A 72,089-nucleotide genomic window follows, 5' to 3' on the forward strand; every position below is an offset into this window, starting at 1 on the left:
TGCAAATTGATAAAAATATTCTAATTTTTTTGTTTCAATTGAATACATTTTTGTAAGAGACTTGAAATTTATAGTAATGTAAACATTAAGATTTTAGCCCAGCATTATGATATCAAATCTTGTTTACTTAACAAACATCAAGTCTTTTAATCCAAGCCTGACATTTAACCCTTTTACGTAGATTTGAAAAAAAAAATCTATATATAGATTCACCTCTATGAGAATAAATAAAGAATTAAGAAAACCCAAAGTTGCACTTCAATCTACAATGAGGTAGAATTATCTTAAAGATTCTAATCATAGGAGTAGTAATATGCAGATACTTTTTGTATGTCTTGGTTTCCCACCAAAGTGAGTACATGTAGATTTTTTGTGCTTTGGCTTTGCATTCCCATGTTCTCCAATTTTTGATGATTCTCCTTCTCCAGTAGATGATAGATACTTGTTATATCCTAGTTGAGAGGTGACACCAAGTATTCTTGGTGTTCTCATCAATTCCTCACAGTATTTCACAACTTTATTTTCTTTGTTCATTCTCTCAATAAGTTCCTTTCTAGATCTTAACTCATTTGTTAGATTTTTTATTTCCATGTCCTTTTTATTCAGTTCTAGATTTGTATGTAACAATTGATTCACTATATCTAGCTATTTTTTGTGAGATTCTGCACATCAAGTCTAGTAGAGATTTGTTGCTTGTCATCTTCTTCTATTATCTTTTCTTCATGGGCTTTTCATTTTAGTTTGGTCACTTCACATAATCTTATTGATTGGACTTCACATAATCTTATTGATTGGACTTCACATTCTCCTTTTAGTCCTCTAACTTCTTCATTTAGTGTATTGTTTCTCTCCAATAGGTCTTCTATTGTTGTATCACTTTCACTGGAATGATAATCATCAACTAGTCCTTCAGTATCTTCTTATTGATATAGAATGACATTCTGTTTGATATCAAATTCCTTCCTTCTCATTAAGGATTTCTACAAATCCTCTCTTGCTTCTTCATGCTTTTATAATATGATCAGCATTCCAAGCTTCTTATCCTCAATGATCTTTCCCAACTTATAAGCCTTCATCTACAAGATCCAAACTCTCAATCCATTAGACTTCTTTTAAGAGAATAAATCTATAATACCAATTGTTCTAATTCTATTGGGAAAGTAAGATACTAAGAGGGAAATTGGGTGGGTGAGGCGGCAATTGAATCATAATCTAAAAATCTTCTATCACTTAAAACAAATCAAATGCATTGACCATTAACCCATCTCATATTAGCATCATTTAATCATATAGCCATAAATTAAAATAGATTTAACTATTCATCACATCCATAAATATGAAAGTAAATGTAAACACATAACACAAAAGATTTGGTTACCTAGAAATCCCCCAAGGTGAAGATAAAAATAGGGTGGGGATGACACCCAAAAATTTTCACTATTGGAACAATAAAGTATTCCTATTAAGGCTACACTATTTGATTACTTATGCTAATCTACCATGTGAGGATTATTCCCTTCTAAGATCTTAAATGACCTATTTATTGTACCTTGATTAAAGGGTTTGAAATTAAAACTAATTAAGAACTTTGTTAGGAGATGTGAATAGGCCTATTGGGAGAACTCTATTAAGAGATTGACCTTTATTCACTTCCTAGAATGTATCAGCACCTGATCCTTCAGTTAGCACTTTTATCCTATATTACAAGTCTTCACTTTCCAATTTTGATCTCATCTCCTATCTAATAAGATCTATTTTTTCCTTCATTTCTAGGTTTCTGTGTCTGGTCTTATCTTCTGACCATCAAACATAGCCTTTTTCACACATGCACTTGTCTCTACAATTCTATCCTTTATGTCTATTGAATTAAGGTTTAGATCATATTTAAATAACCATCTAGAGAAGCTTCTAGATCATAATTAATGATTGAGATCTCTCATTTTTTTCACTTAGTCCATCCATTTTTTGATTAGTTATATTTTTAATGCCCCCCTGGAGATCCTTGGAATAAAGATAAATATAAGTCAATATAATGTTTTTTTTAACAAGTATGGATATGCATGATATACAACATATGAGGATCACAAATATCACAATGGAAGACTAATCAAACATCCTAACACCAATGGATCTCCAAATGCCACTACTGACCAAAGTGGCTGACCATGGAAGACACACAATTGATTTCAAATCAAAACATCCTTAAATCAAAATGCAATGCCAAGGGATTGAAGAGCACCTAAGAGGGTAGCCAAAAAAATTCTCAAAAAGTTCAGATCAAACTAGAAAGTGCATTTTGTCTGCTCAAACAAGTTTTTTTGCAAAACCTAGGTGATACTCTAAATTAGCACTATGCAATACTTTCTATGTATAACCTTTTTAAAGAAGGAGTGTGACACTTTCAGGGTTTGGGGGATATTTCTCAAAACTGTGTGCAATACTTTACAAGTATCATATGACACTTCTTCAAAGGGGTGCAATATTTTCTAGTATCACATGACATTTCTTCCTAAGAGGTACAATACATTCCAGCCGCATGATAGAACTCCTTTGGGCATGTGACACTTTATAGTATCACCCCATGCTAACACAAGATTGCCTAGGAAATGCATAAATTTTTTCAAGGAAAAACTAAAGGGTAAAATAGAGTTTAAAACCTCAACACTAGGGAGTGTTGTATCCATAATTTGAGGTGTAAACATTTGAACATAAGATTGAAAGAAAAAGTGCATCTAAACATCTAATAAGCAGTGAAGGGAAATAAGTCAAAGCAACATTGTAGTGTACAGAAATAAGATCACAATGAATTGAAATAAGAAACTAAGTACACGGTTCCTCCAAACTGTAATAGCATCATAAGACCATGGTGGGTCCTAGCCATCCCCTACATGTAACATCCCAAACTGCTGACCAAATTGTCTCTGCTAACTTATGAGGACATCACTACTAAAACATGCTAAAACATAAGAATAAGGAAATCTAACATGTTAGAAGTAAAGCATAAGATAATCCTAAAAAGTAGATAACATTGTCAATCATATGAAAATCATCATAATAAGTAAATGTGTCAATAAAACAACATCAACTAAAAATGGTATACAAGCATTCCACTAAAATCATAAATCACAAGAAGGCATATTTCGAAACCCAAAGTACCATGTGAAAACATCCTACAATGGTGGGACTAGGACAACAAACTATCTCTATACACTAGTCCCCAACAATGGTAAAGGAAGCTATGCCTCCCAACCACATGAAACCTATAGGACCACTCCCACCATGCTGATGGAGATAATGATCTAACCACAAATACACATAAAGAAAATGACCATTGCTAACACTCACGCTAGACAGTAATGATGACTAAAACCAAGATCATGAGACAATGCAAGTATTATAGGTCTTCGTAAGACACTCAATCAGCTATGAAGTAGGGGCTAACATGATGGAGAGTTGTTTGGCATCGACAAGCCCAAGCTAGTATCACTAGTACATTTGCACTGAAATTTTGACCAAGATTTTTGACCAAGCCCTAAATGGGCTTCTTGAAAAAAAAATTTGCCTGATTTGGTCAAAATTTTGCCCAACTTAGGGTTTCCCAATTCAGTCAAATTTTTGAGAAAATTAGGCCCATAATGATAAAAAGAAAAGTGTCATTTTGTTATTTGGCATTGTGTATTTTTGGTGGTAGTCTGCAGTAGCATAGGAACCATTTTTAGGTTAGTGCCCTGGCCTTATCTAGGGTATATGTAAGATAATCACATATAAGAAAGGCTTGATCCATTTGATTGGCTATCAATGCATGTTTGAAACTCCACATTTCTTGTTTGAATTTCTTTTTTAAATCTCTAACTTTGAAACTCCATGTTTCCACATTCAAATTTGTTTTAAATCTCTAGATTTCCATTGATGAATGATATGAATCTTTTTATTATTTCTTATTCCAGTTATATTTATTAATCATTATTTGATATCAAATAAATCACCATATTAAGCTATCAATCATACTAAAAATCCACAAGAAACATCCTAAGAAAGATTTGAAAGTTTTCACAGAGTATCATATTGGTGCACAATAGCTAGGGTTTGAGAACCCACAAATAAATGTGACCAAATTGATTTTGAATATATTTTACAAAGGATTTTAATAGAGTTAAGAAAACTTTGAAATCCACCATAGATGTGTGATCCTCTACAAAATAGCTAATGTATTATTATACTTATTCATTTCTTCTGTCAATTCTTATATAACTTTATCATGTTATATTAGACATTTTCCCTACCACTCAGCTACTCCCAATAGAGGCTTGATCTTTCATAATGACTATATATATTATCTTTGTATCTTTTGGCACATAATTGGAAAACCCCACCATATCATTCAATCTCATTATTGTGTGACCTTTCACAACCTAATCCCCTACCATAATAATCACATTGTATGCAGAGTGATCCAATTGAAAACAAATGTCTACTTATTCATTTAAGAGGTAATATTCTTATCACCATTTCCCTATATCATGTAGCTTACAGATGATTATAGTTAATTATCCCACACCCATGTCCTAATCATGTGGATCAAATTATCTATTCAAACTATGTTGCAATTTTCACCATCTTCAATCTATTTAATAAAATCTAACCTTTAAAATTTATCCTTTAGAAAATAGGTTAGGCCTTTGTAAGGGAATCATTATCAGGTCTTTAAGTGTTTCTTTTACTTGATCAAGAAATCAAGTATCCTCAAAGCTCACTCCAATTTCACTTGGGGGAATCACATTCGATAGAAGATTCCTTTTAGGGTTTCCTACCTAGAAAGTCTTAATTTTCAAAACTCTATAAACATAAAATGTATCATAAGAGAAGAGAATTAATAAAATCTTTAGAATGAGGTTTAAAGAAAAACTAATCTTTATGAATATTACTTTGATCATGAGAGATGATTTTTTAAATTTCACAATTTTTAAATATAGGTGAACAAGTTTTTCAAAATCACAACTTAGAAAACATGAATCAATATGTCTAATATGTTCTACCTATTAGATTAGACAAGAATTTTTTATTATTAGAAGTTTATCTTGAAACCTACATTCCAATTCATCTCTATGAACATCACCTAGGTGTAATAAGTGAAATGTGCCATTCATTCTCATAACATATGAGTTTATGAAATAGGAATCAATGCATTCAAATAAAAAACTACAAGTTAAATTTTGATAGCAATAGTAGAATATTTAGAATGAAGTTTTTAATTCTCATAACAAATCAAATAGGGGATGATAGAATTAGATTTGGGAAAAGGTGCTTTATGATGGATTACGAATTGGATATGGAAGTTATAGCAATAGGAGGACTTGTGAAGCCTACTCCTTTTTTCCTAAAAGCCTACTCCTCTAGTTTGTCAATTATTTCCCAAAATGATTTATATTTATTATTTATGAAGTCTTATGTGTGACCTTGAAAAGGATGATCAAGATTCACAATGGACTACAAATGGTCAAGTCCTAGTATCTCATAGGAGACATACGATCAATCTGAGATCAATCAAATTGAGAGATTGAATCCTAAATCTCCAACATCATGCCAAGAAAACCCAAGAAAATAGGCCAACATCCAAAATGAGGTAAAAACCTCCAAAAACTAGAAAATTTTGAAACTAAATTTCATTTGGTCTTTGGGTATAAAAACCACAAAAATCCAATAATATTTGGGTTTGAACACTGTATCCAAAAATGACTAGCAGAACTAGCAAACCAACTATAGAACTAGCAAATAGAAATAGAGGAGAATACTAGTTCTTAGCTTCCTAAAAAATTGCTACAAGAAATAGAAGCTAAAATGACGCAAATGCAAGAAAATAGGAAAGCCCTACCTAACACCAAAATGGGAAAAAACTATAATCAACTTGGTAAAACAAATAACCCACTAATACTACTGAAAGTGATGTCTATTGGAAGATTGGCAAGATTGAAAGATTGGTTTGACGATCATATGTTACATTCATGATTGAGTTTTTCATTGATGTCAACATAGCATGTGTGATTTATTTTGTAGTATCTGATATAAGAATAGGGTAAAGATCAAGTCGGTGTAGATGACTAGTTGAGAATGATAACCACCCAAGGTTATGAGGGATACTTCTGAGTATATGGTATTTGTAGTTAACATGAGAAGGAGAAAGGATAAGTTTAGAAGAAGTTATGTAAGTTTTGGTGATGTCTGTTCTGAAATAGATTTTACGAAAGCACCTTCTAGTAAACTTGTTATATCTCCTAGTAGAGTTGATATCTTGAGCATCGAGGTTGAGGACATAAAGAACAAATGTTGAAAATTATGTGGTTGAGCTCACTCATCATAATATTGAATGTATGGAAAGCTATTCAAGTTGTAAAGTGAAAGATTAAGGTTATCACTAAGTGTAACATGTTCTTATTGAGGTCCTATAATAATTAATTACAAAGGACTAAAAACTAACCCAAAATATTTTTTATGGACTTGATATAAAGAAAGGACATTTTCCTTTATCATTATATGGATGAATGTGAATTGTGAATGTTCAGAAAGTAGCAAAGAATACAAAATGCAAAGTTGAGTAGAGCAGTGTGGAAGTGAAGGAAACTTCATTGCTGAGGTTTTGATTGATCTAAGGTTTGACATTTGGATCTGAGGTTTGTGACCTAGTCTACAAGGTATAGAAGTGATTGGTCTAGTTAACAAGACAAAGGAAAGAATAGAGAAAAGAAGAAGATACCAGTAAATTACTTGTTTGAGAAATGATCTCTTCTTATAGTTAAAATTGCATGTTTGGGTAGGTAGCACTTCTTGCATACATTATATCACAACTTCTAATAGGGTTGGTACAACTCCTAATAGGATTGGCATGACTCCTAATAGGGCTAGAATCTCCTAATAGGGAGTCAAAGTCTCCTAAAAGGGACTCATTGTATTAAATGTTGTAATAGACTCATAATAGGATCTATCCTCTAACAAGGAATATTTATATTAGTACATCATCTTTTGGGTATCATTCCCACCAAGGTTTTCCCTCTAATCAAGGGTTTCCCTAGTCAACATATCTATTATAATTCTCTATGTGCATCTTTGTATGGTTTTTTTTTTACTTTTGATTGAATGGTTAAGTTTGTTTAAAGAAGGTAAATATTATAATAGTTGGATAAATGATTCATCCCCACCCCCCCTCTCAATTATCTTGGTGGACTATTTTTCCTAAGAATTGGTATCAGAGCATCAAGTCTGTGAAGAAAAATTTTAATAGCTTTGGGAGGTCCATGGCAAACATGTTTACAGAAGATAGTCCTACATCTAACAGAAGAAGTTTTGACACTAGAGTTATGGAAATTCTTGGTGAATTATCAAATTTGTGTAAAGAGAAAAGTATTGAGTTTATAGATCCAAAATATTTCTATTGTATACAAGAGAACAATAGCACAAGTGAAGATAGATCCAAAATAGAACATGACATAAAGATAAAGGAAGGTATCAATATGTTTGCAAAGAGAGAACCTAAAGGTATGACAATTTTTGTTTGATGGATATGTAAAGAGTTTGGTCATTTTTCAAGTAAATGTCCTAAGAGATTGAGAGAATCTAGGAAGAATTTACATTCTGATAAAGTTGAGGAATTTAGAGAAATTATGGAAAAATCCTTGAAAGACTATGTTAACGAGTCTAGATTGGCTAATGGAAAGCATGTATCAGAAGAAATAGCTTTAGTAGCTATTATGGAAAGTGCAAATGTGAGAATTGATGAGAAATTCAGAGTACAAAAGAGAATAATTGATTATAATTTAGATGATGGTGTTATTACTAAGCCAAGAAATGATGAGGTATTTCTTAAGACTAATAATGATTTGCAGAATGAAGAAGAGAAAAGGTAGGAACAAAGCTTGAAACCTTTAGTAGAGAGAAGAATTGAGATAACAACTCCTACTTCAGGAAAGAATGTGATAAAGAATCACCCATCTGAATAGATCATCAGAAGAAAAGACAAAGGTGTGATGATAAGAAGTAGAGTGAATGAAGAACTATGCTTGATATCTCAAGTTGAACCTAGGAATACAAATGAAGCATGTAAAGATGATTATTGGAAGCAAGCTATGAAAGAGAAATTGGATCAGATAGTAAAGAATGAGACATGGGAATTGGTCCCTAGACTAGTAGACAAGAATGTGCTAGGAACTAAATGGGTATTCAAGAACAAGATGAATGAGCAAGGAGAAGTTTTAAGAAACAAAGCAAGAATAGAATGTAAAGGCTACTCAAAGCAAGAAGGAATAGATTACGAGGAGACTTATGCTTTGATGGCTAGAATAGAAGCTGTAAGATTATTCTTAACCAATGCAGCATAGAAGAAGTTCAAAGTATATTATATGGATGTCCAGTCAACATTTCTTAATGGAGAACATGAAGAATAGGTATACATTGAGCAGCCTAACGAATGTCCTTTGATGGATGCTAAGGACATAGAATGTAGTTTGAGTAAAGTGTTTATGGATTGAAGTAAGCACCTAGAACCTAGTATGCAAGGGTTGACAAGCATTTGACAAAGCTCAAATATAAAAAAGGTATGGTAGATAGTAATCTATATTGGAAAGAAACTGATGATAATTTGATGATTTTGATAATATTTGTAACTAATGATATCATATTTGGAGGAAATGATGAAGAGAGTAAGAATTTTGAAGAAGAGATTAAGAAATAATTTGAAATGAGTATGATATAGGAGAGATGAAATATTTTCTAGAATTGCATATAGTATAGAATAAAGAAGGAATCTTTATTTCTTAGACAAAGTACTTGAAGGATTTACTAAAAAGATTTGGTCTAGAAACATGTAAACCTAGTGGAACACCTATGGTAACTAGACACAAATTATCTACTAAGGATGAGACACCTACTATTGAGTAGAAGAAGTACAAGTCTATGATCAGAGGATTGCAATATTTAACTCACATAAGGCCAAATATAGCAAATGCAATTGGGATTGTTGCAAGATTTTAGGCCAATCCCAGAGAAGCACATTATGCAACAATGAATAGGATATTTAGATATCAAAAAGGAACTTTAGAATTTGGATTATGTTATGAAAAATATGATGATTTTACTCTTAGTGCTTATATTGATGCAGATTGGGCAAGCAGTACGGATGATAGAAAGAGCAACAGTGCAGGAGCTTTTTTTCCTGGAGGAATATTGGTTTACTAGTCAAGTAAGAAGTAGGATTGTAGATCTCAAAGTAAAATAGAAGTTAAGTATGTTGCAGCAACAAATAATTGGAATCAAGTAATTTGGATGAAGTAGATGTTGTAGGATATAAGGATAGAAAAAAATGAACCTATTGATATACATTGTGATAACACAAGCACAATAAATATGTCTAAAAATCTAGTGTTGCATTTGAGAACTAAGCACATTTCTATCAAGTATCATATTTTGAGAGAAAAAGTTGTAGAAAAATAAATTAGATTGGAGTATGTGAGGACTAAAGAGAAGGTTACAAATATATTCTCTAAGTGTCTTCCCAAAGAGAGTTTTGAGTATTTTCAAAGTATGCTTAGCTTTATGTCCCTTCCTACATTAGAGTAGAAGATGCAAGAGTGCATCAATCTAGGGTAATAGAGAACAAATTTTTTTCTAGACTAGATGCTAATGCTTCATGTATGGGGCAATATCTGAGATGGATAGAGCCGTCTAGGACTCCTGCTAATGTTGTTTTGAATAATGTCTCTTGACACTCGAGCTGAATAAGTATTAGTTGTTGCCGAGTTTGATGTAGACATGTTAGTCATAGAAACCTTTGACATTGATGTGAATGGGGGAGAATTTTTCATGTAAAACATCATACTATGGAGGAGAGTTTGGTATCATACCGTGGGGGAGAAATATTATAGGAAAGTGTTATACTAAACGAGAAGTTTGGTAGTATGCTGAAAAATATGTTCACTATAAGTATAGTACTTGTCATAATAGTTTGGCATAGAGGACATAGAGGTATACCAATGGGGTAGTATGATTGATGAAAAGGATTTGAAGATTGTTTTTCTTTTGTTGGTATTATTGGAACTAGATGCTTTTCATCTATGTTGCCATCAATACCCAAAAGGGAGATTGTTAGAAGATTGGCAAGATTGGAAGATTGGTTTGATGATGATATGTTACATTCATGATTGAGTTTGTCATTGATGTTAACATAGCATGTTTGATGTCTTCTGTGGTATCTAATAGAAGAACAACAAAAAAATCAAGTTGGTATGGACAACTAGTTGAGAATGATAACCACTCAATGTTATGAGAGATACTTCTAAATATCTAGTATATATAGTTAATGTCAAAAGAATAAAGTATAAGTCTAGAAGAAGTTATTTAACATTTGGTGATGTTTGTTCTAACATAGAGTTGACAGATGCATGTTCTAGTAAACTTTTTATATCTCCTAATAGAGTTGATATCTTGAGGATTGAGGTTGAGGATATGAAGAAGACATGTTAAAGATGATGTGGCTAAGTTCACTCATCATAATATTGCATGTATGGAAAATTTATTCAAGTTGCAAAGTGAAAGATTAAGGTTATCACTAACTGTAACATGTTCTTAGTGAGGTCCTATAATAATTAATTGAGAAGGACTAACAACTGACTTATGAATTGTTTTATGGACTCGGTATAAAGAAAGGACATTTTCCCTTATCATTATATGGATGAATGAAAATTGTGAATGTTCAAAAAGAAATGCAAAGTTTACTAGAGCAGTGCAGCAGTGAAGGAAACTCCATTCCCAAGGTTTTCTTGAGTGATCCAAGGTTTGACATTTAGATCTGAGGTTTGTGACCTAGTCTACAAGGTCTGACAGTGATTGGTCTAGTTAATAGGACAAAGGAAAGCACATAGCAAAGAAGAAGATACCAGTAAATTACTTGTTTGAGCAGTGAGCTCCTCTTGTAGTTGAAATTGCATGTTTTGGCAGGGGGATCTTCTTACATACATTATACCACAAATCGTAACAGGATTGGCACAACTCCTAACAAGTTTGGAACAACTCCTAATATGGTTGGAATCTCCTAATAGGGATTCAAAGTCTCCTAACTGGGACTCATTGTACTCAATTTTGTAATAGACTCCTAAAAGGGTCTATCCTCTAATAAGGAATATTTATATCAGTACATCATCTTGTGGTATCATTCCCACATGGATTTTCCCTCTAATCAAGGGTTTCCCTAGTCAACATATCTGGTGTAATTGACTATGTGCATCTTTGTATGGTTATTACTTACTTTCATTAAATGGTTAACTTTGTTTAAAGAAGATAAATGTTATAATTGTCAGATAACTGATTCACCGCCCCCCCAACATCTCAATTATCTTGGTAGATTATTTTTTGTAACAATGGAAAAGCAAGGTCTCCTAAGGCTCGATCCAATGAAACCAACCTTGTGAAAATCCCACACTCATAGCTCTCACAATGAACATAAAACCAATCCTTTAGAAAATGATTTTAGAAAAAGCTCTCCAATTTCTAAATTGCAAAATTGAAAAGTGATAAAAAAATCCCTTTTTCAATATTTATTCACATTTTGAGTGAATAATTGATTAGAGAAAATAGTTAGTTAGACTAGCTAAACTCTAAATCAACCTAAACAAAAATAGGTTATTCCTCCTAATAGGAATTCTCCTAAGGAAAAATTCCAAGAAATTAATTTCAATAAAATTTAAATCCTAAAACCCTAAAATCATAGAAATTACCTTAACAACTTTTACGATAGTGTGAACCTTTAAATGCATAAACACACTCACTAGTCTAATCACATAATACAAATGACTCTAAATTTAACAAATCACTAGAATGTTTAATTAACAATAAAAATAAGATATGTCGACCATATAGAGATGACATTGGTAAAATGAGTAGTTGAATCACTAACTCCATCAGCCACTACTAGGGATGTAAATCCTACACATTAAAACACACGGTCAAGTGAAATTGCATATAATATCATAGCCAAAGAAAGAATGCATTAAATATCGAATTAATCCATTTCAATCACTTATGTTCCCATATAACATACTAAAACAAGAATGAAGAAAATCACTATAGCATAAAACTCAACACATAATACAATCAAAGATATGTTCAATAAACTAGATAACCAAATATCATCATAAAACATACTATCATCTCAAAATGGAATCAACATGAAAATATTATAAATTGAAGAGCATAGAATTATAGCATCTGACCCTTAGGTCAACTCAAGGTACAAATAATATGAGTATTAAGTATCTCTCAAATCAAAATAGACAAGGTACAGACTAAAAACAAGAGAGGCACTACATTCTCCCCTAGTAGCATAGCCTTACTCCTAGAAGCTAGAAAAAAATAGGTGTACAATCTGCTCAGTCATGTAGCATCTTCCCAAGTCACTAAAGTCTCATCTCTCAAGTCCCATTGGACCCTTACTTTTTCAATGTCCTGACTTCACAAGGTTAGCCTCTAATGTTGTAGGATATGAATGGGCTACAAAGTAAGCTTCCTATCTGCTACCTACAAAGCATCCCACTCAAGAACATGGGTCACATCGAAAATATATTGCTTTTAAATAGAAACATGAAAAACATCATGGATATGTGATAGGCTAGGTGGAAATGTTAGTCGATAAGAAATAGGACCAATCTTCTAAAGGATCTCAAAAGGTCTAACAAAACATGGTGCCAACTTAGAGCCTTTCCCATAATGAATGGGGCTCTTCCTTAGCTGCACTCTCAAAAACACCCTATCACCAATAGAAAAGTGGCAATCCAACCTATGGGCATCTGCATACTTCTTCTACCTATCCTGAGTAATAACCAAATGCTCCCTAATATGAACAATCTATTACTCCATATCCTAAACCATCTTTGGACCCAAAAGAAATTGGTCCTCTAAATAATCCCAACTCAAAGGGGTATGACACGGTCTACCATACAAGGCTTGAAAAGGTGACAAGCCAAGAGAGCTATGCTACCCATTCTTGTATGAAATCTCAATAAGGTATAAATAGTCCTCCCACTTCACCTGCTTGTCTATAACATACATGCAAAGCATAGCCTCCAAAACCTTATTCACTCTCTCAGTCTGACCATCAGTCTCTAGCTGATGAGCCAAACTAAAATTAAGTTGCATTGTAGTGCCTACCCCTAGTTCGCATTTTTTTGCTATCATTGTCGAACTCTTTTAGAATAGTTTTATGCTTGATCATCGATAGCATTGTTTAGAGATTATTAGTTGTTGTTTCAGATTTATTTGATTATATGATGAGCTTACTTGGTACTCTATATTTCATGTATGCATGATGATTATTTAGTGATTTCAATTATTGATGATGATTATCATATGTGTTTTCTTATGGATACTTACCCCATATTCCATGTGTATGGTGTGCATGTTTGTTTTCTTTATGTATGGCATTTCTGATGTGGTTAAGGAAGTGAGTTGTAGTCACCTACCAGTCAGAGTCTACATGATGCACCATTTCTTGCCATTGCCTGTTTAGCTTAGAATATTGTGTATGTACATGTGTAAATTTTATGCAGGTTGCAGGTACTGGGTATCAACTTCCTTGAATTGCCAGGATGAGCATACCCTATTGCATTATCTCAATGGTAAGAGAGGGGAGATAAATTCTTATGTCCAGATCCTAAACCTTAAAGCCATTTGTCCAAATTGAAAATTAGGACAAGTATCTGAGTTGTTAACCCTCTGAATGTGTCAAATGATGTTAATTTGTGATTATAACCTTTTTGTTTGATTTAGTATGTGTTTTGCTATGATGGGTCTCCGTATGTTGTTTTATGAGCACTTGTTGTATTTTATATTAATTAACTCAAATTAAAAGATTAAATTAATGATTTAATTTAATGGAAAATTATTATGATACTTTAATACTTAATTGTATTTAATTAATTGGGAAATTAATTAAATAAAAAAATTAAACTTAATAAAAGTTCTAAGGATAAATTTACAACGTGATAATATTTATTTAATTTTATAATAATATATTTAGAGTTCATTTTTAAATAAATGCTAAATATTATTGTTATTTAAGTTAATAAATATTTATCAAATTAAACGTTCAAAAATAAATTAAAAGTGAAAAGATATTAAATTATTAAATTCTAGATTGCATGATGCATGCATGAGTTGAAAATATAAGAAAATTAATTAAAAAGATTAAACATGTGAACTTAATAAAGATATTTTAATAAAGAGTGCATGGGATTAAAATTAATAAAAAAATTAAAAGCAAAGTTAAGTGGAAAATTAAATTAAGTAATTTAATAATTCAATTAAACGTGCATGGATAAACATAAAGGAAAAATAATAAAATTTAATATTGAGTTAAGGATTGTGAGCAAGGAGTTCTCTCAAGTGAACACACAATCAATGCCCTGATTTAAGGAGAGAACTCTTTATCACAAGGGAATCATTCATTTTTGAGGGACGAATTTTGGACATGAATTTGTGGGAGCAAAATTGGAAGCAAATATTAGAAGGAAATTTCTAGGAAAGTTTTAGAGAGAGATTTTGGATCGAAGCGAATTCTCTCATGATCTTCGGGTGGTTGTGTATTAGCATCAGGTTCAGGTAGGGTCTTGTGTTTTGGTCACCGATTGAATTAAGCAAGTTGATATTCCTATCTTCTTTGTGATTGTTGAAATCAAGTCTCTAGATTTCATTGCATGAATTTTCTTGTTCTCTTGCTCTATGTGTATTGTATCTCATTTGTATAATAAGATTGAAAGAAAAATAAATCCATTTGAAAACCTCATCTGCAGGTAAAAAGGAAATCGTAGTTAAACTAGGAAGGGTTCGAGATGTAAAAGAAAAATTTCAATTAGAAATTTGATTGGTTAAATGTATTTTCCCTATCAGATTAGAATTATAAATGCTATTAATATATATATATATATATATATATATTGAAAAGAAATAAATAAAATTAATTATGAGTAAGGAGGGTTTTGTTTTAATTAAACAATATTATTTTAAAAATGTATATATATCTTAGATGGGGTTCATGTGTACGAATTTTATTTAATTAAAAAAATTAAAATTATAAATAATAATAATAATATATATCATAGCTGAGGGGAAATCGATTTTAAAAAGGTTTTTAATTTTAAAAAGAAATTAAAATACAAATTATGGGTTGGGTGGGGTTTATACCCACCGCACCCCCACCTACCTCATCTATGGCGGCATACTTGTGCAGGTCTACGTGATCACAGTGTACCTACGTGATCCGAGAGTACCTGTGATCAGCAGGCCACACATTTAATTAATACCTGCAGAGATATCAAAATCACTTTTTAAAGTTTGTTTTTTTTAAATATAATAAAGTTTAATATTACTAAGTTTTCATAATAGTTATTATTAAATAATATATATTTATTAAGTATTATATATGTTATTTAATAAATATAAAAATATTATTTAATATGTGTTAATCAGTTTTATATTATTAAATGTTAATGAATTATTATTATTAATAATTTAAATTATTATTAAAGTAATTTATTTAGTATTGATTTAAATGTTTCTTTATTATTATTTACCTAATATTTATTAATAAAGTTTTGTTATTGTTATAATGCATTTAAATATAGTTTATTTTTAATTAATAAAATTATTGATAATTTTATTAGTTATTAATAACTGATGATTACTAAGAAACTAATATGGATATTATATAATTGATTAATTAATTGTAAATTAATTAATTTTAATTGATAATTGAGTTATTCAGTGGGATTTAATTTATTTAATTATCATCACTACTGATTTTAATAAGATTTCAATTTATCTTATTTAAAAATCATTAGGTATTATTTTAATAATTAAATAAATAATTACCCTTTAAGCTATATTGATTAATTGACTTAAAATCAAAAGTAGGGTAATTGTGTTGGAATATCTTATTGGAAAGAATGCTTCTGAGGGGGGGGGGGGGGGGTGTGAATTAGAAGTATTGTGCTTTGACCTTTAAAACTTCTTAACTAAAAGTAAATGGCATGCATATAAACATTAAGTAATCATAAGAAACAAATATGCATCACCACATAACACTTAAGATTTGGTGACCCAAAAACCCTCCAGAAATAAGAAGGTAAAACTGGGGTGGGGATGATACCACAAAATCACTGCAGTAATAATGTTTAACCACTTCTGATGGTCTGCCTTGTTAAAGGCCTGCCCTGTCAAAGGCTTTACACTGTATCAATAGTGACCTGGTTAAAGGATTTCAAACACTTTACATGAAGTGTTACCCTATTAAAGGATTTAATCACCTATTGAAAAGATTTACAAAATAGCTGCTAAGCTAACCTATCATCATAGAATTTACTTTCTAATACAATGGCTAAAGAGTATTAGGTATGATAAACCTGATGGCTTACAATCCTTCGATTGCTTAATACAGGCACTAGATCTGCTCTTTTGTGATCTTGATCCTCTTTGAGATCTGATACTCTTTTCTTTGAAATAGTTTTCTTTACACACCTTTTTCATTCGCCTCTCTCTGTGATCTTGATCTGATTTCATCTTCTTTATAAAGTCACTCGAAGACTTAGGGTTAGGTATGGATCTATGATCCATATTTAATCTCTGATATTTGCTTATTCCTTGCACATCACTTATTTGTTGCATGCCTGCTCCATTTTTCTTATTGGCTGCATGTAGATTGCATAGGAAATATAAATGATTTGATCTTATCACTTAGATCCTTCGAGATTTGTCTTATGTCAGCTATGAAAACATTTTACATCTGAGTTTGTGAGATTTCAAACTCATATGTTGATTCTGAGTTACTTGGCACTTACTACTTCCTGATGCTCGGCACCTTCTCTAACTCGGCTTCTGTACATGCTCCTATCTTGCTTGGCATCCTTTAAGATTCAACACCTGAATGATGCTCGATACTTGGATCATGCTCGGCACCTATACTCACTCGACACCTGATCTTCCCTCGGCACCTGAAGATCACTTGACACCTGATGTCTTTTCTGACTTGGCTCATGTTGTGGCTTGTAGAATGTGATTAAGTGTGTTGGCACTCAATTTTCAAAAACCATTATGAGGTTAAAAAATTGTACTTTTTATCTAAACATATATAAATGGGGTAAATATATATGTTAATTAAAGAGACAAATGGGTTAACTTGGAGATTAAACGAAGAATCTTGTACACTTGATATATATTTGAAACAAAAATTGAAACCTCGTATTTGGTTTAACCATGAGATTGCAAAAGCAAACCAAAACATGTTTTTGCATCTTGTTTCTTTATGCTATCTATGTTTTGGGTTTTTTGGGGTTGACTAGATTGTTGACCAGCTATAGGACATCTACTAGAGGCTTGGGAGTTTTGTGAGTATGGTATCATGTTGATTTGTTCTTGATCTTTCTAAACCCAACCATGGTAATGCGATGGCGTGCTCTATGATGTGTGTGGATTATTGATTGTTATTGCTTTCCAGCCTTCTCATGTGAAGCTGAGGTGTATGTATATGAGATACCTCACTTAACCATTTTTGAGTCATTGATTAGTTATGTTTGATTTTCCTTCTAGTCACTTTCAGAGGACTGATATGTTTTGGATAATTTGATTATGATGATGTAATGTTGTGACATGTTTGACTTGACCATTTTGGAGTCTTCAATTAGTATTATTTTGGGTTGCTTTCAGGTTGCTCGTTGAGAACCAATGGATATTGTGATTTAATTTGGGATAATTTCTGGTTGCTCATTGAGAACCAATAGATATTGTGATTTATTATTTGATGTCTTTTAGTTGCTCATTGAGAACTATTGTGATCATTATGATTATCTTTTGGTGCTTTCTAGTTGCTCGTGGAGAACGGGTGTGACTATTGTGGATTATCTTTTGATGTTTTTCAATCACTTGTATAGGGCTGAGGTGATTTTACTATGGTTCTTTGATTTGTTATTTCATGAGCTTAGGTTAGGTTATCTATATGCAGTGTCGAGAAGTGGCTTGCAATGGGGGCTAGGGGCCCTAAGTGGCTCTGGGGGTAACCCATTCTAAGTTGTTTAATAAGTGAAAACATTTAGATTAAATGAGAGTAAAATGAACCTAATAAGAGTCTTGTATGTTCTCACCCATGCCTCGAGTATTAGTACAAAATAGGATGGGAGTAGAGAGAATTCTTGGTTATGACCTTGCATTTCTTAGTATGCCTCATTAGTATGAGAGGATACAAGTGGCCACATGGATCACTAGGGACCTGAGATTCCTAAGGGATTGATTAGGTAACTTTAAACGTGATTTGTGTGATGACACTTGCCTACTTAAATAGTAGATTCCTACATGTCTTGTGTGCCTCTAGGTCTAGATGTCGATCTATGTGTTGGATCCTTTGAGTTAGTATACTTTTAGGATTTCTTGGACTTAGAGATTTCTTGTGTTATGTCATTTGATATCATGTTTGGGACTTGAGACTATCTCCTCAGCATGGTGGGAGTGGACCATTTAGGTTCCATGTGGTCAGGTGGTAGTGCTTTTTACTCTTACCATTGAGATATGTCTATAGTTACCATGGCTAGAGCTTCTTGGGAAGTCATTTATCATGTTCAGGTGATGTTATTTACTGATGCATTTCTTTATATTGATGATTAGCATGTTAGATTTCTTTATGCATATGTTGTAGTATATTTTAGTAGTAACATTCCTATTACTATAGTACCAACAATCTTATTGATGGCTTGGGATGTTACACAGGGGGGATGGCTAGGGCCCATGATGGTCTAATGATGCTATTGATAGTTGGGAGGCACCGCACACTTAGTTAGTTATGTTTTATGATGGATAGTTGTATTTCATGTTGGATGTTTATATCCTTTATGATGGATGGATGTATCATGTATGGTGGATGGTTTCATTTACTTTAATGTACTTTTTATCATGGATCTAAAGATGATGATGTATTTCTATTTTTACATATATATATTCTTTTAGCCTTTCATACCTTGTGACATGTACAGTGGATGATTGAGCATTCTGAATTAATTTTCCAAGTGGCATTTGAAACAAATGTATATTGTTAAAATTTACATTGGACTTTCTAATTATTCTTTCATGTGGATGTGGTATTGTTAGACTTAGTATTAATTAAATTTAAATGTGACTCAACGTCTTGGGATCTTTAAGGAATGTAACCCGGTTTGTATGATTTTAGAAGATTGTATGTTATTGCTTCCACTACTATGTGTTTGATGTGTATGTTATACTTTCTTACTTCAAAAGAAAAAATTTATGGAAAACTTAGTAAAACTTTAGGTTAATTCTTTTGGATCCCTTGGTAGGGCATTACATGCATGCCCAACGCATACTGGAGAGACATCAATAGTGTAGAAGTAAACACTAGATCTCTATTAGAGATAATTTGATGAGGAATCCCATGTAAATGAACAATATCCTCCAAAAAAACATGTGCTATAGAAGAAGATGTGTAGGATGCTCTCATGGATGAAAAATGTGCTACCTCGGACAACTTTTCCATTGTCACCATGATACAATCATGTCTTAGTGATGACATAGGCAACCCTATGATAAAATTAGTAGATATCATATCCCAATTCCACTCTAGAATGGTATGTGGTTGTAGAAGATTTGTTGGATGTTGATGCTTTGCCTTCCCTCTCTGGCACTTAAGACATCAAACCAAAAAATTAGCAACATTGTACCTCATCCCTACCCAAAAGTATAGCTAGTTAATATCAGCATGCATCTTCTTGACTCTAAAAAACCTAGGTACAAATATTACTAAACATGAGTACATAGATATGCCCCAAGTGTCTTAGTAGTCCATTAAACTCCAACAAATAGCCTAAAAATCTCCCCTCAAGGGTACGTTCAACCTTACAAATCCAATCCCAATGACATCACTGATGCCTCATGTCACCTCCTTCTCAAGGCATCTATGATGAAATTATCCTTCCCTTTAATGTAATGAAAATCAAAGTCTTACTCACATAGGAATTCCATCTAGCAATGCTATCAGACATTCGGGTTTGGCTGAGTAAAGATATACTGCAAGCTCCCGTGATCACTATGTAACTCAAACTTGTGTCCCAAAAGAAAATGCCTCCAATGGACAAGGGAATGCACCATGGCTATGAGTTCCAAATCATGAGTCAAGTAATTAAGCTTATGGTCCTTGAGTTTCCTAGACTTACATGCAATCACTCAACCATCTTGCATCAACACCGCACCCACACCTTCCAACAAAGCATCTATGTAAACCATGAAATAAACTACAAGATTAGGTACTACAAGTATTGGTGTATTGATCAAACACTCCTTAAGCATATTAAACATTGCTTCACACTTCTCTGACCAAACATACTTCTTCCCTTTCCAATGAAGAGAAGTGATGGGATGAGCTACTTGTGAGAAATTCTTCACAAAGTGATGGTAGTAACCTACTAATCCCATAAAAATATGAACCTCTACGATATTAGTGGGTAGCAACCAATCCATGGTAGCACAAATTTTCTCTAGATCCATTGCAATTCCATCACTAGTGATGATATGCCCCAAATACTTCACCTCTAACTGGAAAAACCAACATTTATTCAAGTTTCCATACAATTGATCATCTCTTAAGCACTACAATACCTGACCTAAATCTACTTCATCCTCCTCAATTGTCTTTGAATAAATCAATATGTCATCCAAGAATACAATGACACACTAATTGAGGTAAGTGAGAAATACACAATTCATCAAACTCATAAACACTAATGGTGCATTGGTCAACCCAAAGGGTACAACCATGAACTCATAATGTCCATACTATGTATAAAATGTTGTTCAATGAATATCAACCTCATGGATATAGAGTTGATGGTATCCCTACTTAAGATCAATCTTGAAGAACACTCGTCCTCCCTTCATCTTATCAAATAAGTCATCTATCCTCAACAAAGGATAATGATTCTTCACAGTCACCTTATTCAACTATCGATAGTCAATGCACAAATGTAAAGAAACATCCTTCTTTTTCATGAAGATGACTAGTGCACCCCATGGGGATACACTAGGGTGAGTGTGGCCTTTGGAAAACAATTGCTCCAACTGCAATCTGAGGTCACTCAACTCCTAAGTAGTCATGTAATAAGGAGATCATGAAATCAACTATGCTCCTGGTACAAGATCAATCTAAAAATTAATGTCACGTTGTGGTAGCATACCTTGAATGTCATCAAGAAACACATCTACATACTCATGAAGGAGTGGGCGATGATCAAGTGTCACCATACAACTCTCTTGGCTTCCTCAAGATCACTAATAGAAACAAGAAACAATTGACAACCCTTTAATACACTCTTCTTCAACTAATTAGCTAAGATAATTCGAAGTGATACGAGGCTCTAGACTCCTAAAAGTTCCACCTACCCACCTATGTCATTGACACACTATACCAACTTCTAATGGCAATCTATAGTTGCTTAATAGAGCACTAACCAATCAATGCCCAACACAATGTCATACAATCCTAGAGGTATGATACAAAGATCCACTCTGATGGTGAAGGTTCCCAAATTCAAATTATAACCTCTAACCAATGAGTCTACAACCACCTTGTAACCCATGGCTAACCTAACCTACCACCTATTGACCTAACTTACTAACACTAACCCATATCACTGAACAATAGATGGTGAGATGAAAGAATCTAAAGCACCAAAGTCAAACAAAACTTAAGCTAAAATACCATGCAAAACATACCTATAGCCTTGAATACTATACCTTGATAGTTAGCTTGACAATTGTCAATTGTTGCAAAGACTTGATGATTTCTCCCAGCATCTCCCACTCTAGGATTTGGTTACCTCCCTTCTTACCTAAAGTACTAGAAAATTGCCCTCTTTATCCCTATGTTGATAATGACCCTTATTACCACCTTGAGAGGGTTTAGATTTGACTTGGCTCTTCCTAGAGGACTGGGTAACCTAAGCATCCTATCCTGAATATCATGCACTTTGGTTTTAAGAACTAGATCTACTACTAAAATCTCTAGCCAAATTTTCCTCTATAATACATGCCTTCTTTATAGTGAGAATAAGAGTCCTAGGTTGATGCATATGGACCTCTCCAATAAGGGAATCCTTAAGGCCTCAGATGAAATGATGAGTCAAGAGTAAATCACCATGTTTTTAGCATGAGTATTGTCTCAGTTCGAAGGAGCAAATCTCATACTAATAAACTATCATATTCCCCTAAGAGGTCCCATGGAACTCATCAGCATAGGCCTCCCTAAATTGAAGAGATAAGAATCTCTCTCGGAACTTCTCCTCAAAGATCTCTTGGGTGAGATCTGTGACACTAATATTCCACCAAATGGATATTTGGTTCCTCAACTACATAATCGCACAATAGGCCCTCATATTGGTTGTATATGGAGCAACAATCCATGTTCAATAACCAAGTTTCAGACTTAAGTCCACCTCCCTTTCCATCATACAATGGCAGTTTGTATTGTTCAAGAGATTTCATGACATCTAAATAGATGGAATCTTCATTTTTGTAGTCCCTACCACCCTAATGGTGCCTTCACCCACCTAGTGGAGTATGAGAATGCTTGTGCTAATGCTCCTCCTCTTTATGTTTTGAATAGTGGGAATCCCCATGATGGGATCCCTCTTCCTAATTCTGATCCTATTGGCATTCCTCTACATGAGGGCCCAACCGAGCATGAATCCCCTGAAGTATTGGCATCAATAATTCAATTACATTTAGTTCATTATTATTATTTCCCTATTCTCCCTCTCCATCCTAAAATTCATCTTCTTGATGGTCATCTCCATGATTATTTCTATGGGTACCACCCTAGCCATTAGAGTTGCATGCAAGAGGCATCGCTATGGGATAACAAGATAAAGTCATACATAAGAATAATAAGCATAAAATTCAAAAGCATGAACCAAGGAGATATCGAATAATCAAACATAATATAACATTACAAATGAGAAAAAAAGACCATAGTGGAAGCATCAGACAAAGATCCCAATGTTTCAACATGGGCTCTAATACTAGATGTAACACCTCACCCAAAGATCCTTGGAACTGGGATAAATATAAGCCAAGATTTTTTTAAAAAAAAATTAAACAAGTATGGATGCACATGACATACAACATACATGGATTAGAAATATAACAATAGAAGACTAATCAAACATCTCAACACCAATGGATCTCCAAATGCCACTACTGACACAAATGACTGATAATGGAAGACACACAACCAATTTCAAATCAAAACATCCCAAAATCAAAATGCAATGCCAAGGGATTGAAAAGAACCTAAGAAGGTAGCCAAAACATTTCCTAAAAATTTTGGGTCAAACTAAAAGTGTCCACTATCTTCTCAAATAGGTTTTTTGTAAAACCCAGGCGATACTTTAAATTATCACTGTGTAATACTTTCCAATATCATATGACCTTTCTCAAGAAGGTGTGTGAAACTTTCAAGTTTTAGGTGACACTTCTCAAAATGGCATGTGATACTTTACAATTATTGTACAAAACTTCTTCAAACGGGGTGTAATACTTTCTAGTATCACACAATATTTCATCCTAAGAGGTATGATACTTTCCAGTATTACATGATAGAACTCCTTTGGGCGTGCGACACTTTATAGTATCTCACCATGATGACACAAGGTCACCTAGGAAACTCATAAAATACTTCAAGAAAAAACTAAAGGGTAAAACAATGTTCAAAACCTCCACATCAGGGAGTACTAGATCCATAATTTGAGGCATAAACACTCAAACACAAGATTGAAAGATGAAAACTACATCTAACCATCTAAAATGCAATGAAGGGAAATAACTAAAGGCAACATCATAGTGTACAAAAGTAACATTGCAATGAACTAAAATAACCAACTAAGTACGTGGTTCCTCCCAACCATAATAGTGCCATAAGACCATCATGGGTCCTAGTCATCTCCCGCACATAACATCTCAAACTATGGACCAGATCATCACTGCTAACATATAAGGACATCACTACCAAAATGTGCTACAACATAAGAATAATGAAATCTAACATGCTAGAAGTAAAGCATAAGATAATCCTAAAAAGTAGATTACATCATCTATCATATGCTAATCATCATAATAAGGAAATGTGTTTGTAAACTAACATCATCTAAATATGATATTCAAGCATTCTAATGAAAGCATAAATCACAAGAAAGCATACTCTGAAACCTAAAGTACCAAGTGAAAAGATCCAACAATGGTGGTGTTGGGTGATGTGACGTGCTCCCCTGCCCACAGGTGGTTAATTATGTGGTGTTCCATGTTCACTAATAGTCATGGCTTTTGGTGCAACGGCAAATGGGCCCAACAATTGGTATCAGAGCCTGGTTTTGGCCCGGTCATGGGTTCAAATCTCCTCAGTGCCTTCCTGACCCACGTAAGCACCTAGTATGCGCGTCGAGGGGGAGATTGTTGGGTGATGCGACGCGCTCCCCTGCCCACAAGTGGTTAATTATGTGGTGTTCCATGTTCACTAACAGTCATGGCTTTTGGTGCAATGGAAAATGGGCCGTACAAGTGGCACTAAGACAAGAGACTATCTTAGTACACCAGTCCCCAGTAGTGGTAAAGGTAGCTATGCCTCCCAACTATGTAGAACCCATAGGCCCACTCCCACCATGCTAATGGAGATAATGATCCAGCCACAAATAGACATAAAGCAAATGTCTATGACTAACACTCACGCCAGATAGTAATGATGATAGAAAAAAAGATCATGAGACAATGCATGTAATACAGGTACTAGTTAGACACTTAATAGGCTACTAAGTAGGGGTTGACATCATGGAGAGTCTCTTGGCATCGACAAGCCCAAGCTAGTATTGGTAGCTACTCTTCTTAATAGAAGGTGCACAACCTAGGCATCGAATCTTATCGATGGAAGGTACACAACCCAAACATTTTTATTATCTTATAATTATTACCACCTAGTATTTTAATTTAGTTATCACTTATATAAAACTTCCTCTACCAACCAATGGGAAATAGTCACTACATTGTGAGATAGAAGCCCACTCGTGTTCTACTCTACCCTACCCATGCTCATCCAATGATGAGTGCCCATAGGCATGCATATTACCAACACAACCCCAACAATCATAACTCCTAGAAGTACCATAGAAGATTGGAACTCACAAGTGACCCCAAAGATGTATGCACATGTACTCATGTGTGGCACACCACCATCACAAATATCATAACACAAGGACTAGATGAGAACACAATGCAAAAATATGCTCAACTTAAAATAGACTTAGGAGGAGATATGTGACACACATCCAAATCCAATGTAAAAGTACAACAATGGTCTTAATGACATCCAAATAGATGATCTAGGTCCTCAACTAACATCATGCCAAGAAAACTCAAGGAAATTGCGTGGTATGAAAAATGAGGTAGAAGCCCCAAAAATTGGAAAACTTCAAAATTAAAACCCATTTCATCTTTGCGTACAAAACCCTCAAAAATCAAATAATATTTGGGCTCGAACGCCATATGCAAAAACAGCTAGCATAACAGTGTGAAACCCCAAACCCCCATCCCAAAAATAGAGAAAATGTTCATACCTGACCAACTGGGCTGAACCAACAAATTGAAACAAATGGGAACACTAGTTCTTAGCCTCCTACAAAATTGTTGCCTGAAATAGAAGTTAAAATGAAGCAGAAACTAGAAAATAGGAAAGCCCTACCTAATAGCAAAAGGGGTAGAAACTAAAATCAACTTGATAAAATAAATAACACGCCAATACTAGTGAAAGTGATAGCAAAGCATGGTCTCCCCAAGATGGATCTAATCAGACTAACCTTGCAAAGATCTCATGCTCATAGCTCTCACAATGAATAGAAAACCAATCCTTCAAAAAAGGATTTTAGAAAAAGCTCTCCAATTTCTAAATTGCAAAATTGAAGAGTGAGAAAACAAATCCCTTTTTCAATACTTATTCACTTTTCGAGTGAATAATTGATTAGAGAAAATAGCTAGTTAGACTAGATAAACTTTGAATCAACCCAAATGAAAATAGGTTATTCCTCATAATAGGAATTCACCTAAGGAAAAACTACTAGAAATTAAATTCAATAAAATTTAATGCACAAAAATTTAAAATCACAAAAATTACCTTAATAACTTTCGCCACAATGTGAACCTCTAAATGAATAGACATGATCAATGCTCTAATCACATAATGCAAATGAGTTTGAATTTAACAAATTACTAGAAAGTTTAATTAAGCATAAAAGTAAGATACATCAAACATATAGGGATGACATTTGTAAAATGAATAGCTGAATCACTAACTCCATAGGCCATTGCTAGGGATGTAAATCTTGCACGCTAAAACAAATGATTAAGTGAAATTTCATATAATATTATAACCAAAGCAATAATGCATTAAGTACCTAATTAATCCATTTATATCACTCACATTCATATATAACATACTGAAACAAGAATGAAGTAAATCACCATATCATAAAACTCAACACATAAAAGAACCAAAGATATCTCCAATAAACTAGATAACTAGATATCATCATGAAACATACTATCATCTCAAAATGGCATCAATATGCAAATATTATAAATTGTATAGCATAGAAATATAACATCTATGATACTAAATCAAAGTATAGCATCTGACCCTCAAGTCATCTCAAGGTAAAAGCAATAAGAGTCTCAAGTATCTCTCAAATCAAAATTGATAATTTGTAGATTGCAAATGCAAGAGGCACTACCATCAAATATAACCTCTTTCAACCATCAAACATAACCTCATTCACACATGCACTTGTCTCACCGATTATCTCCTTTGTGTCTATTGAATTAAGGTTTAGACCCTCTTTAAATAACTATATGGAGAAGGTTCTAGATCATAAATAACGATTGGGACTTCTCTTTTTTGTTGCTTAGTCCATCCATTTTTTTGATTAGTTACATTGCCTTCATAGGGATTGATGTTCTCTAACAAAAAAACACAAACCTTCTTCTAAGTGTAGGCAGCCTCCTTCAAAATTGAATTTTTTGATGATGCAACTTCATATCCTAAAGAATGTTCTTATAGTTTTGAATTCAAGATGTATGTTGAATCATTGGAGGAAGTCTTCACATTTCTTATTTTCAAAATTATTTGCAACCCAAGAGCTTGGCTTTGCCTTTGATTTGTGTTAGGCAACAACATATATCTTTGTTGTAAATTCTTAAAGGTTTAAATTCAAATTTTTGGGTAGCTATTGGGTATAAATTTTCTAGTTTGTCTACTTTTATGGCACAAAATGATATAGTTTGTATGAATTTGATGTGCTATGGACTCCAAAACCATCAAATTGATAAGATCAACTATCCCAAACCTATAGAATTTGGGTTACCAAATATGTTCGACCCTAATTCATCATTAATCTTTTTATAACAAGGTAATACTATATAGTTTACAACATATAAATCAAATTGTTTCATTTTAAAATTACTTTTCTAGGGCCCACATTCATTCTAATGTAGTTCTCTAATCTCTAAAATGTATTCAATCGAAGAGAAGGGTTTCTTGATTTTTCTTTAAGAAGTATGGGAAATGTTGATGTGTGGAAGACCCCATTTACAACATTTGGTGTTTCTAATTCATGTGATAATGTGCATGGCCTACTCATCATGATTATTGTCATCACTTATACATTGGATATAGTTAATTACAATTTAGATTTATTTAATTTTATAATTATTACATCTATTAAAACCATAGACATTTAATGTCATCAAATTTTTACTGACAATAAAATAATGTATTTACAGATTCTCTTTCAATACTACTTATTATTCTTTCCCTACACAAGATAGGGATTCAACCTCTCCAAAGCCCTTATTTGTTTTACTTCCCAAATATTATGAGGCACATTTTAGAATGAAGTGGTGGAGTATAAGCCCCTAACAAGCCTATTAACATCTCACGTATTATGACTCGACACATGTTCATGTTTCTCAATCCTAATCTAATGATCTCCATCTAATCTTCTACAAGATTTAAATTATATAAATTACTTTCCTTTCATTTACTTTGAAATGATTCCAAGAGAAGATGATATGTTACCTAGTTGTGGAAAAGCCATGCACAATATTCCAACATACAAGATAGGCCACAAGGCAATTTTGTCTTTGATATAGATCAGAAGAACCAAAAAGACATTTCAATTTAAAAGAAATATCTATCGCCACAAGAAACATTGTTAGTCATCGAAAAGGTCATCGCTAATAACCATTAGTCAAATCAACATTGGAATTTTGCATTGGAGAAGCTCAACAAAAGACACCCTCATAATGTGATTTGAAAGTTATTAGTCCCTACCTTATATAAGGTAGGGAACTAATATTTTTGTTTGACCTCCTTTTTATTTCTTTTTTAATTTATTTTTCAAGTGAAAAAATATATTTCTAAAGTTTATGAACTGTATTTTTTTTAAATGAATTTATGATGACCAAAAAAATTGTTTCTAATTGGTCTAAGACTATTTTTCTGAGTATAAATCTTATTTTTGGAATTGAAAAAATCTAGAAAATAGAAAGATAAGAATGCAATTAATGTGCATGTCAGAATTTATTTGATACTTTACAAAATTTTATGAAGTGTTAACAACTTAAGCATGCAAAGATAACTGGCACCCTAAGGCATGGGCTTTCATACATCCTTAGCCTGATGCACTTCGATGTTGGGACACTTGTCATTTAGTTAATTCATCATGGTAGCCCGAAGCGTAGTATCTTGTTGAATTTGAGTGGTTGAATGTAGTTGTTTTTTGAAGGCCAGTCAATCAATTGCCCATTGTTTCAAGAATTTTCATGGTAATTTTGTTGGCTTCAATTCTTGCAATGTGTTTGTCTTGGATGTTTAGCAGGGTATTTTTTAGTGGCTAATATTGTCTAATTGGCTAATTTTAGGAAATTTAGGCTAATGAGTTAGTTCTGAAAAATATTTAAAATTGCCACATTTTTATTAAATTTAGTTATAAAAATATTTAAATAGTTAAAGATTTTCCAATTAATAATAGATATTATTTTCTATTTTTCAAAATAATGTAAGATTCGCCAATATTTTCATATCTCTTTTTTGAGCGGGGTTGCTTAAAGTTTACCTTGATGTTTAGCTTAAGATTGACTATTTTCTATTGAAATAAGAGAGAAAAGTATGTCTTGATGCGGTGAGAAAATAAGAGTAGAGTATTTTATTTTTTTGAAGGCCATCATTTCACAAATTCTGGTTAGCAATTTTACATAAAATCTATTTTCTTTGTAAGATGAATATCTAGTGACTTCGATATAGATTTCCCTGTAAAATGAATATGTTGTGTGTTGTATTGAACTTCTATTTCATTACTCTCCATGCTCTCTATTAAAAATTCCTTTTAGTTTTTCTTTAAATTTTCTATTTATCATGTTGTTGGTTTATATTTCTTCTTTATCATGTTGCAATCAGTTTAAGAAAGCCATACATGCTAGTATCTATGTTATGTAGCTACTTCTACCAAGAAATAATCCAATATGCTAAAGTATTAATGCAATTAACTATAAATTTTCTTCCTTTCCACTGAAATGAGCCTACAAATACATGCATTCTCTCATTGAAAGGACTACTTTTCATGGGTTTAATTTTGATTTGTGAAAAGACAATCATACATTAATTACCCATAGTTCTTATATCAGTAAAGTTAATATAAATATGATGTAGCCAACAATGGCACTGGTTACGGTGCAATTTTCATTCCATCTTGTGGCATGCATAACCATTATAAATACATTGTACAATGTGATTTCTGATAGTTAACTCATTTTTTTTAAAACAATGAAAAGTATTTTGTCATCTCCATGGAACACATATGGTTTTTACTATTTGTTCCAAGAATTTTGTGAAGTAAAAGTTGTATGTTAGTATTTTCTAATATGAACATTTAAAGTCATAGATAATTTTATAATAAATACAATAATAGTAAATTTTGATTTCTTAATTGAATTTATTGGTATACAATATTAAAAAATAATAAGTTTTTATTTTTAATCAAATTTATTAGTATATAATTTTAGAAAGTGTTATCATATTATTTTAACACATTAAAATCAAAATTTATTTATGTATATCTATTTCACATATTAATAAATATTATCTCTAATATTATTATATTTTCTCATTTAAAAAGCATTTTGTATTTTTTATTTTTTATTTAAGGAATAATTTATTCAATAATAAATTCAAACCAATTTAAGTGAAGTTATAATGCTCATAGTTTATATTCTTAGTTAGATTATTCATTAAATAGTTAATGAATGTATAACTTTAATTCTAATAAAAAAATCTTTAATTTGTTACTACAAAATGTATATTCTTAAGTTTTTAAATAATATAAATAAGTTTATATTTATATTATACTGGTGATCATCTTATTGTTTTAAGTTTCAATTAGTGTTCTTATGATGTCACTCATTTTCAATCTTTAATATATATTTAAAATAAATTTACAAAAATATAAAGAAAGTGAGAATGAATGATAATAAAGAATTCTTAGTGTTCTTATGGTTTCTCTCATTTTCAATCTAAAATATATATTTAAATATTTTTTATTAGAAATTTAAAGACTTTGATGATAGATATAAATGTTAACTACAAAATATATAGATAAATATTATAGTATGCAATAGGGTATGTGCAGGATCATGGTGTGCCAAAAAGAGGTCATCTAAAAAATTTGTAGTTTTGAAATTGTTGGAATTAAGGTATATTTGTCACTAGTGCAAACACTTATTCGATTCTGAATGCTTACCGAGCTCATCACTCAGTCTATAGTTTATACCGAGCATTCCTTTGGAAACTGAGCATATGGCCAATTCAGCAGTGTTTACCAAGTTCATAATGGTTACTGAGCAGAACAGTGTTCTCCAAGCAGTTAGTGGTCACCGAGCTTCATAGTGTTTACCAAGTTCATAATGGTTACTGAGCAAAACAATGTTCTCCAAGCAGTTAGTGGTCACTGAGCTTCGCAGTGTTTACCAAGTTCTCAGTGTTCACCGAGTGATCAAGGTAAATGAAGGACTTAGTGTTTACCGAGTGATCAAGGTAAATGAAGGACTTGGTGTTTACCAAGTGAACAAGGTAAATGAAGGAATCAATGTTTACCAAGTGAAGAAGGTTATCAATGGATTCTGTTTTTACCAAGTGACACAATATTCACCGAGTCACCAATGGTTACCGAGTTCCAAGCTACTTAGAGTGATTAAGTATGGATCGTGCCTCTACTCTTACCGAGTGCATGACAATGCAGTGTATTGTAGTGGATGCCAAGTATCAGAAGGTCACCGAGTCAGTTTGAGGAACCCAAGTTTTCTACTATCTGGCCAACTCGGTAATGTTTTGTTCACTTGTGTTTGGCCGACCTTGCCAGTGTAAATATTAGAATGGTATATATGTAATGTATTATATCATTTGTAAAATATGAAAAAATGTTGTGTTTCATTGTATGGTGTTGTATTGCAATATTTTGAGAAGAGTGAAAGTGAATCAGCAGTAGAACAGAGGAATACAGCAAGGTCAACATAGATGCAAAAAAGTTATATCTATCACATCAGGTGATCAGTGCTTAAAGGATCTTATCAGCAATTAGTTGTAACCTGATCCACTGCTTCATCCTAACAGGTGAATCAGTTTGTAAATCCTTTAACAAGATAGACTTAACAGTCTTTTGTAAATCTCCTAACATAGTGCATACTTCATTCTATGTTTGTAAATCCTCTAACAAGGTGGATCTAGCAATCCTACTTGCTCCTAATAGGGAAGATCATCAGAAGTGATCATTGTAAGCCTTAACAGGCCAAATTTATACTGTAGTATTAAAGTTTTGTGGGCATCATCCCCGCCCCAGTTTTACTTTCTAATTGGAAGGTTTCTAGGTCACCAAATCAGTGTGTTCATGTGTTATATCTTTTCATGCATACAGTAGATTAGATGGATGAATGGTGAATATGTTATTATGCTGAATTGATTTAAAGTTTTAGAGTTACTAATTCACCCCTCCCCTCTCAGTAACCTTGTTAGTCTTGATTATTTCCAACAATTGGTATCAGAGCATTGTGGTTCTCAGGATAAAGTTTGATAGCTTGAGCAAAGATCAAGGACAATGGAGATATTCAAACTTGACAAATCTATTGAGAATGAAAAGCTAGATCTAGAAATGGCCATGGCTCAACTCAAACAAGCAAAGGAGCATCTTTCTCAATCTCTAAAAAGAAGGAACTTGCAAAACAAATGAAGGATCATCACTATGTTGAAGAAAAGATTGAAGACCTTTTACCATCAAGCAGCTCAAATGAAGCTAATGAGGCAATCAATGAACTCCTAGCAAAGAATGGTTCTCTGCAAGAAGAAGTAAGGAAGCTTAAAAGAGAACAAGAAATCCAATCAATTAGGCTATGTGAAGTTTTGGAACAGAGGAACAAGGCAAATGAAGACTTAGAGGTAAGAAATAATCAATCCCTTCAGAATAAAAATCTTATAGGTCAACTATCTAATGCAAATGAAGAAATTGTGAATTTAAGATCTGAGAATGAAAATTTGAGAAATGATTTAATCACTGAAAGACAAATCAATGCAAGCTTACAAAGTGATCTAAGATTTGAAAGACAAATCAATGAAAGTTTGGAAAATGACTTAAATATTGAAAAGCAAGTCAATAAAAGGATGATAAAATCTCAAACAGATGTGGATCAATTGAATTAGCAAAATGAGCAGAATCTTCATAGACAAAAAGGTAAAGCAGGCCTTGGATATAATGAAGAAGGTGAATCTTCCAAAAAAGGTGCCCAAAGGAATCAAAGACCCACTTGCAATCACTGTGGCAAGATAGGTCATACATCTAATAGATGTTGGAGCAATGGTAAAGGAAAATTCAATGGTAAATGCTACAATTGCAATCAGCATGGTCACAAAGCCAATGAATGCAAAGAGAAACCAAAATTTGAAGGCAAATGTCACAAATGCAAGAAACAAGGTCACAAGGCATCTGAGTGCAGATCTAAATCATTCAATCCAGCAGAACAAATTGTCAAAGCATTATTTGGTTGGGACTACAATACTTGGTGCAGATGTCACTATTGTGGAGAATATGGACACATTGGAGTAAACTATACAAGGCATCACTTAAGGAAGAAAGATACTACCATAAGATGTTATACATGTACCGAACTTGGTCATATATCCAAGAATTGCATGAACATAGGAAGAGTTGAAGATGAAAAGAAAGCCAGAGCTAACAACATTTGAAAACAGATGAGACAACAGTGGATTCCTAAATCTACCAAACCAGAAAGTTCAAATGATGGCAATGTCACTCAAGAAGTGGGTGACTCCACCATTTCTAATTAGACTCATCAAGGAGGGTCAGGGACTGCATCTTCAAGCCATATCCTAAGCAGTTCCAGAATGAAGGAGTGCAAATGACAAGTCAGTATTTCAGATACAAGACATAGTTCATTGTGATGCATCTACCAAGAAAGGTTGGTCTCAGACTTAACCAAGCTAGGTCAAGAATATGAAAGATTTTGTTTGTTCACCGAGTTTCAAGGTTTATCGAGTAAGTCGGTGACTATCTGACAAACCTTAGGTCATCTTAGCTACCTTCGTACTCGAGCATTAATGGTAAATTTTTCATCAAAAAGGCAGAATTTGATCTCATTTTTCATTGCAAATTTAGAATATATAGAGCGAAGATATTTCCAAGAGCACGCAAGTGAGTTCAAACGATTTGAAGTGATTTTCCAGCAAAGAATTTGTTTTACGAAATCGTTCACTCACCGAGCATCAATGACTTCCGCAAGCACCAGCAACAGCAAGGCAAAGAGAGGCTCTGAAATGCTTGTGAAGGGAGTCGAATGGAAAGCACCTAGCTTCAAGCTCATTCCTACCATAGATGAATTGCTCGACCTATATGGAGCTCAATCACAAATTCCACCAAAGGTACTCCTTCTTAATGATATTCGTAATCATTTTAAGTGCAATATTCAGGAAATTGGTACATTGGAAATGGATAGTGCCCTAGTCGAGTTATGTGTGGATGGAACCCTCAAACCCGAGTACAAGCATCTGGAAACCAAAGGTTTAACCCATATCCTGCATTTACCAAGGAACTTTCAAATGAAATGGATAAGATACATTTTAAGCCGTGTGCATAATGGTCAGTTGTGGCTAGAGCAACCTGTGCTGATAACGAAAAAGATAATTCATAAGATCACGGGTTTATCTATGTTGAGAAAATCCAAAACCACTAGAACCCTAAGTCGAGATGAACTTCAGAAGTTAACCCTAGTAGAATGGGATGACAGAGGTTTGAAACTTAACAATGTGCCCTGTGAGGCTATGGACTTAGCATATAAGGTTGTGAAGAAGAATATGGAATTCGACTTGGCAGATGTACTGTTGAAACAATTTAACAAAAATATGGATAGCATAAGGACTTCAAAGAGAAACCCTTGTAAATTTGGTTCTTTGTTAGCCTATTTATTTTTCTATGTGCAAAAGTTTTTCCCTTCTAAAGGTAGAGTAGTATGGAGAAAGGATGTTCCAATTTTGTATCAGATTAATGAATTCATTGCAGAAATGGGTGAAAATTTTGATAAAGTAATGGATAACTATTTTGAATATTTCAAAGAGAGGATGAACAACAAGTTTAGAATTCCCCCTAAGCTTGTTGAGGACTATAAAGATGATGTATGTTTCATGGTTGACTGTGACAAAGTGTATATACAAGCAGTCATACCCCGAGTGGCATGGGTAAAACCATTGCCTTATGAGCTGAATATTGATGAAGCAAGAGATATTATTGAGGCACTGATGAATGAGCCAGCTATTCCCAATATTCTAGCATTTGGTACCTATGATGAGGCAAAAACAAGAATTGAACTTGAAATCAAGCTGCCTCAAGCAATTAGCAAAGGAAAGAGGAAAATTGCTAAGTTAAAAACTGATACTGGCCCTCTTATGCTTACCGAGGGAAAAGATGAATATGTAGAAAAAGAAGAATCTGAAAGAGAGGAATCTAAAAAGGAAGAGGAGCTTGTGAAGAAGAAAGGTAAGGTGATTATCACCAAACCTCAGGCAGTATTCACAAGGAGAACAAGGAAAGGCAAAAAGGAAAGTGAAGTTGTGTTTAGCAAGCCTCCTCTCACATTTGAAGATAGGCTAAAACAACTCAAGATTGGTGCAGAAATCAGCAACTTTAAAGCCTTAAAGTATGAATCCAGGACTCCTACTAAGAAAAAGGAAATTGAAGATCTGGTAATGGAGAAGTTGGGAACTTGGAAATTCTCCCCAGACCAATTTATCTCCCAAATTCCTGCAATATTGTTTGATAAAATAAAGGTAAGATGGGAGAACACTGAACAAACTGTTAGAGACATTTTTTAACAGAAATTGAGAGAACTGGTACCTAGCCTAACAGATGCAGAAATAAAAAAGGCAATGAAGGATCAGGACGGAAGAATGAAAATGAGATTCAATAATTAAACATTTTTACTTCAAACATGTAGCTAACGACTTTTTTTTCACTAAAATTTGATTAAATGAAAAAGTTTCCTTAAAAATGTTCTTATCCTTCCATAAATGTAAGGTTTGTCAAATTATGAGTTTAGTAAGCAATTATTACTTATTTTCTAATGGAGTTACATAAAAAGTGTTGACTGACACACTACTTGAAAAACAACTATAACTTTCAAATAATACAACATTTTTTAAATCCAAAAGATGCATCACATTCTATGTTTCTTCTACTATAAGGAAAAAAAATGAAAAAATGAATTTCGTAAAGTTTTCAATTAGTTAAGGTGGTCAGACATGAGATTTTTTTAATTCCAAAAATAATAAAGTCAAAAATTAATTAATTATTATTTATTTAGAATAAAAATACCTAAAAATATGTGTCACATCTAGGCATGAGTCTACTACCTATATCTAGAATATTATTTAAAAATAATATCATTTGATTTGTATTAAGGTGGTCAGACATACATCTACTTCTAATTTTTTTTTTGAAATTTTTGTAATCTTGCATTAAAATTCAAAATTTTGACCAATCAACCTTTTTTTTTGAGATAAGTCCTAGTATCTTAGAAACTAGATTCAATTTGCTAGAAATTATTTTCTCTCAACTTTGTGATATAAAGTTAATAACAAGTAGAAAATTGCACATCAAGTTGACATAACCCTAATTTTTTGATTTTTTATTGCCACTTAAGAGCATAGTTTGGCTGACCATGATCCTACACATACCTAATAATTATTATAAAAAATATATATATTAACTAGATTATTTTTAGATAACCATATTTTAGTATTAATATTTTTTAAAGATTACTTTTTAATATATTAATTAGATTATTTTCATATAGTTGTATTTCATAATTAATAAACTTTTAAAGATTATTTTCATAAATTTCCAAGTTTGTGTTAGTATCTTATGTTTTTCCATTTTGTTTTTGAAAAAATTATGAATTAATTGTTTGTAAAAAGAAAAAATATTATGAAATAATAGAATTGTAAAATGATACAAACTGAGGAAGAAAAATTCATAAAATAGTGTAGAGGGAGAATAATTTAATTAATTAATTAATGAAGGAACACAAAACAACAAGCTATGTTGAGAAATTGACAATGTCTAACACCTAGAATATAGAGGATTGATGAAAGAAAGAAAACGGAAAAAACCTCCTACAAGGACACATGAAAGGGTACTTTATTTAAAATTCATATGTATTTGTATATGAATTTTAAATAATGTATAGAAACTATATGCACATAAAGCCTATGTATAGAGAGGAATGGAGTAAAATATATATCTATATTATTTTAAAATATATTATGTTAATATATTCTCAGAATTAGAACTATTAAATTTTTCTTTTTTTTTTTACGTTTATATATATATATATATATATATATATATATATATATATATATATATATATATATATATATATATATATATATATATATATAATCAAACTTTAATTTTTTATAAAAATTAGATAATTTTAAATTCTATATATTAATAAATTTAACTAAAATAAAAACTAATATTTATTTTATTGTACTAATAAATTTAATTACAAATTAAAAGTTAATATTTTTTAATATTTTATATTTAATAAATTCAATTCAAAATAAAGAGAAAAATATAATATTCAAATTAAAAAATATTAACATATAATTTTTTAAAAAATTTTATTTTTATTCGTAAATGGTCAAGGCCTTGATAATTTTATTAATTAAAATAGATAAATTCAATAGCTTTCTCCATTCAAGCAGGTACTGGTAGGAAAGAACGGAGAAGAAGACCTCCAGTCTAGCCTGGGACAAATGTCCTTTATTATTACATCTTTAAAAGGGGAAAACCCTAGTCAAATCTCATAACTCAATTACAACAAATAAGGGGGATACCCAAGATAATTGCATCATATAGAAATTACAATTGGGTTGCATATAAGTCTAGAGCTGATAAACTTGCTTAAAAAGGTGCAAAGCCTTGCATTGATCCTCATCTCATAATGGATAAATCGGATATCCCTCGATTTGATCTTGGCAATAAACATGGTTAGAAAAATTCTTAACATTGATACTAATAAAAACTACCATACGAAGATACTAAAGAATCCTAATCTTAAGATGAATCATAATCATGAGCAACAAATTGGTTCTACAAGTTAGTGACAACCAAATTGAGATTTACATTTCAAAGTATAGAACCTATTAACAAAAGAACATGAAATTAATCTAACCAACATATATATACTACCATATTAGTGAAGATCAAATAAATAAATGGGAGGCAGAGATAAAACTTAGCAGACCAAGATACTCATGATGACGTAATTGTCCAATACCAATACTGTAATCAAGACACCATATACTGATAAAATAAAAATGTAACCTACCCACTAAACATCACTACTACATCCAATACATTTTTGTTGAAAGGAATCAGAATAAAAACCCAGAAAGACCTATAGAGAGGCCAAAATCAAAATTTGATAAGAATGGATGTCCCCGCAACAAAAATGACCCAGAGTGTATTAGATAACTCAATACTCATAAACTAAATCTATTAAAAAGAGATCTAGAGGGAAAAATAGACAAAGATATAAGCCCCCAAGACAAATCGAAGTAATCATAAACCCAACAAATAGTAATGCCCAACTCATTAGGCAAGAACAAAATGAGACCTCTAGCCATAAATAGGCATAATCTTTGAAGCTAATAAACACCTACAGAATGTTGATACAAAGAAAAATACTCAAGAAAGCATAATACAAAATCAACGCCATGAGTAATAATGAGGGATACCCATGAGCCCAATATAAATAGTGTCAGAATTCTCACCAAATTGAACCATAGCATATAAACAAGAAATAAAGAACTAAAATACATATTACCAAAATCTAATAGCAATAGCAAAGTATCTAAAATAAATTATATACAATGTCAACAACCAACATTTATCCCACTTTGATAATTAAATTACACTTTCTATAAGGAAATGACTGTAAATAATCTTACCATAAAATTGGAGACACACAATCTAAAGATAATAAAATAGATCTGTCAATATGAGCATTATAACTATTCATATTATCATCAACATTAATATAGAACAAAATTGAGAATCTAGTGAATTCTCCATATCACTGTATAATCATCAAACAACCCTAACATGGAAATCGTGCAAATATCTAGAGATATATACAATACTGAACCAAACCATACTAGAGTTACCAGATACTAACAAAGGAAAAACATCTATCCTAATACCATATCTATCTCGAGAATTACCAAAACACACATAATATCAACAAAATCTACAAATCTCTACTTCCAATATACCATAATAAAATTAGATATGTTGTTAGGGTTCTCTACTTGGAAATAAGGAGGAAATTCAAAGTCGAACTTGGACCTACTTGTCTTCTTCACATTTGGTGTGCAAAACTTTAGGGCATCCAAATCCTCAAACATTACCCTAGGCTGAATGTAGGCATTGAAGGCATTCAAATAGTTGGGAAGCCATTCTCTATTCTCCTCTTGTACAATGCCCCTCCAGTGGATTAGGAAATGGATACTGGCCTCCATTTTAGGTCATTCTCTATAGAAGGCTAAATTTTCTTTAATCACTAAGGAAGGGTGGTGGAAAGCCATATCTAACTCTGGCAAACTTGGCGAGAGCTCCATGTATTTTTCTAGGAGGGTAATTCTCATTTTTCCATCAATACTATGGACTGCTTGCTCAAGGCCCCTCCTCCAAGTATGGTCAAAGACACTATAGCAAAGACAAATTATGGCATCAACATCCACTCCTGCCCTCACCAAAAATCCAGTAAAAGATCTAATAATATCATTATTGGTTCTCCAACTAAAATTGTAATTGAAAACTTCATCCCCAATTACTCTGCTAACTGTGATCCTAGACATGTCATCCATACGTTTTAGAATTTGACTCCAATGCTCAAGCTTAACATTTCCATAAGAAGCCATGGTGCAGGATTCAAAAGTATGGAAAACATAAACAAATGACTCCATAAGCAAGACCACAATCTAAGTAGAGAAAAGAGAAAGCAACAACAAAGAAAAGGACAAATAGAGGAAATCTTGAGAAGTCCAGGCTATCACAATCTAAATCAATAATGATAAGGAAAAACTAAACACGGGATATATAAACCCTAAATAAATGTCAAAAACCATGACACCAATGCACATAGGTAAAAGGAAAAGAAAACCACAATAACAAATAATGAAAGAAATGATTAATACCACTAAACCTGACACTGACAAGGAGGCAAGTAAATAATGACAAAGGCATCAGCCATATCATGGCCAATCAAAACTGTGAAGAACTGCAAAATATATAAAAAACAAAAGCAACAGATAAACAAAAGGAAAGGAATAAGATACGGAGCAAGATGAATAAAATGACTTTGACAAAATATACATTAAACATCATTCAAATGAGAAAATTAGCCCTGTCAGAACCTCTATTAGCTAAATAGTCCACCTTTAGATTACCTTCTCTATAAATATGATAAATTTGAGAATCAACAAATTGATCTAGAAGATCTAGAACTTTTCCTAATTTAGAATTCAGATCCCAATTGGGGGTCACGCACTTCCTAACCGCATTAAGGATGATTTGAGAGTTCCCTTCTATGATGACCCTAAATAGTCCTAACTCAAGACACAGCTATAGGCCTTTGTTTAAGGCTTCCAATTTGGCCAAATTATTAGAGGTAGGTAGAATGGACATAGCTTTCTTTGCTACTCAATTGCTAGAAGCATCTTTAATGATAAATCTCATACTAGCCATACCAGGATTACCTCTAACTGCTCTATCAAAATTGAGTTTAAACCATCTTTTTGAAGGAGGGGTCCATTTGCACCTATTCCTAGCCTCCTTTCTTTTCTTAAAATATACTAGAGGAGGATTAATCAGATTGGTCCAATTTTTCTTCATGAGACCATCCCAAGTGGAGAAAGATCCTTCCTCTTTCATAAAATTTTTGAGATGGGAGTTAGTTACTTCCACTATGCTAGCCTCAATCTTTAACAACAACTTCTCTGGTTTCAATTCATGTTCTCAAAAAATGCATCTATTTCTCTCCTTCCAATTTTCCCATGCCACAATAGATGGACATATGTTCCACAACTTATTATAGACATCCTTACTCATGCTTATGGGCCAAGCTTTAAGAAGATATAGGAAAGACAATGGCAAGGGTGTAGACCACCCCAACCTAAATCTAAGCCATTCCTACCAAGCCTGAGAGTAAGGACATCTATATAAAAGATGATTCATATCCTCATTGTTTGGTTTACATAGAATACACCAAGACAGCCTACGAACTCCAAATTTGGATAATCTATCAGCTGTCAAGATCCTATTTTGAATTGCAAGCCACAAAAAGAAACCTGTTTTGGGAAGACACGTAGTAGCCCAATAGAGTTTGAGAGGTATTTCAACTTTGTCCCAACTTTGAGAGTGCACCAAAGCTTGGTATCCATTTTTAACACTATACGTTCCATTGTTTGATGTTGCCCAAATAAGTTCATCTTTCCTTTTAGATTGCTTAATATTCCTTCCTAACAGTAAACTATCATAGGCCTTAATTGTCAAAGGATCTAACCCCGACCCATCCAATGATTTCCAAACCCATATGTTGGAGCCTTCTGAAGAGATTTTAGTCTTATAGTTACTGACTTTAGTCCCCCAAAGAGAGACCAATTTATCATTGAGAGCCTCTCAAAAAGGGCTACTAGCAATCAGAGGATGACCATCCCAAAATACGGCTTCGTCACCCAGCCCCACATCCCAGGTGAGAAACTTGAAAATTAAATGATGACATTTAATCATGAAATTATAACTTTCAAACACTCTAGGGAGATTTTTCATTCTAAATAGAGAGAAAGAATCATCTGGGTTAAGATATCTATTGTAAAATATCTTAGCCCACCTATGATCTCTTTCATTATAAAGATACCAAATCAATTTTGCACCTAAAGCTTCATTTTTCCATTGAAAATTCTTAATTCCTGACCCTCCTTTATCCTTCAATCTATATATATTTTCTAATTTAATAAGTGCCAATTTTTTATCATCTTCGTGAACTTTCCAAAAAAAAGTTCTTAATTTGGCTTCAAATTTCAAGAGGGAACTCTTGGAAAGAGGAAGACAGGACAGTGGGAAGGTAGGAATAGCAGAAAGAATAGATCTAATCTTAGTAGCATTTCCTACCTTTGAGATCCATTTGTCTTTCAAACTTCTTATCTTAGCATCTAGCTTGTTGAAAGTATTAAGCCAAACCTTACTAGCTTTTATACCCTTCTCTAAAGCAATACCCAAGTATTTACAAGGAAACTGGCCTTTTTTTATCCCATAATCTTACAAATCTGATCTTCCATCTCTTTATTGGTATTCAAAAAGTATATCTCTGATTTGAGTTCATTCACTTTTTGACTTGAAGCATCCATATATGATTTAATGATAGCTTTAAATCCCAAAGCTTCTAGAACTGTACTCTTAACCGATAGTATTGTGTCATCAACATATTGTTGATGCATAATATTAGAAATGTTCCTAGCAACAGTAATGCCCTGAATTCTTTGATTGTGATAAGCATTTGATACAACTCTCCCAAAGGCTTCCACCATTATGATAAAGAGGGAAGGGGATAACAAGTTCCCTTGTCTAATACCCCTAGAAATTTCAAAAATCCCTTTAGGTGTCCCATTGATAAGAATGGAAATTTTGGGAGAAGAAATAAATTTAAAAATAAGATTAATCCATTGATGAGAAAAACCAAAGGCTTCAAGAACTTTAGATAGGAAGTGCCAATCAACCATATCATATGCTTTTTGTATGTCTAGTTTCATAAACATGCAAGCCTCTTTATTTTTTGAAGTCGAACGAATAGTTTCTTGAATAGTAAGAATACCATCCAGAATGGAATGCCCAGGAAAAAAGCCTGTTTGTTCCTCTGAGATTAATTTTGGGAGGTAACTCTTAAGCCTGTTTGCTAGAATCTTAGATGAGATCTTATAAACTATATTACAAAGAGCAATTGGCTGGAAATCCTTAGGCTTCTCTAGGTCATTCTTTTTAGGAATCAAAGTTAAGAAGGAGAAATTGATTTTTGAAAGTAGAGCTCCACCATTCCTTGAGGCTTCAATTGCTTTCCAAAGATCTTCTCAATAATTAACATATGATTTTTACTTTGCAACAAAAGTATATATATATATATATATATAACCTAAAACTACATGGACATACAAAATACTTTTTGTTTTATAAAAATGAAGAAGTGTTAACAACATGTTGCACAATCAATGGCTATGTATGCAAGGGATGATATGGAAATTTTCTAACTGGCCCGGTGCAAATAAGTTGTACTATACCTGATGCTGCCAACAATATCCAATAAAATAATTCCATTAATTATTTTTAGAACAATTATCTCACTACAAACACTTTAATTATATTTTTCACTAGTGAAAAGGCCAATAAAAAGTGAAAAGACAATCATACATTAAACATGCTTAGTCCTTACATCAGAAAAGTTAATGTAAATATGATGCAACAAAAACCGTCCAATAAAATAATTCCATCACTTCTTTGTTCCAATTGCAAACACATCAAACTAAATTTATTGTGGCCATGACACACATATGTTAAATTTATTGAAACTTATTTGTGGAGTGCACATACATATAGTACATCCATGCATCACAAATTTAAATTAAAAAATACTTTTTCAAACTATTATCGTATTATTATATATATATATATATATATATATATATATATATATATATATATATATATATATATATATATATATATATATATATCATTTAAAAATATATGTTTAATCTCAAATGTTTTCAAATATTATTACCCTATTTAAGATATTTCATCATATAAATATGTATGTTTTACTTATAATATTTTAGATTTATGAATATGTTTAATGTCTACAGTCATTTTAACTAATTGTTTTTACATTAGAATTTAATAAACTAAATTTAATAATACATTAGAAAAATTATCAAAATATTTACATTAAATTATTCCTACCTACTATTTTTTATTTCATTTTCATTTTACTAGAAAATTATTAAAAATCAATCTTTCAAAATTTTTTAAGTTTAAAGAGTAACATGTTTAAAAATTTGAATATTTAAAGCAACTATCATATTTTTTTTTAAAAAATGAAACTTTTTAGTTAAATTAGTTAATCACATTAAATACTAAAATTAAAAAATTAGGCATAGCTATATATTTTCTTAATTCATTTAATATGAAAACTCAAGACTTCAAAGATGTGTTTTGACAATTTAAAATTCAATTTCTAAGACTCAATTATCTGAACAAGATCAAATGTGTGTCTTCCACTCATTTTTTTTAAATTATTACAACTTTAAATTTTATTATTCTTTGCATAATCTAATAAAATGAAGTTCATAAATCTTTGTTTTGTTTTTTAACACATGGTATTAGTCGCAACCCCTAAAATGATGCAGAAGGCAGGAACTCCAACTCCAAAGAGTTCTTGTCTTGACATTATAATTTTTCCAATAGTGTTTGCAATTTAATAATGTAATATTTTTTTAATATTCTAGTTTTCATTATTCATTTTGAGCTTAGCTTGGTGGTCTTAGTGCATTTACAATAGTCTTTGTAATTTAAGAATAGTCAAAAGGGTCTAGACATTGTCTTCATTGACATTTACAAGTCATGTATCATCTCCAATTAATGTATTTCAATAAGATTCTTGAATCTTTAGAAATATAAATTTCCCTATGAAGAATAGTTAGAAGCATCCACATTGAGGAAAGAACGTGTGAGACATTTTATCTCTAGATCATAGCAACATTTTGTCTAGAAGGCACAAAGAAAATAATTTGAATAATAATTTGTACCTCAGGCTACCATCAATCAAATCAATGTTGGAATTTTTGAAAGACACATGACTAAATACTTTTTGTTTTGGGCACACTCTATCAAGTTAGGATGCATCCCATTTCATAAATGAGCCTACTCTAAAATAGTACCATTCTAGCTAGGAAAGTAGGAACTCCATGCCCTTTTATAGGGCTGCAATATTTTTTCTAAACTTTAAACTTCTTATACATAAATTTTATAAAAATATTATGGAGGAAATAATTTATTTAATTAATGCTAGTAGGCGTGGGGTGGGATGGTATGAGTGTGTTAATACTAATATTTATTTTTAGGTTAAATTTGACAACCATCTACACATCAAAATTTTAACATTTATTGTAAAAATATATAAGTTTAAAAATAATTAAATAAACACCACATAAAATATCTAGACTATAAGCTTATCCTTTTCTATCTATTTTCTATTACTTTGCTAGGTTTTAACTTTATATTAATACTAGCAATCTTACTTTTAGCCAGCAATAGGTACATCAAGTTATTTTTAGGGATTTGTAACTTAGTAAAATTATATTCCTATAGATCAATTAAACAAGAAACGATGATCATTTTTGGGAAATGAATAGCTTGTCTACATTACAATAGATAAACACAAGAAGATAACTTCTAATATTTTCTAAATATGAAATTGTAGGATATTTTGTACCTAAAATATAAAAGGAAATAAAAATTATATTTACATTTGAATTAAATTTAGTACAAATTTATAAATTATAAATAATGAATACACGTGAACCTCTAAAATCACTATGGTTTAGATTAAGATGTTGTAGCTTGTTTGTGTGTACTCTATGAACATGTTCATCCCATTTATGTCGAGAGGCATATACAATGGCAGCAACAAATCCCAGCAAGAGAATATGCCAAGAGAATATGTTGTGTAAACAAAAAAGAAACTTTTCATATGCTAACAGTTACAATTGATTAAAAATATAACAAAAACGTATTGACAATTTATAATTCATTTGTAGCTTTGAAGAATTGATTCAAGTTCCTACAATTACATATAGAAAGTTGAGAATAACAAATGGATATTAAAAAATCTTTGTAACATAAATGGCTCACTTTTATGCACAAGGATACTAATCAGTGCCTCATCATTTAATAACAATAATCAACTAGCAGTTGTATGTTTTTTGTACATACAACAATAAGCCAATAGGAATGATTCATTTTGTGGAGTGAGAAAAATTACACATAAATGATAATTGATAAAAAAAAAAAAAAGATTTCTTATAATGTTAATAAATTAATAGTAGTTTTGAGACATTTGAATTAAGACCCTTATAAAATTAGCAAATCATGGTATAAGTAAAAGAAAATAATATATTTAAGACATTTATAGTTTGACTTTACATTCTCAAGGATATCTACTACATAAATTTGATCTCTATCGTGATGTATAAAGAGAGGTTAAGAGAGGATATATTGAACTAGTTCAGGTATTTATATACAATAGTTTTCTATTTCATTTTTATAACCAAGGTCAATATTGTAACTATGGTCTTTTTATTCATGGAAAAAAAATTGTTGCATATTATTTAACATTGATTCTATTTGATCTGATCTAAAGGATAAAAACAATTTTGGGTTATGACTCTAAGCCAACTTCTTGACTTCTGTACTTGTTGTTGCAATAGGACTTCTTACATTGAGAGAACTATATACTTTTATTTCAATATCCATTATGCATGTAAATATAAAATAAAATTTATGAACTTAAAAAGAATTATATATAATTTACATGAAAATTTTAATTTAATTTCAAATCCAAGTTTTCAAACATAAAAGTCACTTCATCCTCTTATAGTACCTAAAAATCTATTCATTATTTAAAATTCTTCATCTAATTACTGTTGAAATAATGTAGATCGTTTATGCAAATGTACTTTCATTTCCATTGTAATTGATGATTTCCAAATGTGGATTTGGATCTCATATATGTATAATATGAGAGGAGACATGTCTCTATAGTTAATCACCATTTAGATTATCAATAACTATATGCATAACTTATATTTAACATATATATAATATTAATATATTAACCATATATGTAATATAATATAATATTATTATATAATAATATATAATGCATAATATAAATAATACATATTATATTACATATGTGTGTGTGTGTGTGTGTGTGTGTGTGTGTGAGAGAGAGAGAGAGAGAGAGAGAGACAGAGAGAGAGAGAGAGAGAGAGAGAGAGAGAGAGAGAGATATAATGCATAATATATAATATATTATATTACATATATAATATATATTATATATATAAGAATCACGAATAACAATTTATGTGAAAACATAAACATAGATTAGTATATCAAATAATCAATGTTTTACTTCTACTGACGCTAAAACATTAACACTCCCTCTTTAGCTACAGAGAAGTAAAACTTTAATTAAGTTAGAATCATCATATAAGAAACACAATATGAATAGTGCATGATCTCTACTTGCACTTAAGCAATGTCTAGAGATAGCACATAAAATCTCTACTTGCACTTAAGCAATGTCTAGAGATAGCACACATAGTCTCTACTTACACTTAAGAAATGTCTAGAGATAGCACATATAATGTCTACTTGCACTTAAGCAATGTCTAGAGATAGCTCATATAATCTCTACTTGCACTTAAGCAATGTCTAGAGAAGCCCAAAAATAATCTCTACTTGCATTTAAGCAATGTCTAGAGAAGCCCAAAAATAATCTCTACTTGCACTTAAGCAATGTCTAGAAATGTTCATGATACACATATGATCTCTACTTGCACTTAAGCAATGTCTAGAGATGCCCATAACACACTCATGATCTCTACTTGCACTTAAGCAATGTCTAGAGATGTCCATAATAATAGGACTATCATTTGTAAGATTGTCACCTTACAAAGATTACCTTTTGTTTGTTATCATGATATTCGGCAGATTTCGGCCCAAAGAACCATGATAAAAAGCCTATCATATGTAAGATCATCACCTTACAATGATTACCTTCTATTTATATATGCCAATGAAAGATCGTCACCTTTCATTACATAACTAAAATGAGAATTATATAACCAAATATAGATTGAAATCAACATATCAATTTTACCTTTGAAATATTTCAATTTGACATTTCCCTTTAGAACTTCTCCTCATAGAGAAGATATCATCCATAAGGGATTGCATCTCCAAATTTCTCCCTCTGAATATAGATCCTGGGATGTGAGGTCCTCCTGTTACTTCCTCAAAAAAAAAAAATCTCTTTTACCAAGGATGTTTGACAAACTCATCATTCCCTTATGATATACATAGGATTAGGCCCATTAACATCATGCAATCACCTGCATGTATTTTTATACTCCCTCTGAGTATCAATCTTTTAAGCTCTAGCATTGTCTTTGAAGAAGTGTCATACTCCATCTTAATGTACAAGAATCTCAAAATATCAATCATCAAAGATACTTGCTTCATGATCCATCTTGATCATTAGCGTCTTTGAAACTACTATCATTAGATTTAGTCTACACAATATTTGGTAACATATATGAAGTACCAACCTCCTTTTCTTGTAAGAATATCCTCGAACATAAAGGAAAAGAACAAAGCAAATAATCCTTAAAGTATGTATAGTTCATTACAAGTACTTATTTTCGCATGAGGATCATGGAATATCTCCTTTTCTAAGGATGGTTCAAGTGGGAATGAAACATTGCCTATTATTCCCCCCACAATGTAAAGATACCACTCATATATCTTTGAACACTTTCACATCACATAGATGCTTCAAACCTTCAGTTTAGTAGTAAAAGTGAACAAAAACTTGTCCACAAGGGTAGACCCATTAAATCACATAGTTGCATGAATTATAATACTCTTAACTATTACAATTTTTTGATCATTGAAGATTCTATCACAAAATGGATTACTCCCTCTAAATCAATATGATCGATATCGTTGATGGTTGATGAAACCATATCCTCTATCTGCTCCCTTTGAACATAAATCTTCTAAGCTTCTAAAATAAACTTCCCTTTAACAAAGTGTTAGACTCTCTCTGAATTTGATATTGATACTCTTTTTCCTACAAGAACTTTCTCGGAGGAAAAGATCAAGGAAAATATCTCTTATTAAAACAAAAGTAAGAGAGAAACTACAATAATAATTAGTTTGCATAAGATCATTTCAATATATATTCAATATTTTAATCTATGTCTCTTATTTATTATTTTCTCATAAATATATGTCCTTGATGCTTTCTCAATATATCAGTATTCATTACAAAAATATTATGTTTCTATATGTATGTTACCTCTTATACTATCTCATATAATATAGCTACAAAAAAATTTATTATTAATGATACATACTTATCGGATTGGTGCCTGATGACTCTTTCTCCTCTTACATATTAATAATGCAAAGAATTCAAATGATAGGGGAAAAAAATCATATTACATCATATATACTTACCTTAGAATGATACCAAACAATAATTCATAATTTTGAATTATATACACATTCTGGTCTATATTATTCCCATATCACTACTATATACATATTTAATAACATTAAGTAATATAATACTTACCTCTACCTTCCACCCACATGAGTAACCTTTAATGTATAGTATCTAATTTGGACAACGGACAAGCATTTGATTGGACAAGGAAGGAAAGGTTCGCAGCACTATCTATAAGTACATCATCCCTATTAACAATTACACTATAGTCACTTTAAATTCAAATAATTCGATACACTAAGAACACTTCATCATCTTATATTATTGGAAAAATCCTACTTTAAATTAAATTTTACATACTAAAAACCTACAAGCCCTAGATTAAACATCACACTTACCTCAAATTTTGAAATATTTTATGCAATGAGAATTCCCAATGTGCAAGATATCTTTCAACCATAATGAAAACTCAAATTTTGAAAGAACTAATATATTGCAAAATCAAAAAATCATAAAGTCTAAATATAGTCCATTAAATCGGAAGGTATACAATAGAAACTATAGTCCATTAAATCAGAAGGTATACAATAGAAACTGCTATTGAATTAGAAACATAGAGAATATATTCAAGAATTAGAAACTAACCAATAAAAGATAAAGATCAATTATGAAAATAATCTCAAAATATGTTACTTGTCAGAAAATATAAAAGTGTAGTAAGGGCTGACAATTTTTTGGCATAAAATTGTAAAAACGAAAATCATGGTATAAGTAAAAGAAAATAATATATTTAAGACATTTATAATTTGACTTTACATTATCAAGAATATCTACTACATAAATTTGATCTCTATAGTGATGTATAAAGAGCGGTTAGGAGAGGATATATTGAACTAGTTGAGGTATTTATATACAATCGTTTTCTATTTCATTGTAATAACCAAGGTCAATATTGTAACTATGGTCTTTTTATTCTTGAAAAATTAAATTGTTTCACATTATCTTACATTGATGCTATTTGATTTGATCTAAAGGATACCAACAATTTTGGGTTATGACTCTAAGCTGACGTCTTGACTTTTGTACTTGTTGTTACAAAGGATGTCTTACATTGAGAGAACTATATACTTTTATTTCAATATCCTTTATGCATGTAAATATAAAACAAAATTTATCAACTTAAAAAGAATTATATATAATTTACATGAATATTTTAATTTAATTTCAAATCCAAGTTTTCAAGCATAAAAATCACTTCATCCTCTTATACTACCTAAAAACCTATTCATAATTTAAAATTCTTCATCTAATTACACTATAGTCACTCTAAATTCAAATTATTCCATACACTAAAATCACTTCATCATCTTACATTATTGGAAAAATCCTATTTTAGATAAAATTTTATATACTAAAAACCTACAAGCCCCGGACTAAACATCACACTTACCTCAAATATTGAAATATTTTATGTAGTGAGAATTCCCAATGTGCAAGATATCTTTTGGCGATAATGAAAACTCAAATTTTGAAAGAACTAACATATTGCAGAATCAAAAAATCATAAAGTCTAAATAAAGGTATAAAATAAAAATTGCTACTAAATTAGAAACATAGAGAATATATTCAAGAATTAGAAACTAACCAATAAAAGGAAATGATCAATTATGAAAATAATCTCAAAATGAGTTACTCATCAGAAAATATAAAAGTGCAGCAAGGGCTGATAATTTTGGGTCATAAAATTGTAAAAATTTGGAGCAAAGCTCCCACATATAAGTCTATTGGCTTAATAATGTCATCTATAGATATGTTGATTTACACAAAAACTAGTTTAAATAAATGCTTTTTCAAAGGTGATTTAGTTCAATTATCCTATTGTGCGATTCAAATATGCTTACATTCCTCAATGGTGTCCCTCAATCATTATCACCACTCCTCTCTCAAAGATGAATTCGTTGGGCCATTGCATAAATGCATCACTCATCTCTCTCAGATGGAAGTTTACAAGCTCAAATCCACAAGGGCGGCAGCTGGAAACGATTCAGAGCTCATAAAAATAATGTTTGCAAGAGTGACGTAGTCTGATATGATCGCTGAATTCAACCAGTTTTGCAACTAGTGTATAGAGTGAGATGATATTCAAAACTTTGCATGGATGATGATGGTCGATGCCCTCTTTCTCTCGTACTTTCTTAAATCAGCTCATTTTAATGATTCCAGTGTGGATCTGGGCAGCGGCAGGGCCTTCAAAAACATTGAGATTCCTATAAAGGCGAGCATCAGATGTGATATTATGAAGCTGGAAAATCAAATCCCTCTTTCTCTTCTCCAACAATTGGACGATGTTGCTCATAATCAGTAGATAGATATTAGGTTGCATAAGTATCTGTTGTTTGACAATGGCAAGAGGTTATTGAAATTACTTGCAGAAAACTTCCATGCAATACATGGGCATGTATTTTTAATGAATTTGTTTGAGTAATCAATTCAAGAATCTAATCTTGAATGTGGATTTCATCTTAATTTGGGAAAGTTGCATTAAGTCATGCATGTGTTTAGAAATAAATCGTCCTAGAATCAATTTTATTTGTAATTCCAGTTACATAGGGATGGATTTGATTTTGTGCAGGTCAATTAAGTTGTTAATTATGCTTAGAGATAGAAAAGAAATAAAAGCCTAGGAAAATAGGGATATAATATTAAAGATCTTAAATTTTGTCTAAAACATTAAAATTTAAAATCAAAATCTCTTCCATTATCATATTAATTTATTCAAAATTTCATTACCTTATATTTTTATCGTTAATAAAATTTAGTAATTTTTAAGTTTAAACAAATCAAATTTGATTTAGAAACTTACTAAATTATACATGAGTTTAAATCTATTTTAATTATGTTATCTATTCATTTTTCAACAAAATAAAAAAGCTTTTTAATTTTAAAAAAAATGGTTTCTAAATCAATATATGATTTATTTAAATAAAATAAGATTGTTAAATGAAGTTTCTATTTCCATTCATGAGATATAAGATAACTAAAGATAAGATCAAATATAGCTATTTATGTCTTCAATTTTTAACTTTTAAATGATTAATGTTTGTATAAGTTGTTATTTTCATTTCTAAATTACCACTCAAATAAAAGCTATTATACAATTATTTTGTTTTGAAATCTCGTATAATATAATAATAAAATATCTTCATTTTATTAAAAAAACATAGATATTGGCCCCTCTCTCCCCCCTCCCTCACATTAACTAGACACCTCTCTATCTTCCCTCCATCCAAAAACATTATATGAGTCTTTTTACAATTAGACTATGGCTATTATTATTATGTCTAATGTATATAATTTGATAGATAAGATCTACCACTAAAATAAAAGCTATTATACACCTATTTTGTTTTGAATTCTCTTTCAATGTATAACATTATATAATATAATAATAATATGCACTAAAATGTCTTCATTTTATTTCAAAATTATTTGAATTTTAATATAAGAAGAAACTACAATACAATATGTATGAAAGGAAACATAGTTATGCATCTTATTATAATAAAAATTTCTCCACATAAACTCAAATCATAACTACAATTTTAACTAGGATATTACAATCTAATCTAACCATAATAATGGACACAGTCTAATTGTAAATAAAATCAAATAATATTTTTAATGGAGGGAAGAAAGAGGGACATGTTAAATTTTTAATATCTAAAGATGCTTTCATTAGAGTGATCTTAGAGATTGGGGTAGAGAGAGGGATATAATGGTGAGATCAAATAAGGGAGAGTTAGAGAGGGTGATTAGAGGGAGATATAGGTAGCATATCTAGAGAGAGATAATAGAAAAGTAAAAAGTGAGAGAGGGTTATTAGAAGGCATAATTAGAGAGAAAGAAGGAATAAGGGAGGAGAGAGGGAGATGGGGTAGGGAGGGAGAGAGACAAAAAGATAGAGAGATATTCTCATATTTTGTTTCTAATATGGAGAGAGAGAGAGAGAGAGAGAGAGAGAGAGAGAGAGAGAGATGGCAGTGTGATAAGGTTTGGGAGAGAGTGAGAGAGAGGGTAACTATGCAAGAAAACATAGTTATGCATCTTATTATAATATAAATGTCTCCACCTAAACTCAAATTGTAACTAAAATTATAACCATGATGTAAACATCAAATCTAACCATAATAATAGCCATAGTCTAATCGTAAACCCCCTATGTTGATCCTAATGTTAAATTATAATTTTAAGAATAATACTAATTGTGATGTAGACTCTAAATCTAAATATAATCTTTAATATAATCATATTATTAAAACTTAATCCTTAACCTAACCTCAAACCTTAAATCTAATAACATATTACTCGAGTCATTATACTAATGATAATGTAAACCCTAAAGATAATGATAATAATATATCATAAATCCTTAATCAAAATCCTAACACCAAAGCTAAAAATAATGCTAATCATTTTCTTAACCTTAACCATAACAAAAAATAGGAATCATTATCAAGCTCACTCTAAATCCTAACTCTAATCACAAGCCCTAGCCTCAAACACTGCCCTTAATCAAATCAAATATGAACCATTAAACAAAACTATTTTGAACCTTATCTCAACACACACACGCACACACACACACACACACACACACACACACACACACACACACACACAGAGGGGGGGGGGGGGGGGGGGAGAGAAAGAAGTTTGTACCTTGTGAGAGCTTTGTAACTCTAAACCTAACCCTAACCCTATCTATAAGCCTTTTTGTAACCTTACCTCTAGCTCTAACCATAGTCGTATTCCTATCCTTAACCTTACCCATAATCATGAGAGTATACCAAACTCTTATAAGGCACCCTACTATAACTATTAATCTAATCTAAAACCCTAACCCTAACTCTACTCCTAACTATAAACCTAATTCTAATCCTATCACTTATTGTATCATAAGTGTTCCCCTAATAGTAACTATGAATCTAACCCCAATTCTTATGACTAATCAAGGTCCTAACCATAATCTTATACCTTAACCTTTACTTATCCTAGGTTTGACCATAACCCTAATACTAGCCCTACTCTTAATCATAAGTTTAACTCTAAACCAATACATAACCCAAATACCATATGTAAGATTTTTCCCAATCATAATTTTTAACCCTAACTCTACTATTGAATCTAAACCCTACTCATGAGCCTAACATTTACCTTATCATAAGTTTGACTCTTATCATAATTCTATTTGTTGAGCTATCAGAAATAAAATTATTACTCTAAAATTGTAATTCTAACCCAAACCCAAACCCTATATATCATCATAATAATTACCTCATATAATGCCACACTCTAACCCTATCCTTAAACCTAAGTCTAACAGTAACCCTAACCATATTCTTGATGCTAAGTCTAACTATAACCCTACTTCTAACCCTAAGCCAAACCCTAACCCTAAATATAAATCTAACTATTATCATAATAATTACGTTAGGCCAATGCCTCATTTCAACCTTGATCCTAACCCTAGCCCTATTGATAAACCTAAGTCTAACTATAACCCTAATGATATTCCTAGTGCTAAGTCTACTCGTATCCCAATCCATTACCATATCTTAACCCTAACTATAGAACAAATTAATCAAAGATTACAAAATTTACAATTAAATAAAATACTAACATTATGCTCAAGTTATGCAAATAAAACACTACCTATATATAATATTTCTATCAAGTAATGCTAATTTAAATAAAAATATTATCATCAAGATTTATTCAAAATGACTTCCATCATTCGTCACGAATGCTACTAGCTTATATATACTTATATATAAATATGTCGAGAGTAATCCTTCTCGACGCACCTATTTTCATGTAATCTTACTCCAAACAAAAAGACTTTAAAAATGGAAATAGGTGCATATTTTATATATATAAGTATATATAAGCTAGTTATAAGTTGTTTGATAATATGACTTGCTTGAATTTTCCTTTGAACAAAAATCACAAACCACCAATAAGTCGAGAAAAGACAAAATCTAATATGACCAAATATTTGTGGTCATTTCATCTCTAAAGTTTCGATCTGCTATTGTGATGACTAGCACTATTAATGCAAATCAGGTCAAAATAAGATTGACCTGCAAAAAGTCATTTACTTTTTTGTTTTAATTAAATACATTTACCTGCAAATTGATAAAAGCCATTTAAATTTTTTGTTTTAATTGAATACATTTCTGTAAGAGACTTGAAGCAAATTGATGAAAGACATTTTAATTTTATTTTTTTAATTCAATATATTTCTGTAAGAGACTTGAAATTTCTAGTCATGTAAACATTAAGATTTTAAACCAGTATTATGACCTCAAGTCCTGTTTGATTAATAAACCCTAGGTCGTTTACTCCAAGCCTGACATATTAACCCTTTTACGTAGATTTGAAAAAGAATCTATATATAGACGTACCTCTCTGAATAAGCAGCGGGGTAGATTCTCTTAAAGATTCTAATAATAGAAATAGTACTATTTAGGGGTCACATTTTATCGTACTATTCTATTTTGAGATATTTTGTTTATCCAATTTTTACAGGTCCGAAAGATGTCTGGCATGGAATTGAGAAGTCTCTGGCTGTTGCTGCTTACATTATTGAGTTTCACACACTCAAATAGAGTTGGTAACACCCTTTTTCTTGTTGCCTGATTCTGATCTTGCAAATTTAATACCTTCAGAAAATAGCGGACTTAACAGCACTACAACAGCTGGTAAGAGTTTAATATCTCACTTACATAGTGAGAAAGCCAAACTAGCTTCGGGTACAAATTATATTGCTCAATCCAGTGTTACTGTGCTACACTAACTCTATATCATCGGTTATAGTTGCTGGGAAATAACAATTTGTCTGGTGATATTCCGGACCTCAGTTCACTGAAGAACCTTAGAACACCGTAAGAACCACTTTTACTTACTCCCATCTGAAATGCCTTGTTTCAATAAGAATTGTAGCTTTCGCTGTCTGTTTGTTAATCTTGCCAGTTTTGTTACCCTGACAATAGACAGCTGCAAAACAATAAACTTACCGGAGAAATTCCAACATCATTGGAGAAGCTTCGAAGGTTAAATCAATTGTATGTTTGCCAATTACACTATCTATTTGCAAATTGAAAACGCCACTTGATTGGCATACAAGATTAAATATTGCTTGGCAAGCAGCGGATGGTAAGCTGATCGTGGCCGTAGTTGATTGCTATTTTCTTTTAGGTTTTAGGAAAAAGTAAATCTGGTCATATTTCAACCATTTTGCAGGTTTACTCTGCCTGCATCAGGGTTGCTATCCGCCAATCATACATAGATATAAAGTGTAATAATATATTGTTGGATAACAAGATGTCTGTCAAGCTAGCCGACTTTGGCATTTCAAAACTGGTAGAGAGTTCCATTGGATATATATCAACTGAAGTGAAAGGGACCATGGGCTATCTTGATCCTGAGTATTTCACTTAACATCATAGGATTTCCTCTTTTTCTTAAATATTTAGAGTTCAAGTACTCTTCAGTATATTTTTTATCTAATTTTTGTATATTAAAATGTTAAGCATTTATGCAGATATTTAGCAACATCATCATTAAATGTGAAGAGCGATGTCTACAGTTTTAGAGCGGTTTTACTAGAGATTATTTCATGAGTATCACCCAAGGAGGGAATAGTCCAATCGGTAATCCATCTATTTGGTGCCCAATTCAATATTTTTCGTCGTTTTTTGGTAATCCATCTATTGGGAACTGTTGGGGAAATAATTTCTCCGACCTACCCACCGTCCACAGCCGCAGACAAATAGCAGTGTCACAACTCACTTTATTTGATGCCATTAAATCGGCACCCCACTTTCCACGTGGAGGGAGAATGAACCCATTTCCAAATTAAAATTAATGATAAGAACCCTTAGCAAAACAAAAAAAAATGGGTCAGTTATACATATACAGGAACCAGCAACTTAATAAGGAGAGCCTAAAAACATGGCAAAGATCATCCGACGGATTTGGGAGGACAGCAAACCATTTCCACCATTTAACGCCCCAGTGTGCAACAACTGTCATAACTATTTTCAAAACGAAGGAAGCCATCATGGAAGGAATAGAAATTTAGATCAGTTATTTGGATGTGGTTTTTAAAGAAGGGTTTTTTTTGGGGAATCAAGGAGGAGGAGGAGCGGCAGACTGAGACAGCAAAGGTCTGTGGAAGAGTCTTGCTCGGCCTGCCATTGGTATTCATGCTTTCTCTTTCTTTCTCAAGGGTGTCATGCTTGTTACTTAATATACATCTTGTGTATTTATGTTTTATGAAAGGAATTCAAGATAGAATAACATATGATGAATCATAATTCATGGAGAAAGAATTTTATTGTTAGCTATGTGATTGGCTTAATATATACATCTTTATAACATTTGTCAATAGAGAATTGATGGTAGTACTTGTATGCCCTTTTGGAAGTTGGAATAATTTTCTTGCTAGAGATGAGCTAAGATGTTGTAATTAATTGATCCCTTAATGGACTTTATGATTTTATCCTTGTATGTTGATGGGTATATGAAACTCAAAGTTGAATAAACCATGTTATGTTTATTTTTATAAATGATGGAGATGGAACTATCATACTGAAGTGATAAACAAGAAAGTGTTGTTTTGTTATCTTGCTGACCGATTAATGTTCTAACATTATTTGTGTAGAATGACTCCATTACTTTTCTAGTTTACTTGTTTAGACTATCTCATTGTTAGGCTAGGTATCTTTCATGTCGGGAAAGATTCTAGAGAAGCATAACAGCTTTGGGGTAGGGTGGTAAAGCACTTCTACAATACTCTCACCCTTCTATTCTTAGATAAGTTCTAGAGCTCATTTCAACATATGATATTTTGTGGACAGCCAGCCATCCAAACATATTGTAATCTATAAATTGAATATATTGAGACGAGAATGGCAAAGCCCATTTTGGGTTTCTCATATCTCTTATGGTTTCTCCCTTGGTTTCTCTTCCCACTGCTTGTTTAGTGTTGTGTTATATTTTTCATCATGGTATTAGAACTAATGGTAGATCCTTTTGTGTCAAACTAGAGAGTATGAGTGCTCTTCAAGAAGAAGATTGTAGATCTCTTAAGATGAATCGCCACTATAAAAAGAGGATTTGAAAGGTTGCTATAGAAAACCATTTTGAAGCCAAAGCTTATGAACTTTTGATTGGCATATTCTGTTAAAGTTTCATAGGTACAATACAATCCCATCCAAGAAGTATTTTAGTAGGTGTAAAAGAGATTGCCCAAGATGAGGGATGCCAAGAGGGTTGCCAAGAGTCAATGAAGGTCTCTACCTAGTTATATGTGTGATTTTTTTAAACTAAAATAAAGTTGCTTAAAATATTGTGGGATGAGTATGTTGTTTTGTAGTGTGAAATTTATGATATAATTAATGTTTGAAACCTATCTTGTTATTAATGTCAAGGAAAATGTTGATTTGATTGAGAGGGCTAAAGTTTGTTTCGAAGATGTATAACACTAGTTGTGATGGTGTATTTAATCAAAGAAGTTGTTTTGTGTAAGGGTTGTATTATTAGTTGTATCTAAAACCCTAGAGTTCTATTTAACATATTGATGAACCATGTATTTCAAAAGAATTCCTATAGAATTGGTGAGTACAATGGTTGGGTACCGATGTATCTCAATAGATGGATTTCTTTTTATATGGACTTAGTAATTAATTAGATGCAAGCTAAGGAGAAAATCCAAAGTAATGATAGTTTTCCCATCATGTGATTTTTTAGTAATCTAAAACCATTTGTGATGTTTCCACATTATTTGAGTTTGTGGTAATCTAAAACCATTAGTGATGTTTGGTGGTCTTTTGTAACCACTATTATGTGAGGTTTGTGGTTAGCCAAAACCATTCCACTTTAAAGCTTTTGGTCAGCTAGAAACCATTTGTATTACATTTTTTAGGTGATTATGATGAGGGAAAACAATATAAATGCAGTAGCATTAGTGGAAGAAATTAAAGGGGAATGTTGGCAGAGTAATTTCTCCCACCTACCCTATCATCCATAGCCATAGACAAATAGCCGAAAGTAAGAGATAGTGAGTCATCCAACATCGTCCATTGTCGTCAGCCACTAGCTACCCATCTTGACTAGCTGCACATATGATATTGTGTAGATAGCCAACTATCCAAACATATTGTAATCTATAAATTGAGTGTATTCAGAATAGAATGGTAGAGCCCATTTTGGGTTTCTCATATCTCTTATGGTTTCTCCTTTGGTTTCTCTTTCCACTGCTTGTTCTGTGCTATGTTATATTTTTCATTAAAAACATATTAAAAGAATCATTGCATCAAGCACACAAGCTTCTTTCATGTGCAAACTAGTAGAGGCTATGGATTCTTCATTAGGTGGTCAATATGACATAGAATCAGCTTGGAAAGCAGCAGAGGTAGCATACATGTGCATAGAAAAGGAGTCAACAAATAGACCTAAAATGAGCATTGTGGTGAAAGAATTGGACAAAGGCTTTGAAACTTACATTTGTTAATGAAAAAATATGCTTTGCCGCATTCCCTGGCATCTCTAAATGTTGGTGACATGCCTAGCCTTAGGTAGTAAGATCTTATCATGGTATTATGTTGGCTTACACATCTTTATGCATAGTTTGAGTGATAATAAACTCTCCTATGTGAAGCATATATATTATTTACTATTGTTTGGGTTGAGCTATCAATTGTATTTCTAATATTGTTGGAGTATCTTAACCATCATAAGAGTCATTTATGTAGTGGCATGTTTGTCAGACTTATCTTATATTTATGTGTTTGAAATAGAATTTTCCACATCTCAATTTATTTGATGTGTACAACTCAATCTATTCTACCTGAAAAACTAAACTAGAGGTAATAGAAGAATATGTGGGAAATGAAAAACAAGATTGGATAAAAATAGTGTACAAGTAGCATCTATATTATTTTTTCCATTTTATCAAGTTAGGTTTAACCACATCAATATGTGATAAGAACATTTCATGTTCATCTTTAAAGTAGGCTCAATTATACTTGAATGTTATTAATTAGATTACTACATTTATTTTTTAAGGTTGTAAGGGTTATATCAATAGTGTTATATAGATAGGTTTAACCACATTAATATGTGTTAAGAACAATTTATGTTTATCTTCAAAGTAGGGCTGACTTATACTTGAACATTATTTATAAAATTACTAGCATTTTTTTCTTTGAAGGTTGTAAGGGTTATGTCAATTGTATTATATATATCAAATGAGGTCATTGTAGTAAGTTGATGTAGAAAAATTTCTCATAACATTTTGCCTATCCAATAAAAATAATAATAAGATAATATTATCTTTATTGTTTTTCCTTTTTTGATACCCATGGAATACACCTTCATTTCATTCTTTACTGCAACTTGTCCTTTCATTTATTGATTAGGTTCAATCCCTATTCTTCTTTTCTTGAAATAATTGGGTTCCCTCCTTTATCATCATCCATGTCTTTCATTAGTAGATAATAGGAAACATTTACTTATTCAACATCCCCTTGACCTTCAAATTGACATCCTACCACTTTCCTCACCTCCAATTTCACCCTCATTCACACAAATGTATTGTCTTCTTGTGAGACCTCTAAGTCCCCACAAAACTAACCTTTGTCATACCTTCCAACCACAACCAAGGAATGGAAAAATCCAGTGTGTATTTAGGGGCCATAGATATCTCTTTATCACTCCCATATTCTATCTCTTTATGTGATCTATGTGCCCTAGCTCTTCCATATACAAATTTTGTATTACTTTAGTTATCTTTTTACAATTTCAAGTCTTCTCTGACATAAACCTCAATTTTAAAATAAAATTGTGAAAAGATCATTCATGGTAAATAGATGAGATGTCTTTGTCAAAATTATTTTTCTCAAACAAGCCCTAAAATCCTTGTTTGTGGCATACAGACTTCCACTAAATTATTTCTTAGATAATAAAATAATACTACACATTAACATATCTTTCTTTGATCTATATTCATTGAAGGAGATTTTCATCTTAGGTTTATTTTTGGCTTTTTTGTCTTTAGGGACATAGTTAGTTGTTTGATTTTTGATGCTTGTGCAAGATCTTCATTTTGGCCTATTCATGCAGGCTCCTTGTTTTGGCTGATGCTTGTATTATTTTTCTAATCAATTTTAACTCTTGTCCTTTGAAGACTTTTGTAGTTTCGGGTCCCTTATAAAAACCCTATTTAACCCTTAATCGAAAACACACAAATGTGGCCTCTTTATCGTGCACTTGAATTGACCTATCAATTTTAAGAATGCATGAAATGCATAAATAATCAATTTGCATTATATTTATTGTCAGATAATTCATGTGTATGCATATTTACATCAATTGCAATAACTTAAATTAAGAAGATTTTCATGATGGAGTTCATTGACCACCATGCTCAACTATGTTTTGACACTACTCATTTTATTTTGAGAATGCTAATTTATAAAAATAAATTGGGTTATTTCAGCAAAAAAAAACTAAAAACTAAAAATATTTAAGTACACATAGGAGGGTTTTTCTAAAAACTTGTTCAAATAATCAATCAATTTCTTTCTCTCTTTTTTATATATAATCAACTAATTTCTTAAATCTTGAAGAACTAAAATGTACATTTTTAAAACTTTATCTTAGAAAAAATAGACATTCAACCATGTTATTTTCATGAAAGAATCAAAGTGATGGTTCAAAAATAATATTATAAATATATAAATTTAGAAAAAAAATTAGGAATAAATAAAAGTTGACTATTTCTCAAATTAAACTAATCCTTAACATTTTTTATTCTATTATTTAAACAAAAGGCAAGTAGCCTATGTAATATATACTAAAACTTAAATTATATTTATCACTACTCATAAATGTAACTATATCTGAGTTATAATTCTAATTTAATCCTAATTAAATTATATTTTTCACACACTTGGTTAAATTTCCCACTCTCTTCTTACGAAAAATTTGGATAGGATCTATTATGTACTCATAATTTTCATCTCTTTCTTATGCAAAAATTTAGGTAGGAACTTACCTCTATGTGTCTTGGTCCCACTTTCTTATTTTGACAATGCATTCTTAAATTATTTCTCCATATTTATATCTTTTGGAAATCTTGATCAAACTACAATTTTGAGATCCGGAGGAACTTCCCATGATTAATGTCTCTAAAATTTGAGGTGAAGGTTGACCTCACCTAGATGCATTAGTTTCCCAAATTCTTGGGACAATTTTAAATTAAAACACTTTGCCACTTAGTTTAAATAAGTGTTGTAGAATTTCTTTTTTAAATTGTTATAAAATACCATCATTTCTTCATTTGAAAAGCTAAGGTACGAATGAGATTGTGCAAGGGTCAGACAAAGCTAAGGCACGAATGAGATTGTGCAAGGGTCAGAAAAAGCTTTGGTGTGAACCCCATTTCTACATAGAGAGATTACAAGGAAAAACCAAAAGTCTCTATGATTCATCCATTGAAGAAAAATGAATCCAATACTCAAGTAGGCATTCAAAACACCATGGAGTTATGAAGATGGCTAAAACTTTTTAGCCATTTAGGTCTTGATACAATTTCTATTCTTTATATTCACCTTTACATATTTTCATACACTTAAGTACAAATTAATTTCATTTAGAAGCTAGGGTTTTACTGTATGGTGCAAGTAGGAGATAGAAGGGGAAAATATTTCATTTTTGAAACTAAATGTGGAGTTATATTTTGCATACTATAGATTAACAAAATACCTTCAAATATATGCTATAATGATGGGGTGGTATCATTTGTAGGAAAAAAAAAGTGGTGATGGACGTTTGAGTTGTTGGAAATCTAATCAGAAAGTCAGATGCTAAGAGGGGGGGGCACAAGGTGAATAAGAATCTCCAAAATCTTTTAGTACTTCAATCATAAAAAAACATAAAACTTAATTCACCACACAATTCATTAACATTTTAATCTTATGCCTAATCAGTCATGCAATTGCATGTAATAACATGTAATAAATGATCTATTATCTATTAGCATGAATGAAACACATAAGCAAGTAAATAAAACTTGACACAAGATTTGGTATCACGGAAACCCTCCAAGGTCAAAGTAAAACAATACTAGTGATGATACTCACAACATATTCACTACTATAATAAAAAATTGCATCAAATAGCTACAATTTGATCATTTTTTATGATCTACCCTGTAAGGGATCTACTCTTCTAAAACCATACAAGACTATTAAGTCTACCTTTACAAAATGATTTAGCATCACAATTAAGTGACCACTCTATTTGAAGATTTACAATAGGACTTTTAGGACCACTTTGTTAATAGATTCAATAGATACACTAATTAGAATGTAACAGTACCCTGATCCTTCGGTGTGCACTAAAATGTTGATAACAAATATTCTCTTTCCAATACATAATCACCTCATTGTGATTGATCTAAATATCTCCTTATTACATGGCTCATTAACCTTTCACCTTCATAATTTATTGATTCATCTTCTATTTTCCATACCCACATACCTTCAATTTAAAACTCTATCAAATTAGATCTTAAACCCATATTATATAGCTATCTGAAGAAGTTTCTAGATCACAATCAATGGTCCTCGTTCATCCTTTTCTTTGCATAAGCTTTCCAATTTTCTAAATGGTCCTTAATAGTACATAGGGATTAATGATGCACAATTATAGGTGTAATTACCTCCTTGGTCTTCAACTTCGATCATAGAAATATGTTTCATGGTCAATAATATAGTTTACATAGGATTTTGTACCATTTTTTTATTGAACAATGTTGATTAGATCTCTTGAGACAAAATACACACACACACACACACATGTGATTTTATGTTTACATACACTCACATACATAAACATATTATAATCAAACTAATAATATGTCTTAATAATGACCAAGCACATTCATAGCATACTAAGATGAAATACTCTACATATCAAACCTGATGGTCTTGTAGATCGATCAAATATGCCTCCCAATATATAACAGTCACAATCAGTTAGTATTGACTAACTAATAAGATCTTGTATGAGATGAGATTAGTTAGTTAATACTAACTAAATAAATAAGAAAATCACGACTCTTGGTATAGAAAGATCATAACTTATCTTGAGAGGCATATACTGAATACAATATATATGTGAATCAATAATTCTAGTATTGAGATCAAAATCAATAGATAATTAGTACTTACAACATATTGATATCCTTCCATATTGCTCTAAATTCTTTTCTTGCATTCTAATTTGTATTGCACTTCCACACCAATTTACCTATGTAGTCTACCAGACCAACACACATACTTAGAGATTGATATTACCTGCAAATCATATTCATTAACATGGTGTGATTCATATATTGTAGAACAAAGAGTATTGGACAATTTTAATAAGGGTGAATCTACACATACAAGAGTACAAATATCATCAATAACTAGTGGTAAAATTAAAAAACCTACAATATAATATAAGTTTCATTATTTACATGGTATTATAGCCATGGCTATAAGAGACCTAAAATTAAAGTTGACAATTTAGATTGTATACCTTTAATTTGTCAAAAATTATCTTTTAAAATGACAAGTGCAATCAAACTTGAGGATCATCTTGAGGGAGCCAATAACCTCACAACATGGAAACTACAATACATGATGGTATTAGCTAAAAACAAAGTAGATTCATTTGTTAAAAATAAAAGTACAAGGCTTGAAAATAAGATAGAAAAATTACAACGGATTAAAGATATAAGAAAGCTATGAAGCTGATAGTGGATTATGTAAGGAATTGTTGAAATATGATTGAAAAAACCATTGCTGAAAGAGATTATTGAAAGAAGGAGATTGTTGAAGAAGATTATGTGTTTCAATCATTTTTTTGTCACTGATGTCAAACCATCTATTTGTTAATAAGACAACTGTTGGAAATGATTGAAAAGATCATGAATGAAGAATGATGGAACTGGTAAAGAATGTTTTCAATCATTGTTTTGTCATTGATGTCAAACTTGCTACTTGCAGGGATGACAATTTCTTAAGTGATCCAAATACTATCAATTGGTTGATTGACAAGGAGGAGGAAATCAATAAGATGTAACTAGAGCACTTAAAGAAAGGTTGAAGTTATGGTGTTGTAATGAAGTATAAGGATCAGCTACGCCATTGATGAAATAGTGTATTGGTGACATACTCTAAGAGGATGGACACACTGAGACACATCAAAGATGCAAGGTTTAACTAAGTCATTTGTAAAGCCTAACTAAGTTCATTTGCGAGAGCTGAACAAACTAGTTCAAATTTAGTGTGTGCCAAGCAATCCTTTAGGTGCCAAGTAACAGAGTAATTATTCAAGTGTCGAGTAATTGTTCAAGTGCCAAGTAACTCAGGAAAAGACTTTAGGTGTCGAGCATCAGAAAAAGGTAATGGATGCCGAGCAAATTTCTTCAGGTGCTGAGCATTAGTAAACTAATGATGCCGAGTTGTTGCATTATTTGTTAAGTCAAAAGATTCACTAGAATAGTAACAATAAGTATGTTACATTGAATTTTGTGAATTAGTTGGATGATAAGGATGATGCATAGATGTCATAGAATTTTATGTAAACTATGCAAACCAATTCAAGGCGAATGCTGATGGATTTATCATGAAGTTTCTAGAAGAAACAATTTGGAGGGAAAACAATATCGTTTTCTCAAGATTAAATCAAATTGATGACTGGGAAGATTTGAGCAGGAAATGAAGAACATAACTTCTTTATAAGGAGTTATAGGTCAGAGATCAAGCGTGTGTATGAGAGGGAGTTGGTCATACGAGTGGTCGTGTGAAGAAGCCAAGAGAAGGCTAGTGTGAAGTGTCAAGAAGAGGACACAGTGAGGAGTAAGCACAGAGCATCAAGACTTTGAGTTGATCAAGTGACCATAGAGTGCATTTTCATAATGAGTGGAAGAACTCAAGGAGACAGATCTTGAAGGGTGAACAAGCTGTCAGCACTGCAAGAGAGAAAAGCCAAGCAAAGAAAAGAACTGAAGAGTGATCTAAAATCTGCAAGGTTAAAGTTGCAATCTTTATCAAGTCAAAACCTTTCTAATACTCTCTTACCATTGTATTGGACATTGAGATCCTGCTTTGCTAGGTTAGCTTAACAGCTAGGTGGATAAGCCTCAGGAATAGGATAGAAGATCCCCAAGAGAAGGATAAGAGATCCTCAGGAGAAGGATAAGAGATCCTTAGAGAGGGATAAAAGATTCTTTTGAGAAGGTGACTGTAAATCCCATGGACTTGGGTGAGCCTAATAGCTCGATGCAAATCCCTTAATAGGGTGGCATTTGAAGTTGAATGTTCTTAAGTCATATAATAGTGTACACTCCTAATAGGGTGTAAAAATCCTTTAACAGGGTCACATTTAACAATGTGTAATGCCTTTAATAGTGCAGGCTTTTAACATGGCAAACCATCAGAAGTGGTTGAAATCAATTGTGCAGTTATTTTGTGGGTGTCATCCCCACCCCAGTTTTACCTTCTTATTCTTGGAGGATTTCTAGGTAACCAAAATCCTTTGTGTTATGGTGTGATGCATGTTTACTTTTCATGATTTTTTAATGTTTAATTGCATGCATGATAAGAAAGTAAAAAGGATAGTACTTCTGATTCACTCTCATTTTATTAGAAAATTTGGATTGGACATTATTGGACCTTGAATAACTTATTCACCCCTCCTATTAGTTATTCTAAAGAATTCTAACAATTGGTATCAGAGAGCACTGCTGATTTGTTTCAATGTACTAGCAGCAGGAAGATCAAGATGTCCAAGAGAGAAGTTCCCAAGCTAAACAAAGACAACTTTGTTGCATGCAAAAGTCTGATGAAGCTGCACCTCATATCAATAGGTGACTATGCATAGGCCTCAATCACAATTGATCATGTAGACCCTGCAGGACCCCTCACTATAGATGATGTGAGCAAGAAGAAGGAGTACAAACAAGCGATGTTAGATATTACTTTAGCACTAAGCTATGCCAAGTATGATGACATAAAAGAATGTGGTACTACACATCAGATGTGGGAAACATTATCAAGAATCTATGGAGGAGATGATAATGTGAAGAGAGCCAAAAGAGAGAGCCTAAGAGGAAAGTTTGATGACATGAAAATGGAAGAAGGAGAGAATGTTGCTCAATATGGTGCAAGGATGAGAGAAGTGGTAAGTGCCATAAGAAGCCTAGGAGGACAGTTATCAGAAGAAACAGTATGTATTAAATACTTGAGAACTTTGCTTCCTATCTATGCTATAAGAGTATTAGCCATCCAAGAGCTAAGATGTGTACCAGGCAACACATTATCATTTGAAGGAATAATTGGAAGACTCACTGCCTTTGAGCTATCCAACTTTGATAACTACAAGCTAGAAAACTTTGAATCTGCATTCAAAGCCAAGATGACAATAAAAGATAATGAGGAAACAAAGAAAAAGAGTGGAAAAGGAAAGTATGTATCTAGTGACAGCAGCACTAATGAAGATGATGTAGACCAATTGGAGGCATTACTAGCAAGAAGATTTCATAGAGGAATAGGCAAATTCAAAGGTAAGCTACCAATCATTTGTTTCAATTGTAATGAAGCTGGTCACATTGCAGCCAGATGCACACAAAAGAAAAATTACAAGGATGGAGGCAACTTCAAGAACAAGAAAGAGGACAACAAGGACTACAGAGGTAAAGGCAAAAGATGCTACATTGTTGAAGAAGACTCTAACGAGAATGATGATGAAGTAGTCTATGTGGCTATGAAAGATGAATCAAATGAAGATGAAGCAACTGCCCTAGTAACCTGCATGAACAAGAATAACAAATGGATCATAGATAGCGGATGCTCTCATCACATGACTAGAGATAAAAGTAAGTTCATTTCCTTTACTCAATATGAAGGAAATAGTGTTAGATTTGGTAACAATGCACCATGTCAGATTAAAGGGAAAGGTAGTATCAAGCTTACTGAAAAGATATCATGTGATAATGCATACTATGTTGAAGGCCTCAATTATAACTTGTTAAGTGTCTCAAAATTAGGCAACATAGGATGTAAGGTTGAATTTAAAAATAGATTTGCCAAGATTTATGATTCTCAAGGAAGTCTAATAGGAAAAGGTGACCAGACTATGAGTAATTTGTTCTACCTAGACATGGAAAATGCTTCTTGTCTCATTGTTCAAACTTATGATGTATGGTTATGGCACAAGAGGCTATCTCATGTAAATTTTGACAACCTGATAAGCATTAGCAAAATGAAGAAAGTCAGAGGTCTACCAAAGTTGAAGAAGCCTGATAACACCATGTGCAAACAATGCCAACTAGGGAACATGACCAAGTCAACTTTCAAAAGCAAGGCCTATACTTCTAATGAAGTATTAGAGCTAGTTCATACTAACTTGTGTGGTCCTATTGAAGTGCAAAGATACAAAGGTGACAGATACATAATGCTATTTTTAGATGACTATTCAAGGATGATGACAGTCATGTTCGTGAAACAAAAATCAGATGCACATTCCAAATGTTCAAATGGTACTTGGCCAAAGTTGAGAAAGAGACTGGGAAGAGCCTAAAATGTCTCAAATCTGATAGAGAAAGTGAATTCACATCAAGAGAATTTGAAGAATTCTGCAATGAAAGAGGAATCAAAAGGCAGAGATCAACACCTATGACTCCACCTCAGAATGGTATAGCAGAAAGAAGGATTAGATCAGTTATTGACTATGCTAGGACCTTAATGATGGAACACGTTTTGAATTATGGTATGGGAATTCTCCTAATGTAAAACATTTCAAAATATTTGGATGCAAATGCTATATATAAAAAGAGTCTAGAAATGGAAAGTTTGATGCAAAGAGTGAGGAAGGCACATTTCTTGGTTATTCTACTAGAAGCAAAGCTTATGAGTGCTTGAATGTCAACACTAACAAAGTAGTAGAAAGAACAAATGTAAAATTTGATGAGCTTTTAGAAGTTCAAAGTGTTGAGAACACCAAGAAAGTAGAAGAATACAAGACCTTTGTACACTTTTATGAAGGTATACCTAATAATGGTGAAGTTGCAACTCAAAATGACAATCAGCAATAAAATCTAGTATCTGTCGAGTCACATACAGTGAATACTGAGCAGCAGACACATTTAGAAGCCGAGCTACAGAATACATAGAATGTTCATTCAGATTCTGAGAACTGTCAACAGGAAGGAAATGAAGAAATATCTGATGAAAATACACATGAAGATTTAGATTCTGAAAGAGACAACATGCAAACAAGGAAAGAACCAATATTGGCAAAGTATGTAAGAAGACATCATCCTGCAGATCAAATTATTAGAAACAAAGAGGCAGGACCAATGACAAGGAATAGACTCAGAAGTGAGACATGTCTGCTCAACAAAATGGAACCAAAAATAGTAAGTGAAGCCATAAAAGATGATGAATGGTACAATGCTATGAAAGAAGAAATAGAACAAATTGAAAAGAATAAGACATGGACCTTAGTCTCAAGACCAGCTGACAAGAACGTAATTGGAACCAAGTGGGTGTTTAGAAACAAGCTAGATGAGAATGGTGAAATCACAAGGAACAAGGCAAGACTAGTCTGTAAAGGGTATGCACAAGAAGAAGGACTAGACTATGGAGAAACTTTTGCTCCACTTTCCAGAATGGAAGGAGTGAGGACCTTACTAGCATATGTAGCCTTCAAAGGATTTAAAGTCTATCAAATGGATGTTAAGTCCACATTTTTGAATGGTATACTTGAAGAGGAAGTCTACATAGAGCAACCAGAAGGATTTGTTGATGAAAATAACAAAAATAAGGTATGTAAATTGCATAAGGCTCTATATGGATTAAAGCAAGCCCCTAGACCTTGGTATGAGAGACTTCACAAGTATCTAGTGCAAAATAGGATTTGAAAGAATTGATGATAACAAAAACATGTACATCAAATTAGAAGAAGGTAAGGATATCCTTGTATCTGAAATCTTTGTGGATGACATAGTTGTTGGAGGAAAGGAATCGCTTTGCAAAAGTTTTGCTGACAAAATGAAACATGAGTTTGAGATGTCTATGTTTGGAGAAATCAAGTTCTTTATTGGATTGCAATTACATCAACTAAAACATGGTATATTCATGACACAATCAAAGTACATCAAAGAGATACTCAAGATGTTTGGATTGGAAGACTCCAAACCTGTCAGCACACCAATGGCAATAGGACATAAGCTATCCAAAAATGATTAATCAGCTGAAGTCAATCAAACAATGTATAGATCCATGATTGGAAAACTACAATATGTTGTACATAGCAAACCAGACATAGCATTAGCAGTTGGAATAGTGGCTAGATTCTCTACTAATCCTAGAGAAAATCATCTAATGGCAGTAAAAAGGATAATGAGGTATCTCAAAGGAACTGATGATTTTGGCCTATATTTCAAAAAGAATAAGAAGTTTGAGCTCAATGCATACACAGACGTAGATTGGGGAGGCAACATTGATGATAGGAAAAGCACAAGTGGAGGAGCATTATTCTTAGGTAAAAGGCTAGTTACTTGGACTAGAAAGAAACAAACATGCACATCTAAGTACACTGCAAAAGTAGAATATGTGGCAACAATATTCAATTGCACAAACTTTGTGTGGCTCAAACATCTGTTGAAAGGAATTAAAGAAGAGGTAACAAAACCTATGATACTGTATTGTGATAATACAAGTGCTATAAACATATCCAAGAATCTAGTAATGCATGGAAAAAACCAAGCATATTGCAATCAAGTATCACTATGTTAGAGAATTGGTGGAAGACAAACTAGTGAAGATGGAGTACATTCACACAAAGGAACAAATTTCAGATATCTTCACCAAACCATTGCCCAAGGATACTTATGAATATCTTAGAGGCAAGTTGGGGGTAATGCCCCTAACTCAAGTAGTCTAAAGCAACAAAGAAGCTACCCTACATCAATAGGAGTAGATCCTTGCAATATTAGAAGAATGATGCAGAGGATGACAACAGGAACAAAAATTCTAGATCAGTCACAAGCATGGTGACAGAGGGAGAAAACATGAGATGGAAAGCTTATATTTAGCATGTTGAAGATGCTACATCTTTGGAATTTATGTCAAAGAGGGAGATTTATGAGAAACTGATCAATGAAAGGTAAAGATATGGAGATGTATGAGAATGTATGAAAGGAGAGATGAAAGAGGGTGATTCTGAAGGGATAAGAAACTAATCAGCAAGCAACTATGAAGGAAGGATCAGGAATATAGAGTAAAGACATAACAGTCAAGATGGAGAAGCAGAACAAAGGATTCAGTTTGTATTAGAAAAAGAGGGATACTTGATACAAACAGGAAGATATATAATGACAAAAAGTTTTCTGTTTGGTATATAATTTCGGTGGTAACTAAGTTGATCAGCTCAATCAATTGATCAGTTTGGTTTGCCATCAATGCCAAAGAGGGAGATTGTTGGAAATGATTAAAAAGATCATGAATGAAGAATGATGGAACTGGTAAAGAATGTTTTCAATCATTTTTTTTCATTGATGTCAAACTTGCTACTTACAGGAATGACAATTGCTTAAATGATCAAAATACTATCAACTGGTTGATTGACAAGGAGGAGGCAATCAATAAGATGTAACTAGAGCACCTAGAGAAAGGTTGAAGTTATGATGTTGTAATGAAGTATAAGGATCAGCTAAGCCATTGATGAAATAGTGTATTGGTGGCATACTCTAAGAGGATGGACATACTGAGAGACATCAAAGATGCAAGGTTTAACTAAGTCATTTGTAAAGCCTAACTAAGTTCATTTGAGAGAGCTGAGCAAGCTAGTTCAACTTCAGTGTGTGCCAAGAAATC

The sequence above is a fragment of the Cupressus sempervirens genome, chromosome 4 (genome assembly GCF_028749045.1).
Source record: "Cupressus sempervirens isolate cs-2001-9-10 chromosome 4, ASM2874904v1, whole genome shotgun sequence".
In the NCBI taxonomy this organism is placed as follows: Eukaryota; Viridiplantae; Streptophyta; class Pinopsida; order Cupressales; family Cupressaceae; genus Cupressus; species Cupressus sempervirens.